General features: G+C 43.0%; 2 protein-coding genes across 3 annotated transcripts in view; both read right to left on the reverse strand.

Annotated features, from left to right (window-relative positions):
- Positions 1-28,913: 28,913 nt before the first annotated feature.
- Positions 28,914-59,904, reverse strand: exoc3l2a (exocyst complex component 3-like 2a). Of its 2 annotated transcripts, none has more exons than XM_060912254.1 (13): positions 59,797-59,904; positions 54,096-54,659; positions 51,210-51,424; positions 42,583-43,426; positions 41,999-42,113; positions 41,511-41,621; positions 41,032-41,132; positions 40,836-40,946; positions 40,575-40,710; positions 40,358-40,480; positions 38,007-38,162; positions 37,120-37,241; positions 28,914-32,536 (listed from the first exon to the last, which is right to left on the reverse strand). In XM_060912254.1, the coding sequence occupies exons 2-13, from the start codon at positions 54,605-54,607 to the stop codon at positions 32,239-32,241; spliced, it is 2,844 nt and encodes a 947-aa protein (XP_060768237.1). In that variant the 5' UTR covers positions 54,608-54,659; positions 59,797-59,904; the 3' UTR covers positions 28,914-32,238. The 2 variants fall into 2 exon arrangements, with proteins under 2 accessions (XP_060768237.1, XP_060768238.1); XM_060912255.1 differs by lacking the exon at positions 59,797-59,904 and adding an exon at positions 59,645-59,667.
- Positions 59,905-66,673: 6,769 nt separating this feature from the next.
- The window catches only part of ppp1r14aa (protein phosphatase 1, regulatory (inhibitor) subunit 14Aa), a 20,066-nt gene continuing 15,715 nt past the window's right edge, over positions 66,674-71,024 (reverse strand). Inside the window, exons 2-4 of the mRNA XM_060913080.1 lie at positions 69,246-69,326; positions 69,126-69,158; positions 66,674-68,096 (exon numbers count right to left, since the gene is read on the reverse strand). Coding sequence (XP_060769063.1) covers positions 67,941-68,096; positions 69,126-69,158; positions 69,246-69,326 — 270 coding nt within the window. The 3' untranslated portion in view covers positions 66,674-67,940. The remainder of the gene's footprint in view (positions 68,097-69,125; positions 69,159-69,245; positions 69,327-71,024) is intronic.

The raw sequence follows: 71,024 nt of genomic DNA on the forward strand, positions 1-71,024 counted from the left end.
TGGAGTGGACACGGGGTACAGTAAATGGTGTGTGTGTGTGTGTGTTAGTGTTAGTGTTGGGAGTTTGTTTGTTTGAGGACCCAGCGCTAACCTTCCTCCTACACCGTCAGGTTAAGGTTGGGGTCAGAAACTTGTCACAATGTGAAACAGGGTCTGAGTGTGACCTCAAAGGAAGAGACTTAAAAAAAACCCCATCACAAATGCACATGACTGACAAGTTCCAATCACCTGATTCATTCTGCAACACAAGTTAAACACACTGTCCTTCACTCACTTCATTCATTCTTTTGTTCATCTTCAGTAAATGCTTTATCCTGTTCAGAATCATGGTGGATCCAAAGCGTGTCCTGGGAAAACACTGGGTGCGAGATAGAATACAACCTGGATGGAACGCCAGACCATCAGAGAGCACATTCATGCACTCGTTGACATACAGGGACAAGTTATTGTCACCTGACATGTTTTTGGAAGGTGGGAGGAAATCAGTGCAGTGGTTATCACTGTCGCCTTACAGCAAGAAGGTTCTGGGTTCGAACCCCATGGCCGATGGGGGCCTTTCTGTGTGGAGTTTGCATGTTCTCCCCATGTCTGTGCATGTGGGTTTCCTCTGGGTGCACCGGTTTCCTCCCACAATTCAAAGGTCAAGTCAAGTTTATTTGTATAGCGCTTTTAACAATAAACTGTCACAAAGCAGCTTTACAGAATTTGAACGATTTAAAACATGAGCTAATTTTATCCCTAATCTATCCCCAATGAGCAAGCCTGTGGCGACGGTGGCAAGGAAAAACTCCCTCAGACGACATGAGGAAGAAACCTCGAGAGGAACCAGACTCAAAAGGAAATCCATCCTCATTTGGGAAACAACAGATAACATGACTATAACATTAACAGTTTTAACATGAAGTCAGTTTCGTTGATGTTATAAACTCTTCATTGATGGAAACTTGAGTGCAAAACTGTTCATGACAACTGCAGTCCTAAAGTTAGCAAGTCAACTGTAGTCCTCAGCCATAAAAGTATTACTGTAAGAGTCCAGAGCATCTTCCAGGTGTGACTTTCAACTGTCCACATGGGGCCGTCCTCCACAGGAGCAATGTGATGAGACTCCAACCAGACACAGGGTACCAGGATGGATCAGGCAGGTCCGAGGAGCAGAAGAGGTTCAGCGTCTCGATCCCAGGACCGACATGTAACTCAGAGGGACAGATTTGAATTATGACAGCATAATTAAAAGGGGAGAGCCAGAAGGTAACACAGGCATGAGGGGCCCCGGGACATAAAGCAGCAGCCACTACACCGTCAACAAACTCGAGTGAGCAAGTGAGTGGGGACTGACAGCATCCATACATCCCAGTTTACCAAAACACTCTGTCTGAGGACCCTCCAGATCTACTCCTTTACCTCATAAACACCATTAACACAAGGCTTGACTAAACAGATTTGTTTTCAGCCTAGACTTAAACGCTGAGACTGTGTTTGATTCCCAAACACTACTTGGAAGGCTGTTCCATAACTGTGGGGCTTTGTAAGAAAAGGCTCTGCCCCCTGATGTAGCCTTCACTATACGAGGTACCAGCAGATAGCCTGCACCTTTTGATCTAAGTAGGCATGGTGGGTCATAGAGGAGCAGAAGTTCACTCAGGTACTGTGGTGCGAGACCATTCAGTGCTTTAAAGGTCAATAGTAGTATTTTATAATCAATACGAAATTTGATTGATTTGATTTGATTGATTGGGAGCCAATGCAGTGTGGATAAGACAGGGGCGATGTGGTCATATTTTCTAGTTCTAGTAAAGACTCTTGCTGCTGCATTTTGAACTAACTGGAGCTTGTTTATGCACTTATTGGAACATCCAGACAGTAAGGCATTATAATAATCCAACCTGGAGGTAACGAAAGCATGAACTAATTTTTCCGCGTCATGTCGTGACATTAAATTTCTTATCTTAGCAATATTTCTGAGATGAAAGAAAGCTATCTGGGTGATCCTATCAATGTGAGTTTTGAATGAAAGACTGGGGTCAATAATCACTCCGAGGTCTTTTACTGCTGCATGTGAAGAAACAGAAAGGCCATCCAGAGTTACTGTGGAATCAGAAAACTTACTTCTAGCTGTATGTGGTTCTTGTACAAGTACTTCAGTCTTGTCAGAGTTAAGCAGAAGGAAGTTAATAAGCATCCAGTGTCTAACGTCCTTCACACATTCCTCAATTCTATTAAGCTGGTGTATCTCATCAGGTTTTGCAAAAACATACAACTGTGTGTCATCAGCGTAACAGTGGAAACTAATACAATGTTTATGAATAATATCACCCAGAGGTAACATATATAAAGAAAAAAGTAGTGGACCCAAGACAGAACCTTGTGGAACACCAAACTTTACCTCAGTATGTCTAGAAAAATCACTATTTACATCAACATGCTGATAGCGATCAATTAAATAAGAGCTGAGCCAGGAGAGGGCCTTAACTCCCAGAACATTTTCTAGTCTATCCAGAAGAATGGAATGATCAATGGTATCAAATGCTGCACTAAGGTCAAGCAACACAAGCAGCGAGACACAGCCCTGATCAGACGCCAACAGTAGGTCGTTTACTACTTTAACCAGAGCTGTCTCTGTGCTATGCTGAGGTCTAAATCCTGACTGATACATCTCATGGATGTTATTCCTATGTAAATACTGCTGAGCCACAGCTTTTCAAGGATCTTGGAGATAAAGGGGAGGTTTGATATTGGCCGATAATTGGACAGCTGACAGGGACCAAGGTCAGGTTTTTTAATCAAGGGTTTGATAACTGCTAGTTTAAAGGATTTGGGTACATAGCCAATTGTAAGAGAATAATTTATCATTTTTAGAAGTGGTTCAATTACTTCAGGTATTATCTGTTTGAATAGACGTGTAGGTAAGGGATCTAGTACGCAAGTTGAGGCTTTTGATGCCGAGATTAATGAAAGTAATTCGGTTTCTTTTAGGGGAGTAAAACATTCTAATTGCTGATCTGATACAGTTATATTGTTAACTACAGGGCCACTTACATTGTCTGACCTTAAATTAGTAGTTTGAATTTTTTGTTGGATATTCTCAATTTTGTCATTAAAAAAATTCATGAAGTCGTTGCTACTACATACTGCAGGTGTGCATGTGTCTATAGTGGACTTATTCCTGGCTAATTTTGCTACAGTATTAAATAGGAATCTAGGATTATTTTTGTTATCTTCTATTAGGGAGGAGAGATATGTTGATCTCGCAGCACTAAGAGCTTTTCTATACTTCAGGAAGCTCTCCTTCAATGCTAATTTGAACACTACCAATTTTGTTTGACGCCATTTACATTCCAATTTTCGAGTGGTCTGTTTTAATGTGCGAGTGTCATCATTATATGGTACCAGGGTGCTAATTTTTTGTCTCTGACCATTTTCCTTTTATGAGGAGCTACATTATCTAAAGTATGGCGGAATGTTGACTCTAAGCATTCAGTTGCCTGATCAAGTTCTGCAGGGGCTGACAGTGACCCAATCAAAGTTGATAACTCTGGGAGATCATTTATAAAGCTCTGTGCAGTAGTTGACGTGAATGTATGTTTAATACAGTAGCGTGGTGAGGTGCATATATTATTACTCAGACATAGTTTGAATGAGATGAGATAATGATCTGAGATAACTGTGGAAGTGTGGACTGTGGAAGTGTGACTATATTTTCTACGTTTAACCTGAATGTCAGTATTAGATCGAGGGTGTGACCACCATTATGGGTCGGTCCTATGACATTCTGATTAATCCCTACTGAATCTAAAATGGACACAAACGCTGTTTTCAAAGGGTCTTCTGGGTTATCGAAGTGAATATTAAAATCTCTGACAACTAAAGCTTTGTCTAAGGAAATAACCAGATCTGAGATAAAATCTGCAAATTCAGAAAGAAACTCAGAATATGGCCCCGGGGGCCTGTAAATAATAAGTAATGGAATTAACTGGATAGACTTATTTTTCGAGGCTACATACATTATATTAGTATGAAGAACTTCAAATGTATTAAATTTATAACTAGGTTTGTGTGTTACACCTAGATAATCATTATAAATAACCGCGACGCCTCCTCCTCTGCCAGTTAGACGAGGCTGGTGTATATAACTGTATCCAGGAGGACTCGCTTCATTTAATGCTATATATTCATTTGGCTTAATCCATGTTTCAGTTAAACAAAGTACATTGAACTCCTGATTAGTAATGAGTTCATTAACCATTAGTGCTTAAGATGTAAGAGATCTAATATTTAATAGCCCCACCTTTAGATCAAAGGTGCTGTCAGCAGCTGTACAGTCAGTATGAGCTAATTTTATATTGATTAGGTTACTGGAACAAACTCTCTGAAAATTTCTACTTTTTTGTTGAGCTCGGGGAACAGACACAGTCTCGATGTAGTGGACCCTGAGTGACGACTCTGTGCAGCTAGCAGACAGTCGGTTTAGCCTGTTGATGAAAGGCATGCAGATTAGGTAAAATACCCAGCCACTGGGGTTGCACAAGTCAGCGTATACTTAGTGCCGGTCCCAAGCCAGGATAGACTGGGGAGGGTTGCATCAGGAAGGGCATCCGGGGTAAAACCTATGCCAAATCAAATATGTGGAACAGATCTGCGGTGACAGCCCCCAACAGAAACAGCTGAAAGAAGAAGCAAGGGAGGAAATTGACTGGAGCTACAGGGCTAATGCTGCTAACAGGTAATGGAGGCTTATAGCTATAAACATGGAAAAAAGGATGTCGGAGAACTAAAAAGATGTAACATTTTGAATCTGAAACATTTTCTTATCCAGCATGTAGTTTAGCATCGCCTCACACCAGCACCAGACTCAGGAAGGAGGCGTGACCTAAATGATGAAGGTGGAGCTGAGATTAGAAGTGGTTCAGATGATAAAGATTTATTTTCAGCCATCTCTTGTTCAAATCAAAAGAAGATTCAGACAACAAACATCTTTTTAGCTGCTCAATTGCATTTCAGGTAAAAGCAGAATTTTCTGAGTTTTTAACTTAACTGAAATTTAAATTTATGATATTAGAAGTTAGATTATTTAAAAGGTTTAAACAACCTGCCTCTTGGCTGCTGTGAAATCCTGTAGGAGATTCAGGTGCTTAGCATTGTCCTCTCACACTAGCGAGAACTAGCACCTTTTTGCTAGCATTGACTCGCTGGTAAGTTTAAAAATCCAATTTGACAAGACAACATGTGTTACGTGTCCTGAGTGTGTGAAGATATTAGACATAGATTGGCATTACTTCCATTTGTTCTAGAAAGTCCCAGTGTACAAAATATGCAAATGTTATGCTAGCTTGGAGAAATTAGCGAAACTGGCAGCTCAGAGGCCACCATGTTCCAGCTGGATGCAGGACAAATGACTCAAATGAGGATTATGATTCTGTCAGTGGGTCTAAGGAAACTCAGCCCCATCCTGACTGACGTGCTGTGACCTTCTGAAGTCACGGAGTGGTATCCCGGGGATCATTAACACACAACAAAGAGTTGGAAAAGCCAAGCTAAATGGCGTGAGACTGTCACTGACTTAAAACACCAAAAATTTCAACATTAAGCGAAATGTTGAATGATTTTTTTTGGCTTTGCTGTTGAGAAAAGGTCAGTCTATTGTTCAGACAATATTCAAACAGTGAAATTGAGTGATTTATGAAAATTTCTACGCAAATAGATAGATAGATAGATAGATAGATAGATAGATAGATAGATAGATAGATAGATAGATAGATAAACAAATAAGTAATACTGTGTCATATGTCCCTTTATTTCCAAACAGCTGTCATCCAGATGATTTCTCGATGATATAAAGTGTCTAATCACTAATAAAAATAAACTGTTTAACAACATACAGGATATAGACTCTTGCACACAATATACAAAATTCAGAAATTTTTTAAAATAATGTTTGTGTATTTTCAGCAGACATTCACTTCAAAAATCAAAGTCCTTCCCGTGCCAGGACCTGGTCAAGTCAAGTCAAGTGAAATTCAAAAGGGAACCCATCCTCATTTGGGCAACAACAGACAACATGACATAACATTAACAGTTTTAACATGAAGTCAGTTTCGTTGATGTTATAAACTCTTCATTGATGGAAACTTGAGTGCAAAACTGTTCATGACAACTGCAGTCCTAAAGTTAGCAAGTCAACTGTAGTCCTCAGCCATAAAAGCATTACTGTAAGAGTCCAGAGCGTCCTCCAGGTGTGACTTTCAACTGTCCACATGGGGCCGTCCTCCACAGGAGCGATGCAATGAGACTCCAACCAGACACAGGGCACCAGGATGGATCAGGCAGGTCTGAGGAGCAGAAGAGGTTCAGCATCTTGATCCCAGGACCGATATGTAACACAGAGGGACAGATGGGGGAGAGAGAGAGAGAGAGAGAGAGAGAGAGAGAGAGAGAGAGAAAACACAGGTTGTTAGGTATGGCCAGTGTCACCTGAATAAGTAGGAACAGTATACATATTGCACTGAGTACAAGCAGGGACTCCGGCAAAACTAACTATGACAGCATAACTAAAAGGAGAGAGCCAGAAGGTAACACAGGCATGAGGGGCCCTGGGACATAAAGCAGCAGCCACTACACCGTCAACAAACTCGAGTGAGCAAGCGAGTGGGGGACTGACAGCATCCATACATCCCAGTTTACCAAAACACTCTGTCTGAGGACCCTCCAGATCTACTCCTTTACCTCATAAACACCATTAACACAAGGCTTGACTAAACAGATATGTTTTCAGCCTAGACTTAAAAACTGATACTGTGTCTGATTCCCAAACATTTCTTGGAAGGCTGTTCCATAACTGTGGGGCTTTGTAAGAAAAGGCTCTGCCTCCTGATGTAGCCTTCACTGGTCTTCCCAGGCAGTCTCCCATCCCAGTACTAACCAAGCCCTTAAGACGCATTGGGCAGCGCCAATCTCCGCTTCTATAGCCCTCGGCCTACAGCTAGGGTTACAGTGGGGGGCTGGTTCTCTGGTAACCACAAGAGTTTGACTCCCTACTCACATCTGTATTGCAGCGTGCCTTGCCAGATGGCAGTAGGTACCATTTTTATGATGGTCTTTGGTATGATCCAACCGTGAGTAGAACTCGCAATCTCCTGGTCAAGTGGTAGACATGCTAACCACTAGGCCAGCTCGCGGTTGACATTCACTTCAAGACAGAGAAAAAAAAGAGGCTAGTGAGGGAACTGTCATTTACAGCTGCTATAACGTTAGTGAGAATCTGTTTCATGGATGTTCCAAAACAGTACACGTAACGACAGTATAAACAGATTTAAAAAAAAAAGTCTGATGTGTTGTTCATCATAAAAAAATTAATTGTTGTCAAATCGCTGTGCTATAAAGGAATAAAACACTTCATTATGGAAAAAATAATCAACTTCAGCTTGGTAACAGGAACTCCACTTCATCACACGCCTCTGTACCTGATTATTTTCCTATCCCGACACGACACTAAGTGTTTTATTCCTAACATAACATGTTTTTTAACACCTGCACAATCGCTCGAAATGGAGACGTCACCAGATTGTGATGGATGTTCTCCGGATCTCCGAAAGCCGCCGATGATGCGTGTCGAGGTTCCTCCTTCAATACGGAGTCGCAGTTTGGTGGAAAAACTACACTTTGTACAAACACAAGGTGTTTTTTTTTCTCACTCACTCCGTGCTGAACCGAGAGGAAATGTGGAGAGGAAAACAAAGAACGGAGAACAAGTGCAAAGAGGTGAAGTGTGTGACTTGAGCCTGTACACTGAAGAATTAACTTGATCGTATGCTGACATTCAAACAATAGAGCTTGGTAGTGCTCACCTGGCAGTGTGTATAGTGTGTGTGTGTGTGTGTGTGTGTGTGTGTGTGTGTGTGTGTAGTGAGGTCTTCACCCTGTCTCTTTGTCACACGAGTCCTCTTATTGAGGATGTCCGCTTGTCCACCCTGTACAGGTCAGATGTACCCACACACACACACACAGTCCACCCATGCCACCTATTAATAGTATCTTTTCCTGAAGCTGCTTAAGCTGTTTTGGTGTCTTAAGGAGGTATAAATACTCTTGACTTCTTATATGGAAAAAACAGAACAAATAAATACACCCAAATCATGGGAAGCGTGTGTGTGTTCTTAGAAGAACCACGGTACTTTCCTTTCATCCTCGTTTGCCAAGTCTGATGTTTGTTGTTGTTGTTGTTGTGGTAATGTGAAAGGTCAGGATTGTCCCTGTATACTGAACCTCCACCATGTATCAGGTTGTATAATTTGGGTAACAGTGTGGTACGTGTTTCATTTCTCTCAGTTCTACCATCTGATGTAGTTCAACGTTGATGTATCTCTGGAACATTTGAGGTCTAAAGTTTGTCAAACCGTCACGCCGTCTCTGGAACAGACATGCTTTGCATCATTGGTGCAATTGATACACAAACAGCTTGAAAAAACCCCAGCACAACAAGTCTTCCAATTTCCACACTTTCGGCCACCCCTCCTACCTGAAGCTGGCTTTCCATTGTATTGATTTTTGACCTGGTTTTGCCATTACAGAGAAGAATCAGATATGGTTAAAGAATTCTTTGGTCGTCTGTTGAAATCAGCGGTGGTCTTAGAACTCATAATGTGGCATGTTCAGATTGTTGGCAGCCAATATAGTGTCACTGCATCCAAAAATACCTGGTGATACACCCAAATTTGTGTCAGGATAATCTCATGATGAGAGCACTGCTATATTCGTCCATATGACAACACCAAACTTATGGGACAGCTATAAATAAAAATACAGTGTCTTGCAAAGGTATTCATCCCCCTTGGTGTTTGTTTCATATGAAACCCCTAAATAAGAGCTGATCCAACCAATTCACTTCATAAGTCACATAATTAGTTGATGAAGATCCACCTGTGTGCAATCAGTGTCACACGATCTGTCACATGATGTCTGTATAAATCACCGTGTTCTGGAAGGACCCTGACTCTGCAACATTACTAAGCAAGCAACATGAAAACCAAGGAGCCTCCAAACAGGTCAGAGACAAAGTTGTGGAGAAGTATAGATCAGGGTCGGGTTATAAAAAATATCCCAAACTTTGATATCCCACAGAGCACCATTAAATCCATTATAGCAAAATGGAAATAATATGGCACCACTACAAACCCGACAAGAGAAGGCCCCGCCCACCAAAACTCACAGACTGGGCAAGGAGGGCATTAATCAGAGATGCAACAAACACACCAAAGATAACACTAAAAGAGCTGCAAAGATCCACAGCGGAGATGGGAGTATCTGTCCATAGGAGCACTTTAAGCCGTACACTCAACAGAGTGGGTGGAGCTTTATGGAAGAGTGGCCAGAAAAAAGCCACTGCTTTAGAAAACACATTTGGAGTTTGTCCAACAGCATGTGGCAGACTCCCCAAACACATGGAAGAATCATTTAGTCTCTGATCAGATGAGGCTAAAATTGATCTTTTTGGCCATCATGGGAAACACCATGTGTGGTGCAAACCCAACACCCTGAGAACACCATTCCTACAGTGAAGCATGGTGGTGGCAGCATCATGCTGTGGGGATGTTTTTCATCTGCAGGGACAGGAAAGCTGGTCAGAACTGAAGGAAAGATGGATGGCACTAAATACAGGGCAATTCTGGAGGAAAACCTGTTTGAGTTGGCCGGAGGTTTGAGACTGAGACGAAGGTTCACGTTCCAGCAGGACAATGGCCCTAAACATACTGCTAAAGCTACACTGGAGTGGTTTAAAACTAGATCATTCCAAGACATTTAAATGTCTTGGAATGATCTAGTCAAAACCCAGACCTCAATCCAATTGAGAATCTGTGGCATAACATGAAGATTGCTGAACACCAACGCAACCCATCTAACTTGAAGGAGTTGGAGCAGTTTTGCCTTGAGGAACGGGCAAAAATCCCAGTGGCTAGATGTGCTAGAGACATGCTCCAAGAGACTTGCAGCTGTAATTGTAGCAAAAGGTGGCTCGACAAAATATTGACTTTGGGGGGTGAATACCTATGCACACTCCAGATTTTTGCTTTTTCGTCTTAATTATTGTTTGTATCACAATAAAAAACAATTTGCACTTTTAAAGTTGTAGGCATGTTATGTAAATCAAATGGTGCTAACCCCACAAAAATCCATTTTGATTCCAGCTTGTAATGTGACAAAACAGGACAAACACCAAAGGGGATAAATACTTTTGCAAGACACTGTACGGTAGTCATGATGGCGTATATGAAACATTCTAATGGACAGAACAAATCACTTTATTACCTCAAAGATGTTTGCGTTTATGTATTTTCTGTATGAGATATGAATGGCTTCCAGATGGAGCTTTGGGCTGTTTCCTAATTCCAGCCCTTGAGAGCCTGAGCTCTCCTCACAGTGGAAATAAAACAGATATAATTATCACTTAACAGCAGACATATGAATATTTATACAAAGATTAATATACAGTTGAAAAAAAAGATTAAATCAGAAGCTGCTCGTTTTCCTGCCAGCAGGAAACACATTTAAAACAGATCAAGGGGAAACGATTCATCACCCAAACCTCGCAGACGTTATTATTCACATTTATCGGCGGATCAAATATAAACTTGGAATAAGAATAATAATAACACTGGTATAAAAAGCAGGTCAGTTGTATTGCTGTGGAAACAGAAGCAGAAAACATTCTTGTAGCTCGGTGTGTGTGAAGTGTTTGTTTTGTCTGGCGAAAAAAGTACTGAAAGAAAAAAATATACAGTACTCATCAATCAGAGAGAAAAAGAAGAATGAAAGAAAGACAAGTTTTGTGTCCAGGCAATTACTTTTTTATTCAAACTTGTCCTGCGGAAAAATCAGTTCAATAACCAGAGAAGAAGAAAAAATACTTCTTCTTGCTTAAGTTTCCATTTGGGTTTGGGTTTGGTGGATTAATTCGCTAAATGTATGTGAGATATCCAGACAACTTAGCAAGTTCTATTACAATCGTTCCTGAGTTAGGTAGCTAGCTCATGTTAATAATGAATAGCAATTAATGTGAATTGGAATTATAGTGTCATTTAAATCGACAGAGTCTTTTACTCGTCGTTTACCAACAGATCTGAGGAAAATGTTGACGTTCCGTATGGGTTTGTCTCTTTTCCATGATCATTGGGTCTTTATATTGTCTGTATTTGACTTCATGGTTACGTGCTCTCTACTGTCGCAAAATCTTCAATCATTAACATATTTCCTGGTTGCCGAGCAACAGTTTTTTGATAGCATTTTCCCATCTTTCCATTGGTGACAGCACATATTCGCAAATTCGATTTGTACATACAGTATGGCGTTAACTGAATATGAATACTTTGTTCAGAATAACCCGAAGATGTATTTTCACCTGATACAAACACAATGTGAATAGGAGGAGCACAATTCCAGGCAAGACCAAGGATTTTAACCTGACTATACTACATTGCGTTGTTCATTCATTCGTCCTGAGGGACTGCGTGATCAGGGTTGAAATAGTTTAAATTCAGCTACTAGTTTGTTTATCTCATCTCATCTCATTATCTCTAGCCGCTTTATCCTGTTCTACAGGGTCGCAGGCAAGCTGGAGCCTATCCCAGCTGACTATGGGCGAAAGGCGGGGTACACCCTGGACAAGTCGCCAGGTCATCACAGGGCTGACACATAGACACAGACAACCATTCACACTCACATTCACACCTACGCTCAATTTAGAGTCACCAGTTAACCTAACCTGCATGTCTTTGGACTGTGGGGGAAACCGGAGCACCCGGAGGAAACCCACGCAGACACGGGGAGAACATGCAAACTCCGCACAGAAAGGCCCTCGCCGGCCACAGGGCTCGAACCCGGACCTTCTTGCTGTGAGGCGACAGCGCTAACCACTACACCACCATGCCGCCCTAGTTTGTTTATATTTTGAAAAATCAAACACAATAAATTGGTTAGGAGGTATAAGCAAAAAAGTAATAACCACATGAACGGGATTAAAGAAAACAATCCTGCTAGTTGAGACCGATTACGAACTGGAGAGATGTAGCTGAGGTTGAGGAACTGTCCGACAGAATTGATACACCATGCTGATATTTGCTGCACTTTCACACCTCCGTTCTGGTTTAGACCATGCCCACTTTGAGTTTAAATCCAAATACATATGTATATTTGGAGCAATGAATTGATACAGATACAGAGATTCATACGATATACAGTATATGTGTGTGTGTGTGTGTGTGTGTGTGTGTGTGTGTGTGTGTGTGTGTGTGTGTGTACGATTACCAGTAGATAACAAGAAAATCTGGAATGCTAATTCTGCCAAATCCATCAGAGAACTTCCATTTCCCAAACTCCAGCTCACTACAGGATGATTTTTGGGTGTTTCCCAGACCTAACAGACATGATTCCCATGAGAAAGGTCTTGACAATTATTTACTCAGAGCCCTGGTGCATTTTTTTTCATTGTGGTCTCATGACTGTACATATTTAAAAAGTGTGTATTGTTCAAGTTAAGTATGATGTGTTTGTGGATGTGTGTGTGTGTGTGTGGGGGGGGGGGGGGGGGGTTTGATGCCTGCCTGCCAGCCAGGTTGGCTAGACAGCAGGATGTACCATTATAAATAATACATTTTGTGTATAAACAGACATAAAATGCATGTGTTGTTCTCACGACCATTCAAACCTTAAGAATGTTTACCCGCAGGAAAGAGCATGTCACTCACCTCCGACAACTGTTTATAAAGTGTGACATCATCAACTGTATTTATAACTACCACCAGTGTCCTCAAGAAGCTGGAGGAAGGCAGGTACCGCTCCTCACCCTCCTGCACACAATGGAAAAATAAACGGATATGATTATCGCTCGCCTGCAGATGCAGGTATATTTACGCAGTCGACAAATATCTCACATGAGATGATTAAGATCCACCACAACCAATGGGCTGATTCAGAGGCTGCCTGCTTTCCTGACAACAGGAAACACATTTAAAAGAGATCAAGGAGAAAACGATTAATCATCCCAGCCACACCCAGGAGCCATTACTGTGCTACAGAGTTATTCAGTAAGGAATAGTGTTATAATTATACCATTAGCTGGACATTTTGTGGAGGAAAAATGACACATCCTGAAACTCATTTGCAAGTGAACATGGCTTACTCGAAAGCCTAATAAACAAGCTTATCTAATGTTAGCTAGCTAGCTTGTCTAGCTCATCCCGGATAGCTATAATGATACTATAGTGATGTCACATGATAAAATCTGTCAATTTAATATAAGCTCTCCTCATATTACATAGCAGACATCTCTCCATCCCTTCACGTCTACTTTAACACAATCCACTGTTTAGCTGTTGATCCACAGAATTTTGTAGCAAACTAGTGATCAGAAAGTACAGTACTACCAAACATTTGTGATGATAGCTAACTTGCTAGGACATTGGAAAGATTATTAGCTAGCAAAGAACATATCAAGCTAACATTTCCCTGCAAATGTAGCATGTTTAACTAGCTAGCAAGCCTCCATAGCTAACTTAGCAAGGTAATGCTAGCAGCTAGCTAGTGAGATGGTACTGAGAATTGTTTACAGTAACACAGCTTTGCTGATAGATATTAACATGGTGAATGACAAAAAAAAATTCAGCCATTTTGTCTGTTTCTAACATTTGATCAATTATTTTGATGTAATCAATCAATCAATCAATCAATCAATCAATCAATCAATCAATCAATCAATCATAAAGAGTGCCTGCCTATCACACTTTCTTTCACATAAAGCTAAATAATAAATACAGTTTACAGTATGATGATATGACTTTTACAATACAGTATGTGAATATTCAGGACAGATAGTGCCTGCCTGATCCATCCTGATGCCCTACTTCTGGCTGGAGTCTCATCGCATCGCTCCTGTGGAGGACGGCTCCATACGGACAGTCGAAAGTCGCACTTGGAAGACGCTCTGGACACTTACAGTAATGCTTTTATGGCTGAGGACTACAGTTAGCTTGCTAACTTTAGGACTGCAGTTGTCATGAACAGTTTTGCACTCAAGTTTCCATCAATGAACAGTTTGTAACGTCAACAAAACAGACTTCATGTTAAAATTATAATGAGTTTCATGGTTTCGCAGTTGTATATAGTACACTGTTATATAAACAAGTTGTTTGTAGTCACGTTGTCGGTTGTCATCCAAATGAGGATGGGTTCCCTTTTGGGTCTGGTTCCTCTCAAGGTTTCTTCCTCATGTCGTCTGAGGGAGGTTTTCCTTGCCACCGTCGCCACAGGCTTGCTCATTGGGGATAGATTAGGGATAAAATTAGCTTGTGTTTAAAGGCTTTACATTTCTGTAAAGCTGCTTTGCGACAATGTCTATTGTTAAAAGTGCTATAAAAATAAACTTGACAATGGATTTATTTTATAATGGATCGAAATGATAATAACAATATGTAATATGGACTGTACGGTTTTTAAGCCTGAAACAAAGTGTTTTGGCCAGCGGACGACAAAGTTCTTGCGGTGTCAGAGATTTCTGATTAAAATCTGAACGTGTGAGCGCTGCTACGATGCACATCTAAAATCCACCAATAGGTGGACAGCAGAGGATGACATCAAACTCATGGGACAGCTAGTAATATGCTGGAGGAAATATGCTAAGGACAGAAAAAATATCTTCATTCTCTTTACCTCAAGCTCACTTTGAAGAATGTTTATGTTTATGTGGGGTTTTTGAACTCTGTTTATCGTATTATATCTGTTTGTCCTGTCACCACGCTGTCAGAGAACTGCACTTTCAGACCGTCTATTTCAGACTTTATAGATGACACTTCATCCCCCAGCACGGATTGCAACTCCCTAAAAATTTCTTTGATATCTTTACATAACGTGGAGAGAAGTTCAGTCTGAAAATCCACAATGTTAAATTAAAAGAAACCAAACTAATTACAAACACTGGTTGTTCAAGGTGACATATTATACCCCTGTTCCACAAGTTGACACAATTCCCTGAGGTCTTAATGAAATATCTGTCACACGTTTTCATCAAAATACTACAAGGATAAAGCCTCACAGCTCCCTTCTCACCCTGTCTAAACAGCTCTGTTCAAAACGGCCGGTTTGAGCATCTGTTCCTTTAAATGATAATGAGCCACCGCTCACCCTACCCCCTACTTCCACCAGCCACTCAAGTAGCACTTTCCTCATGAATATTCATTCACAAAGGCAGTTCTCAAGACATGAGTGGAGATACTCAGATGAGGGGGCGGGATCATTTTAATGAGCTCCCTTTATGACAGAGAAATGCCCCTTTTCCACCAAAGCAGTTCCAGGGCTGGTTCGGGGCCAGTGCTTAGTTTGGAACCGGGTTTTCTGTTTCCACTGACAAAGAACTGGCTCTGGGGCCAGAAAAAACGGTTCCAGGCTAGCACCAACTCTCTGCTGGGCCAGAGGAAAGAACCGCTTACGTCAGCGGGGGGGGCGGAGTTGTTAAGACCGACAACAATAACAAGACAGTGAAAGATCCCCATTTTTAAGCGATGAGAAGCAGCAGCTATACAAACGCGAAGTCATCCATTATTTTATTATTATTATTGTTGTTGTTGTTGTTGCTGCTTCTTCCGCGTTGTTTTTGCTTCGATATTCGCGCCAAGGTTTATGCAAACATAGCGATGTAATGACGTATACAACGACGTAATGACGTATACAACGACGTAACTGACGTATACAGCGATGTAATGACGTGTCTTCTCTTAGCACCATAAGCAATGGAAAAGCAAGCTGGTTCTCAGCTGGCTCGCAAGTTGAACGAGTTATGAACCAGCACCAGCACTGGCTCCGAGCCAGCCCTGGAACTGATTTGGTGGAAAAGGGGTAAAAGAGGAGCCGGATCTGAACGACTTGTTGAAGCTTCTGAAATAGGAGCCCAAAAGAAACTGACAGGGTTGTTGTATTTCAAAGTTTGTGGGTTGGTCGGCTCCAGATACCCAGATGCTTGTGTGTGCACAAGCACTGACAAAGTGAGTTTTTCATATGATGTGCCCTTGAAAGAAAAGGTGCCTATATATACACACACACAAAGATTAAATTTTTGCAGGAGTCTTCAAGTTCACGTCCTACCCCACGGTAAACCAAACCAGAAGTTCATCAGCATGTAATTTGATATGGAGGACACACAGTATCATACAGTCTGTTACAGATTCTATTGAGTTCATCTCTACAATGTGGCAATCTTACAATACTGCAGAAATCATACAATCTCCAACTGGCTTAAAAAGACAGATATTGAGGCAGAGAGAGAGAGAGAGAGAGAGAGAGAGAGAGAGAGTTAATAAAAAAGACCAGATGTTGTAAAGTTCCTCCTTGACGTTCCGGCCTCGAAGGTGCCGATGGTTTGAGATCCATAATGACAGGAAGCCTGGAACCGACTTCTGGGAATTCTACCGCAGCCATCGGAGGCGTCCCAATTTCCCGTGTTCCATCAGGTTTCACTGATTGGAGTATCTGACGAATCCATTACCCACAATGCTCCCTATTGCAATAACAGGCCACTGGAGGAAAAGCATACAAGATGGTGGGACTTGATGTCTAAAAACGATGGGCCAGGGCCAACTTCAAGAAAATATGCAGGAATGTGTGCTCACTATCAAATCTCGTAAGCAGATCTTTAACAAGAATAATTATGATATCTCCATTATAATAATGAGAAGTAGTTAACATCGGAGCTGATGAAGAACCAACCATGAGCAATATCGCACACAGCCAATGATTACGAATGAAAAATAAAGCAGAATACACCATCTCGATGTGCTGATATGTTCTTACACACTGTGAGTTCGTACTTGTGCATACCAAGGACTGTGTGTGTGTGTGTGTGTGTGTGTGTGTGTGTGTGTGTATACGAGTGTGTGCACTATTCTCGGACTTCGCTTTGTTACACATGAAAGCGGATTGCTGTGTGAGAGAGAGGATGTGGCCGCCTGCGCTGGATTGTAAACTTGGCTCTGATCGGAGGATCCGTTTGGCACCTCGCAGCACAACAGGAAACGCTCGTTTACCCCCAAAACCCTTTCACTTCCCAAACCTCCTCCGACACACAAAACATCAACTAAACAAAAACTCTTTACCCCAAACACCCTGTTTACCCTCAAAAGAACTTTCACCTAAAGAAGCATGCCATGCTTATCCTGACTACCTCTTCTACTCAGATATACTCAGTTCTTTAAAATTCTACAATTTTCCAAATGTCTCCTTTTTTTTTTGTACCCCAAACACATTGGTTCCCCATAATATGTCTCCAGAACAACCCTCAGGCACCAACACTTTTTTTTTAAAAATAATAATAAATGTCTGGCCCAAACATCGAGCCAAAATACCATATTTGGTCATCATAAACATCTGGATCAAACAACATTTGGACAAATTGCCTTTTTTTTTGTCTCTTCATGGTTTGTTTAACCATATATTCCAAACACAGCATTTAACCAAAATTCCCTTCCTCTTCTTCATTAAAATAACTTCTAGACACTGAACTACTTGGTTAGTCTAAACACCAGATTTATCTATCATAACTGTCTGGCCAAAACACCCCATTTATCTATAAATAGGCTCCAGCTTGCCCAAGCTCCCTTTTCTGGCAACCAGAACACCACATTTATTCATAGCAAACATCTGGATTGAACACCATGTTTAAACAAGTAATTTTTTCCATGAAAATTGCCTGAATCAAACATCTTGTTTGACCGTAATGCTTCACATCTGACAAAAACTATTTAGCCAAAACACTTATCTTGTCCTAATTTATCCACTATAACTATCCATCCATCCATTATCCATAACTGCTTATCCTATTCAGGGTCATGGGCAAGCTGGAGCCTATCCCAGCTGACTATGAGTGAGAGGCAGGGTAAACCCTGGACAAGTCACCAGATCATGGCAGGGCTGACACTTATGCCGCTTTTCCACTACAAACGCGGCTGAGCCGTGCCGTGCCGAGTCGAGCTGAGTCGAGCTGAGCGGGGCTGTTGGAGTTGCATTTCGACTACAACCGCGCTGAACCGTGCTGGCTGGAAATGGGTGGACACATTGGGTGGAGTTAGCGAAAGTGGGTGGACGTCACGTGATGTCGTTAAGCAGCGCAAACAGTGACATCAGTGACAGTGGCGGAACAAGTCAGAGCCGGGCCGGGGGCGGGGCAAATGACCGGGCCCTTTATTAAAGCTTATCATAACATCATTTTAGGCTACAAAATGTCCGCAACTGCGGTGTTTACCAATTTCAACACTACCGGGTGCAACTATGTTATTTAGTACATCAAGTCCTTCAAACGAACATGTAACTCAGAAACAAAAAACATTAGGATACTGTACATGGCTCATAATAAAACATCAATAGCCTATACTGCGCACATTATTTGAAGGGCATACGAATGAGCGCTCAGAGTGGTGACAGGAAGAGTCAGAAATAAAAGGAGGGCGGTGCAAACCTCACTGAATGCACTGTGTTTACCAATTTCAACACTCCGGGGTGCAACTATGTTATTTTGTACATTAAGTCCTTCAAACGAACATGTAACTCAGAAACAAAAAAACATTAGGTGACATACTGTACATGGCTTATAAAAAAAACATCAATAGCCTACTGCGCGCATTATTTGAAGGGCATACGACGAGCCTTGCGCTCCGCGAACTCGTCCACGATGCTCTGTATGTCACTGATTCAGTGATCTTTTAAGCGGTAGTCTCACGACCCGGATAGTAAACAATAAACATGGAGGACATGGAGTCGTTAGTGTGGCTGGTCTTGGTGCTGTGGCTTGTTGTCACTGACAACGCCAACAGATACTGGCAAGAGCGTATAGATGAGGCGAGGCGCATAAGGCTTCAGAAATTCTCGTAATTCGTAATTATTCTCCTTCCGGGTTTGCGGTGTTTACAGATCCCAGCGCGCTCGCGGGGCGTGTGTGGGCATGTGAGGACACGCCTCCTCACCAATCAGTGCACAGGGGAGTGTCTGCTCACGCCCCCAACCTCAGTCAGCACGGTTTGGCTCGCTTCAGCCCCACTCCAAAACGGTGCGAGTTTTAGGGGCTAAGCAGGGCTGAAACGAGCTGAGTCGTGCCGGTTTTTGGTAGTCGAAACGCGAGCCGTGTCGGGCTGAAGTGAGCTGAAGCGAGCTGAAGTGAGCTGAAAAAGGGTAGTGGAAAAGGGCCAATAGATACAAACAACCATTCACACCTGCGGTCAATTTAGAGCCACCAATTAGCCTAACCTGCATGTCTTTGGACTGTGGGGGAAACCGGAGCACCCAGAGGAAACCCATGTAGACACGGGGAGAACATGCAAACTCCACACAGAAAGATCCCTGTCGGCCACTGGGCTCGAACCCAGAACGTTCTTGCTGTGAGTTAACAGTGCTAACCACTACACCACCGTGCCACCCCACTATAACTATCTAGAAAAAATAATTTGTTTTAATCGCCCCATTTATGCATCATAGCTGCCTGGTCTAAATACCTTTTTTGGCAAAATACACCATGCCCCCTGTGGCAGCGGGGGCGTGGTCAAGCGCCGGTCTGTGACAGGAGGGCGGAGCCAGGGAAGGTGAGTGGCAGAATCGCTACACCTGACGGTGATTAACCTGTGTTTTGTGTGTTTTCCCAGTAACCACGCCCTATTTAAGGAGGCAGAGGGAGAGCAGAGGGAGCGCAACCCGGGACGAGAACACAGAGTGTGTGTGTTTTTGTGCTACGCCGCTTACTAGAAACAGGCGATTGATACTGAAAAGTGAGAAATAAAAGCCCTCTCTGTATCTGAAGCGTTGTCCTGCCGTCCTCTGTGCTCCACCCACACTCTTTAAGCGCTACATCCCCATAATAACCATATGACCCAAATGCAGTGTACAGACAAAATTCCCTATTTCTTCATTTAAAAAAAAAACTTTGGATCTGAAACTTTTTGCTTGGTAGAGACACCCCAGTGATCTATCAAAACTATCTGGTCAAACCACTTGGTTTGACATAAATACCCAATTTACCTCTAATAATTTTCTACCCAAAACTTTTAAAAAATTGAGAACTCTTTAGAGCTTCTAGGTTGTCCTCTGGCACCACTTTTTGACCAACAGGGAACGGGTTCTTGAACCAGTTCGGTTTAGGATTCTTTGAATCTTGGTGCCAGCTAGCAAAGCAGTCCAGATTTTCACTAATTTTGAGCAGAACTGTTGTAATCAAGGATATGTTATGAACAGAGAGTGTTGCAAAATACACAATGGAAGTAAACAGTAGTAGCAAGATGGTGGTGCACACTGATTATCTTCAAGCTTTTGTTCTTGCAGGTATTTGTTTTTGTTCCATTTTTTTTTTTGCATTCTCCATTGTTGCACTCTGCTTCCTTAGTCCTGGGTATGACTTTTAACTGCAACTGGTGGTGAGTCTCAGGTCCAGGAAGACTTGAGTATTGGGGAAAGATGGCGGTGCGTACACACGCAGCGGCTCCTCTCCGTCCCGACAGAATGGTGTTTTCGTGTTTTATGTGTTTTAAAACAGTGTGTATTTGTTCATCATCATTTGTTCACCAGAAGTCCCAGCATTTTTCTGTCTACCTAGAAGACCCACATAGGGGCCATTTGGCCCGACCGCTTTTCCCCAATACACTAATCACTCATTTTGTTATGGTAATGAGGCTGTTAGTGGCAGTTTGTGGGGTGAGGAGGTCACATTTCACACACTTCACACTTCAGTGGTGAAGTCATGTTGGCTACTTCTGTGTGAATGTGAGAATGAGGAATAAAAACACATTCTATTCTAAAATGTGAACATGTGAATGTCCCATGTGACCATAACGACTCATGTGACTGCAACCAGACAATTGTTTGATGGATAAATACCTCAGTGCACATGGACTATCGCTTCAGTTCCCTCAAGAATTTTGTGGTGAAAGAAGCTCCTCTCCAAGGAACGAAGATGCAGAGATTCAACATTCAACAGGCATTGTAAGATTTCATTTCTAAGCTGTAAGGTAACTAACAGCCACATTTCCATAACAAAATGAATGTCTACAGGGAGGACTTGGGGCCAATTGGCCCTCTTGTGGGTTTTCTAGGTAAAAAGGCCAAATGGCCCCTGAATAACATACCTGAGCGCCTCCTGTACTAGTAGAAGAAGAAGGTTTGAATGGAGTTGGTGCACATACTCCCGTGAGTTTCTGCTCGACATCCGCAGAACTATATTCACGGATATAAATCCAGCGGACGTGGAAGTGCTATGCGACTACGGTTTGCTCTGGAGGCCTGCTCAATCACTGACCCCCACTCCTACATCCAGCCCACAGTGGAAGCGCCACAGGCAGAACATGCAGAAGGAGAAGAGGGGCAAGTGCGGAGGTATCCGGGGCTAGGCTAGCGGCTAGCCCTCACCGGTCAACTATCCCTACCATCACTCTGGCCAATGTACGCTCGCTGGACAACAAGCTGGATTATGTCTGCCTGCTCTGCTCATCTTTTAAGTCTGTGAGTGAGTGTTGTGTCCTCGTGTTTGTGGAAACATGGCTTAACGACAGCATCCCGGACTGTGCCATTCAGCTAGCCCGGCTAACATGCTACCTGTCAGACAGAGCACTAGCCGAGGGGGGGGGAAGACTCACGGTGGTGGACTCCATGTTTACATCAGTGATGCCTGGTGCTGTGATGCTGTTGTGGTCTGCAAACACTGCTCACCACTGGTGGAGTTTATAATTATTAAGTGCTGGTCATTCTACCTGCCGAAGGAACCCCGATAGCAGAGGGTCGTTGAAACGACGTAGAGTTTTGGTCAGAATGGTCGGTTTCCGTCGTACATCAGAAAATCAACGTTGAAACGGTGCCGTGAAACGTCGATTTCTCCGCCGTCTGAGAGGGTTGATTTATCACAGTTGAATCAACGTGGGTAAAGGTTGATCTGTCGACCGTCAGAGAAGGTTGAATATACGACGTTGAACCATCGTCACTTTTGCCGGCCAGTTTTCAACATTGGTAGGATGATGGCCCGTAGCCAGGGGGGATCGGAGGGTTCATTCGATCCCCCCCCGCGACACCGCGCCCCGGACACACACGCCTCAAGATTACTCAAGATTTATTCATTTGTTCATGTCTGATGAATATACATTGATTCACATTTAAATTTACAATATCAAATCCAGACTAATCAAAAAAGAAAAGTAGACTAAGTGAGGACGAGTTAGAAAAACGGGTTCATTTCTCCTATGTTTATGTTTACACGTTTTGTTCAGACTGCTTTACACCCCAATCCAGTGGGTGGCGGTAATGCCCCCATTAGACCCCTTTCACTGACGTCACCCGAAACCGGAAGTAAACAAACCCTGCGCCACATTGGAAGACCAACAAACTCGTGATTTGGGGGAAATAACGGCAGCGCGCGGTATGTGAACCCACGAGGCACTTGGTTCATCAAAAACCTACAATGGTAAACTTTTGTGCTGTGTTAGGGTTCTAACAAAGCTGATGGGAAAGGTGAAAAGAAGTCTTTCTACAGAATACCAGCTGTGATTGAGACACAAGCAAACCAAGGAGCTTTCTGCCGGGAGACAGAGAGAGGATTTAGCTGCTTTATGCAGAGCGGATCTGAATACTTCAAGTCTATTTTGTTACTGGTAAGTCACTAGGCTAGAGTGTTGTAGAACATTTTTTTAAATGTTTACTGAATAAAAACATCCTTAATTTTATCAAATATTCTCTACTCTATATTTCATTTCTTTCTTTTGTTTTAATTTTCCTCCCTCCATCCCTCTTTGGATTTTAAATATAGTTTTTCCCCATGTCCAAATAATGAGGTAGGGTGGCATTTAGAAACCCATAGCCTACTGCTGACTTTCTTTATCAATGCTGCATCAAATTAATTTTGGTTATGTTTTTCTGTTTCCATGTACAGGTCTGCGCCGCAGGAGGAATAGGCCACAATTATAAATAAATCATAAAATGTTTCTAAGAACTTGTTCAAGTGTGTTCTGTTCCTTATAAATGTTAAAAGTTATGCCTCATTAGATAGCTTGACAAACATTAGGAGAGGTGCATTGTTGCATGCATTTTTATATCCTGTTGTACATTAAACAGGACGTAGCCTACGCACATTGATATAAATTAAGTTTCACTTTCATGGTTGAAGTATGCATGTGTGTGTTCATCCTAGGCAAGAGCCCCGATGCTTTATTGTTAGCTAGTTTAATTTAGCCTGTTTTGCTTAATTTGTAGCCTTCCTGTTGTACATAAAACAGGAAGTAAAGTTGGATGAATCATCGCCGAAAATTCAACTATAAATCGACCGAAATACATAGTTGAATAAAGGGTGAAAGGGGGTCTATTCTCTGTCGACCACCAGCCACTTTTCAACGTCGTTTCAACGGAAACTCGTATGAGCAAAGCGGTGTTGAATCAACGACGGTGATTCGACGGCGTATAGGTCGAAGAACATGCCGATGATTCTACGTCAAATCAACGACCCTCTGCTATCTGGGAATTCACAGCCATTGCTGTAAGCAATATACATCCCTCCCGGCTCCAATAACAACAGGAGTGAAGCACTGAATGAACTCTATCAGCACATCAGTGAGCAGCAGACAGCCCACCCAGATGCTTTCCTCATCCTGGCTGGGGATTTCAACCATGCAAACCCCAAGAGCGTGTTTCCAAAACTCTATGGACATATCAACTTTCCCACATGTGGAAACAATACTCTGGACAATGTTTACACCATGCATAAAGACGCCTACAAAGCCCTATCCCTCCCCCACCTTGGGGCCTCAGATCACTCCACTGTTATGCTAATGCCAGCATACAGGCTGCTGGTTAAAGTCACCAAACCAGCTACAAAGCAGATACGTGTGTGGCCAGAGGGGTCCTCAGAGGCACTCCAGGACTGTTTTTCCACCACTGAGTGGAGCATGTTCAGACAGGCGGCCACCTACAACAGCATCACAGATCTACAAGAGTACACGGAGACCGTCACTGCCTACATGAGGTAGTGCATGGACGACGTTACGGTCACCAGAACCATCTCCATTCGGGCCAATCAGAAGCCATCGCTGACAGAGGAAGTCCACAGGCTCCTGAGGGCTCAGAACGATGCCTTCAGAGCTGGGGACGAGGTGGGCCTGAGGACAGCTAGGGCCAACCTGTCACGAGGCATCAGGGTGGCCAAGAAACAGTATTCCAGGTACATTACTGACTATTTCAATGACAGCAGAGACATGAGGAACCTGTGGCGGGGGATTCAGACCATCACAGACTACAAGCCCTCGCCGCAGACCTGTGATAACTCCACATCTCTGCTGAATCAGTTGAACGACTTTTTCGCTCACTTTGAGGCAGACAACAGCACCACAGCACAGAAGACCCCACCACCTCCCGGCGACCAGGTGTTGACGCTGTCCCCTGACAGCATGAGGAGAGCTTTCAGGATGACAAATGCACGAAAAGCCTCAGGTCCTGATAACATTCCTGGTCGTGTCCTGAGAGACTGTGCCGAGGAGCTCACCGATGTCTTTACAGACACCTTCAACATCTCATTGAGCCAGGCTGTTGTCTTCACGTGCCTCAAAGCCACCACCATCATCCCGGTCCCGAAGAAGCCATCTACTTCCTGCTTCAATGACTACCGCCCTGTCGCACTCACTCCCATCCTCATGAAGTGCTTCGAGCGGCTAGTCATGCGGCATATCAAGTCTGCCCTCCCCCCCGCGCTGGACCCTTTCCAGTTTGCATATCAGTCCAACCGTTTGACCAATGACGCCATCTCCACTGCCCTCCACTCAGCCCTCACCCACCTGGAGACAAAAGACTCGTATGTCAGAATGCTGTTCATAGACTTTAGCTCAGCATTCAACACAATCATTCCTCAGCAGCTCATTCATAAATTGGACCAACTGGGACTCAACATCTCCCTGTGTAACTGGCTGCTGGACTTCCTGACAGGGAGACCACAGACTGTACGGGTCAGCAGCAACTCCTCCAGCACCATCACATTGAACACGGGGGGCCCCCCAAGGATGTGTGCTGAGACCCCTCCTCTTCACTCTGCTGACCCACGACTGCACACCAGCATCCAACTCTAATCTCTTCATTAAGTTTGCGGATGACACGACCGTGGTGGGTCTCATAAACAATGGCGATGAGACAATCTACAGGAGTGAGGTGAGCCGCTTGGCCATGTGGTGCAAGGACAACAATCTCCGCCTGAACGTGGAGAAGATGAAGGAGATTGTTGTGGACTTCAGGAGAGCGCACACCCAGCATGCTCCACTATCTATCGATGGTGCTGCAGTGGAGAGGGTGAGCAGCACCAAGTTTCTGGGTGTGCATATCTCTGAAGACCTGTCCTGGAGCAACAACACTGCATCACTGGCCAAAAAAGCCCAACAGCATCTGTACTTCCTCCGCTGATGGAGGAAGAGAGCACTGAGGAGAGCAAGAGTCCCAGCCCCCATCATGCACACATTCTACAGAGGCACCATTGAGAACATCCTGACCAGCTGCATCACCATGTGGTACGGTGCCTGCACCGTGTCCTGCTGCAAGACTCTGCAGCGCGTCGTGAGAGCAGCTGAGAGGATCATTGGTGTCTCTCTCCCTTCTCTAATGGATATTTATAACTCCCGCCTCACCCGCAAAGCCATCAGGATTGCAGGTGACCCCACCCACCCATCTCACAGCCTCTTCAGTCTGCTGCCATCGGGGAGGAGACTGCGGAGTCTCCAGGCCAAAACCAGCAGGCTCAAGAACAGTTTCTTTCACCAGGCGGTCAGGAGGCTCAACTCCCTCCCTGTTCTGCCCCTCCTCCTCCCTCTGCCCCCTGCCACAGATTCTGCTCGCACTCCCCCCTGCCCCCCCTTCAGCATCTGACATGTCACCCTCACAGTCCCCCCCAACACACACACACATACACATATGCATACATACATACTCAACGTTCATTAACACACTGAACTCAGGGACTGCACATCACTTTACCTCGCTCAATTGCACTATTCCGCACTACCTCATCTTAACAGTCATTAGTTTATTGTTTATACTGCTTGTTTACCTGCTATACCTCAAGTGCCCTTGACTGTTTATTTGCACCAATTTACGTGTGTGTGTGTGTTTAGTCTATGTCTAGTTCTTATCTAGAGTATTTATAGTGTTTATATCGTTTGTTTATGAGTGTTTAGTTTATGTCTAGTTCTTATCTAGAGTGTTTATACTGTTTATATTGTCTGTTTATGAGTGTTTAGTCTATGTCTAGTTCTTATCTAGAGTGTTTATACTGTTTATACTGTTTTTTTTCAATTATTCTATTTTTATTTATTGCATTGCCTGTTTGCACCGTGGGTCAGAGAGGACTGAAATTTCATCTGTGCTGTATGTTGAGCATGTATAGCATATTTGGCAATAAAGTTGACTTGACTTGACTTAATCACCATTGCTCCCAGGTCTCCTCTGACCCAGAGTGGTAGCACCTGCCTGGGTTCCAGCTATGGGTTAAATAGTACATCACCAATAAGGCGCTGGCAGCAGGGCACTTTTCGGTGCAATGTGGCAGATGAACCCAACAGGGTCAATGGCACACCACCAGATGGCATGTGGAAGAGCCACTCAAATGGCCAACAGATGGCATCACTCGGCAAGTCAGTTGTCACTGTGGGGCAACTTCCATACCCATCAAGTCTGTGGCACTTTTGTTCACCACTTGGCATCAGGTCTGGAGCTCCAGAGAGACAACACGATGGGGGCATGACATCATTTGTCTTACCTTACTGTGCAAGGCACTTCACTAGGAGAGGAGGATAGTATACGAGAGCTCACGAGGCCAGACATTCTGTGGCGGCTCAGCTTCATGCCAGCTCTGTCGCTCTGGTGCGGGCCTTGCGGTCCATCTGTATTTCTGCGCATCCTAATGAAGCAGTCATCATCGCTAGCGATGGACAGCCGACGACTCTGCTTCTTCTCAAAACGAATGACACCTCCACTGACCTCATCATGGTTTGCACTGAAAACAAACAGCTGTATTTTGATTCCAGCTAGGAACCAAACTTTGAGGTTCTGAACCAATTTATTTTTGGTTGAAATGCTCTGAACCAGGGGAGATTTCTCAGAGACAACAAGGGAAGCCGAGCTTCCCCTAAAATTCTCTCCCCAAACTGCGGCATCTATGACGTTGAATTCTCATTAAAACAATAAATTGCATAACATAATATATGCCCAAGATTGTATTTACGTTCATAACTATCCTGTAACTTATTTGAGTGATGTCTGATGAACTTGCAGTTCGCTACGAGAATCACCTTTGCTGCCAGGCTGTAACCAGCGTTGCCAGATACTGCTGACGTTTTCCAGCCAAAACATGTTCAACACCCTCCAAAATGCACTTAAAACCTCCCAATCTGGCAACACTGGCTGTAACCTTTCTTATTTCAATGGGCTCTATGCGCTGGCAGCCGGGTTTCCGTTGCAGTCTATGAGAGGGCTCTGAACAGCCAATTTCAGCTAGTTGTTATTGGTTAAAATCGACAAAATCGTCACTTCCAGGGAAGCCGGGCTTCTCTAGGACTAACAAGACAGTGGGAGGGACAAGAAGCCGGGCTGATGAAGGATTATTGGAGGTGGTGTTTGAAAGACATGAGGAGGGCGGGCTCTGTCGGCGAGGAACACGGAAGTATGATCAGTCCCTAGCAGATGTCGAGAAAGTGTAGTCATGTGCTAAAGTGCTGTCCGAATTGCTTTTCATATAAATGTTTCTTCTCATTGATGTCTCTGTACATTACTCTGTAAATAAATGTAAATATTACTCGTTGTGCTCCGTTAACTTTCATCCATTCTATCAGTTTGATCATTCGTTAATTCACTCGTTTATTTCATTTGTAGTTCAATCTGGTTGTAGGCTAGCTTGAGCCTTATTGGGATCTGCAGTGCTAGCTGCTAACAGAAATTGGTGAAGTCTCTGGAAAGCACAACCAGCTGGTATGACAGGGTCACAGACCATTTTCTGGAAAAGGAGCGGAGGGCAGAATTTGTGTATAAATAGTGTGCATCATATAATGTTCATGAATCTGAAGTGTGTATATTGTTCAGTAATGTTAAGAGAATGGTGGGCTCTGTGTTATAGGTTATACCTGGGTATAATATTCAAGGTTCTGTGTGTTGCATAGCCTACCTGGTTATGAATTTCCAGACTGTGTTGCAGAAGATGTTCAAGGATGTGTTGCACAGCTGGGTGTTGTGTTAAAGACTCTGTGTTGCATATCAGGGTATGATGTTCAAGGCTCTTCGTTGAATAGCCAGTGATTTTTGGATGTTTGATATTTTTGATTAAGGATATGAGGCACTAGCCTGGCAAGCCAGACTATAACATGAAATGTACAAGCAAAAATACTTTCTGCCACTAGGTAGGGTTGTCTAGGTCACTATGCTGATGGGGCACGCCTTTCTATGCTTTGATATCCGGCCTACAGGTTTTACGATGAATGCGTAAAATGGGCTTCCCCTGTTTTAAAAACCAGCAGCCGCCACTGCTCTGAATGGTTCAAAATTTGGTGCATGAACCAGAACAAAACCCATTCCCTGTTGGTGGAGAAAGGGTATGAGGGAACTCGTAAACATCTCATGTCAAAGCATACAACCTAGTGTTTCGCAATCCAAAAAGATTCCAAACAGAACCCTGAATGATCCAAAGAACCCTTACAGAACCCTTGAATGTATCTGGCTCAAACACCTCCTTATTCTAACCACCCAAACTCCCAAGAGCCACAAAATACACAAGCTTTTCTCTGAGCACAACTAATCTCAGATCAGTTCCTTTCAGATCTCAGTGAATACAGCAGGAGAAATTCAAGAAGTTGATTTTTGTGAACCAAAAGAAAGACAGTCCCATAGTTTTTGGTCCGGTACCCAGTCAATGGGTTTTTATTTCCAGAGAAAATCTTTAACATTAGAAAAATCCCATTTATGTTTCACATCACTTCAGTTCATATCTTTCAATTGATTTCACAAGGATTTTATACAGAAACTGCACAAATAATTGAATAGATACAGTTCAAGACCAGCTATTTAGAAGGATGCACATACTAATACGATTAAGTAGAGTTACTGAAAATATTTCTTGAATAATAAACTCTCTTGTTTGGACTATTGATAGTCATTTTGCATAAAAATTCAGCTGAATGTATATGTTAGACTTACTGTAAATCTTTCACCTCACTATGGACTATAAACAAGTTTTCTTTAAGATTCATTGCAATGGACATTTTTACGAAACATACTTGCTCCCAAAAACAGCTTTACTACATCCGGGTTACCCTCATTTCTCAGTCAAGAAGCCATCACTTTCCTTATTACTGATTTTTATATCATTCTTATCAAGCAGAAGATGATCTCGGAAGACTAAATTCCTTCTGCTGCAGTCTGACTGGTCCCTGTGGTTCTTCACATTCACTCCATGCTAATGTATGATTCGATCTCTTGACATAACGGTGAAAATCCCATCGTAAAGGTTTGCACACCGCACACACCAGTATCCAAAGCTAAAAGCCAAAAGTGTCACTCGTTGCCTGAGTTTTTTTTTGTTAAAGCTTAAAAATGAAGAAGAATACAAATACCGAGGACACTGTTGCCATTGATTATTCTCTTAGATTGTGTGACTCACATGTAATTTAACATCCAATTCACAAAAGATTTGCCCAAGGCTCCAAAAATGATTGTTGACAGCAAATTTGTATCAGATAGATCAGCGGGCTGAGAACTCATAATGTGTTCATGTTAGTGGCAGGCCATTTAGTGCCACTGCAACCAAAGATGGCTGACAACAAAATTCTGACAGTGTGGGAAATTTCTGAATGCTGAGTGTGAGTGCTGCTTTGATGCTCATCTAAAAACAACCAACAGGAGGACAGCGAATCGACAGGATGGCACCAAACTCAAACAGCTACAAATAAGATGATGGTGATAGCGAAAGGTAAAGCTGATTTCCGGATCATACAGTACTGATTGATGACGTAAGCAGAACATAGTTATAATTAGTAGAATATATTTAATGGAATAATCTCAAGATTGGATTGTGATTTGATATACCTATGCAAGTTTTGATTTATTTGATTTCCTAAAGTTCGACAAGTTCCATCCTGGCAACAACCGATATTCACACTGTCACTGATTAACTGGATTGCAAGAAAGCCTAGCTAGCTCATCTCATCTCATTATCTCTAGCTGCTTTATCCTGTTCTACAGGGTCGCAGGCAAGCTGGAATCTATCCCAGCTGACTACAGGCGAAAGGCGGGGTACACCCTGGACAAGTCGCCAGGTCATCACAGGGCTGACACATAGACACAGACAACCATTCACACTCACATTCACACCTACGGTCAATTTAGAGTCACCAGTTATCCTAACCTGCATGTCTTTGGACTGTGGGGGAAACCGGAGCACCCAGAGGAAACCCACGCGGACACGGGGAGAACATGCAAACTCCGCACAGAAAGGCCCTCGCCGGCCACGGGGCTCGAACCCAGACCTTCTTGCTGTGAGGCGACAGCGCTAACCACTACACCACCGTGCCGCCCCAGCCTAGCTAGCTATTCAGGATAAATACTAACATTACACCACAATGTATAACCACAATATTTTCAAGAGTAACTACTCAAGCGTCTCAATATACTGCATAACGGAAAAAGACACTACTTCTCCATACATACTGGTGAACCAGTTCATCTGGAAATGACTTTTTTCCTTTTTTAAAACATCCGATCCTATCTCTGAGAAGGATTAAGGATGCCATGGAAGCGTTTACTTTTTTATAACTTATTTATCCAGCAGTTTTAACAATGCACATGAATGTAAGTTCGATTAAAACGGGACAAGACCCTGTATCTATTCACAAGTGGACTCCATTGTTTCGAGTGAACTGGAATAGGACTCTGTTTCCACCGGAGGAACCATTAGCTGTGTCAGACAGAGGGACTGATGACTCGGCGGTCATTAAGTCTACTTCCTGTTCACTGTGTGAATAATGGAGAGTACTTCCTGTTTGAATTCTTCTGTCTCAACGAAATGTGAGGGTCACATTTTTTCTATTTCTTCCTGTGCTTGTCTTGAGGATTGCATGGATTCGACCAATACAGGTTGATTTGCGTCTCAAAAGAAACCTGGTTCAGGTTCAGGACAGTGCTAACTTTATCAGGCTGCCTGGATACTATATCTGTTTACATGCTATTTCTCACGAGTTTATTGGCGTACCTGTGGATGGATCCTGAGCTGCAGCGATTTTTCTGTGAAACAAGATAACCGAGGCTAACTAGCAGGTTAGCACCTGAAGCAAAAGTCGTATTACACCCATCCATCCATCCATCCATTATCTGTAGCCGCTTATCCTGTCCTACAGGGTCGCAGGCAAGCTGGAGCCTATCCCAGCTGACTATGGGCGAGGTACACCCTGGACAAGTCGCCAGGCCATCACAGGGCTGACAGAGAAACAAACAACCATTCACACTCACATTCACACCTACGGTCAATTTAGAGCCACCAATTAGCCTAACCTGCATGCCTTTGGACTGTGGGGGATACCGGCGCACCCGGAGGAAACCCACGCAGACATGGGGAGAATGTGCAAACTCCACACAGAAAGGCCCTCGTTGGCTGCTGGGCTCGAACCCAGGACTTTCTTGCTGTGAGGCGACAGCGCTAACCACTACACCACCGTACCGCCCTCGTGTTACATTTGTTAGTCAAATATAACTATGGAACAACTTTTGGTTGGCGATCTACAAACACAAATCAGATTTTTAGCTAGCTATGAGACTAATAATTCACTGACATTTGGAGTGCTGGAACAGTTTGGTCTGCTTTGGAGGTTGAAACTTTTTAAAGTTGTTCAATGAACAGAATTACTGTAAATTTGGCCAAAATAAGGAACTTGAGGAGTAGAGTTGGGCGATTTCTAAATTCTCCAGAGCCAGTCTGTGAGCTGAATGATATTTTTATCTCATCTGACCCATACTTTGAGGGACATCGACCATCCAGATGCCAAATGCTAGCCACAAATGCTGTCTACTTAGGAAGCTGTCCTCCAATTGGACCTTGACTGGAAATGATTTGGTTCTTGGTTGATGAGCTATTCATTGTGTTGTGTTTTTTTTACATCTCGGCTGATTCCTGGCTAATTTCTGTAACATTTTGACTTCTTGTTATGATCTACTGTCTGACTGGTTATTCAGATGTTATTGGTTGTCTTGTGTAACGTGTTCATTAGCTTCATCCGCTCTCCTTTTGGGCCGTCTCCGACGAGGACGGGCACTCGACACCCACGATGACACTCTCAGTCCAAAGCGGATCAGAACCAGTCCCAGACAGGGCATGTCTGTTGCCACGGTGATCTCAGAGAACAAGGCGTGGTCTCTGGAAACATGGGCGTGGCTGTCGCTGGTCTCAAAGTCCCGGACGACAGCGAGAATCTCCTGACGTTCTGCCTGCTGGACCATCCCTCTGACATTCAGGACAGCGGAGACATGCTTCCTCCTGAGAGAATAAAAATTTTTTTCTTGGTTAACACTTTATCTCACTTTATCTCCATCAATTCATCTTGTTCATCAGCACCTTCTCTCCTGAAGAAAGTGCATGTCAAGGAAGCGTGGCGTCTGTGCATGTCAGTCCAAGTTAAAGAGGCGTGGCCTCTGCTTCTGTCAGTCGCACTGAAGAAGGCGGATCTTACCACTATTTTTTCAAACATTTTACATTGTTTCTCGTCGATAAGGCTCGAAATTTTATGAAATCATTTGCTGGTGGACAAAAGCTACAAAAATTAAATGTCAGCCAAAGATAATTGTAAGTGTCCTAAGGCTGACAGTCAGCTTGTCGTATCAGCAGCTTAAAAGTATTGATCGGGGATCTGATTTCCTGGTGTGTATGTGATTATCCTGCTCAGGACAAAGCTGATCTGAGATCAGTGTTATCACTCTGAGATGCTCCTTGATTGAAAGTGTCAGAGTTGAACTGACAAAGACTGCCAACAACAGGAAGCCGTGACCACATGCAGGGGCATGACTTTGATCTGTTTGCACAGAACTGCCAAGTGTGTGTGTGTGTGCATGTGTGTGTGTGTAGAGCCAGTGTCTTCACTGGAATGTTTCAGCATGAGTGTGTGTCTGTGTGTGTGTGTGTGCTTGTATCTTTTGTGAGTGATGGCACCAGCAAGTCTCCTGTGACCTGGCAAGTACAGGAAGTAGTCCACAGCGACTTCCTGTTGGCTCAGCCGAGTTTTGCGTCAGCAACCAGGAGCAGTGCCAACCAATGACAACACACACACACACATTTATACACACACATGAGGTTTTGTTCCGTCAGAATGGCCTGTTAGAAAGATTTATGGTGCATGTCAATCAAAATTGCGAGCCTGTACACTGAATAACAGGATCACGGAAGTGTTCGCGTTATCTCTCTGCCTCTCGAGGTCGTTCTCACATGCAATTCCTCACGCATGACTCTTTGATTCTCTCTGTTTTTTCTCATTCACACGCACAATTCTGGTGCATGGCTAAGAGTCTTCTAAACGAGCCTGGGGTCTGTGCTATTTTCCATTTTTAATGTATTGAAATTTAATTTCTTAAATTTTAAAAATTAACGACTTAAATCTCACATACGCTCCGGAAGAAATATGACTGACATCATAGTTAAGTCTGTGAGTTGTGCTTTCACAGTTCTTGGACACTTGGTTGGTCAAGGGGCGGAGTCATCAGATACTGATTTTTTTTTTTTTAATGGCTCATGATCTGCTGTAATAATGATTTACTGGACATTTTTATGGACTCTTATTTTTGCTAACTTTCTCCTGGCCAGTGTAACGCCATTTTCTTGAGTTACAGGAAGTGCGTGTTTCTTATAGCAGGTGTACTTTTAAAGTGCTAGTCTTACAAAAATGACATCACCCCTGGAAATGATACCTGATAAAACTAGACACGTTAAATAGTTTACTGTCTAAATTGTATTTTAATATAAGACCAGGAACATGTTCTGTTTAGCTGGTCAAGTTTGGCTCTTTGAGTCTAACATTACACGAACGCGTTCCTGGTAAGTTACTGTTAATTCACAGGAAGTGACATCATATGCGCAACGCTTGAAAGTTCACGGCATTTCTGGCTTCGTCTGCTTTGCAAATAGCACGTTTTTAACGATTATTTTTTATTCCAAATCAAAATTAAACCCAAAGCATGTCTCCTAAGAGGTGTGTCCTTCAAGGCCGTTCAAGTGTAGCGGATTAAAAAAAAGCGGAATTTTGATCCATTATCACCCAAAGTCGGCAGGACACTTACGGAATGAATGGGTTTGATTTGGACGGACAGGACGGTTTGGTGTCTGCTGCATACATTGTGAAAAAGATAAATTTGTGAGGGGCAGCATGGTGGTGTAGTGGTTAGCACTGTCGCCTCACAGCAAGAAGGTTCTGGGTTCGAGCCCAGCGGCCAACAGGGGCCTTTCTGTGTAGAGTTTGTATGTTCTCTCTGTGTCTGTGTGGGTTTCCTCCGGGTGCTCCGGTTTCCCCCACAGTCCAAAGACATGCAGGTTAGGTTAACTGGTGGCTCTAAATTGACCGTAGGTGTGAATGTGAGTGTGAATGGTTGTATGTCAGCCCTGTGATGATCTGGTGACTTGTCCAGGGTGTACCCCGCCTCTCACCCATAGTCAGCTGGGATAGGCTCCAGCTTGCCTGTGACTCTGCACAGGATAAGCGGCTACAGATAATGGATGGAAATTTATGAGGCAAATTCACATTTGAGCGATGTCTGGGACATGGAGTAGTTCCTATGATCTGGAAACAGAAGTCAGAAGCGCCGTCCCAAAGAGCTGCACAGTAAGTGTCAAGCTTGTATTAGGCACTTTCACTTTCAGCGCTGGAGTCGGCAGAAACAGGTGACGCGTTGTGCCATATGCATTGTGCGCAGCGAGCAGGAATTTGTTAGGGTTATTCCCCAGTCCCACAACACTGATAACTATAACTATACCGGAATTTAGTTCCAGTCTGGAGCAGTCACACCACAACTATAATCCCGACTATTGGATGTTGGTTTTCGCTGGAAAATGTAGGCGGTTGTGTGCTGTTTGTGTGCACACCCGGTGCACTCAGTACCACACAATGGCTGACAGTGACAGCAAGGAAGAGCTGCTTTCGATGCTCATTTTGCACAGAAGGCAAAGCCAAAAGAAGAAGAAAAGGAGAATCTGGATGCATGAAATCCACATAGGTGACTGCAAATCTCAGTCTCCCGGCACTCCTGCATGTAACAGAGCCACTTGGACAGTCAGTGGCATGATGGACACAGCTACTAACACAAGACACATGCCTGTGTGTTTTGCTTTGAGAGTGATAATAAAGGAACCTTTAACACAAAGTATGGCTGACACATTTTATCCTGATTACGGTGGGCATTCTCACCGTGAAAGAGAAACCAATCAAAACCGAAAGAGTGAAAGTGATTATCACGCTGTTACCTTGTGAATATTCTTTTGTGAATGTGTAAGTGGGCGCTCAGTGCTCCAACTCAGCTGTGACAGAGTTATGTTTTATATGTTATATTTCATCTAACTGAGGTAATTTGAAATCTATAATATTATTTGGCAGTGGGCACATAGGAAAGTGTATCTGGTTTTTTACATGTTCTACAGCTGGTGCTGGGTAACATGGGCATGGGTTACAGAGATTTTAGAGCACACAGCTACGCACACTACACACACACACACACACACTGACCCTTTCTATTTTGTGCTACGTTAGGTGGAGGTGTGTGGGTGGGGGTGGGGGGGTGTCAGCGCGCAATTACCGTTATTGAGATTTATGAAAAATTTCTGCAACTGTAAAAGATTTTCACAACTCCACTCTCTCATTCAAATACTTTCGCAACTCTCACTCCAGACTGTACAAGACAGCCATTGTCATCAAGTCCACCTCTTTCCTCTGATTGACAGTGTGACAACTGCCGAACTCAGATCTGAAATCAGATAAGAAAGCTCTGCGGTCAAAAATTAAAAGGCTGCAACATCAAGTAAAAGAAAAGGAAACACAAATACAAGTCAATCAGAGCAACTGGGTGAATACATTTAAAATAAAACTATGGTTGATTCTCAACTAACTGTTTCATCGGGTACAGTACATATTCTATAGTTCTATTTCTTTATTTGTGCTATTTTTTATTTCCTTTATTTAATCTGACTTCAAATCCATTGCATTCCTACTATAGGCACTTAAAATAAAATTATTAAACTTATAAAATAATAGAATTATTATTATTATGACACTTGTGTACTATTCCTTTGTAGCTTTCGTCGTCTTTTTCAAAAGAATCTGTATGAAGAACGCACGCCATTGCAGAGAATATTATAGAGTCAGTGTGGACACGAAAGAAGGCAGTGGCGCAAATGACATCAAAACGTGCAGCGCCGCTGAGCCGTAGATCCCCGTGATCTAATAATAGTGGACAAGCTTTTAGTGATTTTTGGAACAGGATTCAGATACAAAAAAATTCTTTTTCGAGCCAATTTTTTTAATCGGTGAACTTTACAACCTATTTGACCATATCACACACAGAAAACCTGGGACTTTATGATGTCATTTTCATAAGGCTAGTACTTTAACCCAAAAATGAAAACACACATTGGATTTAAGACACTCAGTGCCCTGTGTTTTCCTCCCGTGCCAGGTCTCGGTGTTATTCACAGGGATGTTGGCACCAAGGCACATCACAAACCTCCGTCTCCACGGGGACTATTTTAGGCGATACATTCTTAAGAGTTCAGGAAGGTGAAGGGTGTTGTGAAAAATAGCCGTTCTGCAGAGACAGGAAGAAGCCGGGGTCGAGAGGTTCACTTGTTCCTGAATGAAGTGCGTCTGTGACGGACAGAGTTCAGAGCCGCGCACTTCCGTCTGCCAGCTCTGCACTTCATCCAGCTGTTATAAAAATGATGAAACGCTCAGGGTGTTAAAGGGTCCCAAGTGATAACGCTGAGTAATGGGCCATGTTTCTGCTACACGTTGCAGAGAAACGTCCTGTTCTCTCACAGTGTGTGTGTGTGTGTGTGTGTGTCAGAGAGAGAGAAAGACTATTTCATACCGAATATCTGGGAACTCCTTCACCAGCACTCCCACTTCCATCTGAATAGAGGGTGTGTCTTCCAGGAGGATGATGTCAGCCAGGTGACCAATCACATTATCCAGCCAGGAACAGGTAGATTCCTGAGAGAGAGAGAGAGAGAGAGAGAGAGAGAGAGAATCCATTAAAAATTAGTCCATCAATACTATAGATTTGTATGCTGCTGGAAAATAAAAAAATATTAATCAGTTTGATTTTTTTTTCTCTCTCTCTCTCTCTCTCTCTCTCCGGTGTGTCTTGTGTGTTTGGAGTTTTGAGTTCTGCGTTCCTCTACAGAGCTTCACTGTGTCTGATTCTGACCCCTTGAAGCTACCCAAAGGAGTTTCACACAGGCGTGCGTTATAAATATCCTCCAACTCTCTCTCTCTCTCTCTTTCACACACACACACACACACAAAATATCCTCTGAGGAACTAAAAGCTTGTTTGGGCATTTCCACGGAAGCAGTCCGAGTGCCCAAAAGCCTTCAAAGACATCGGGCAGGAAGTGGCTGAGCAGCCCATTTCCTGTTTTCTGTTACGATGATGGACAGGTTATTCCAATGAAGCACTGGACAGATAAGAGTGGCGCTGCTCTCACACACACACAAACACAGGCACTCAGGAAATAAACCTCAGCTGACTCTGGCTGTAATGTCGCTTCTCACATTTACAATGAACCGGTGCTGATGTTTAGCGTCCGTCCTGAGCTTCTTTTAAAATTAACAGTTGATTAAAAGCTGAACATGAAGCTTGACATCAGTGTTTGACAGGAAGTGTACAATAAGGTCCAAGGAACACAATGGTCCATATACAGTATTTGTAAAAATGTGGATGGATGGATGGATGGATGGATGGATGGATAGATACCAGGTCTTTAAACAGTGCTTTCAGCTGTCTGGCCTCGTCCTGCAGCCGGAATGCGAGCCTCTTCCTCATTTTGAGTGATGTGCAGATGACCCGCCCCCTCATGATGGCACGTACGTATTCCACCATGACCCGCCTATGCACTTCATTCACCAGTGTCTGTCAATCAATCAGTTAAGAGTCAGTGATTCGATGAACCATTAATTCAACTCAGCAATGAGTTAATAATTCAACAAGCCAGTGATTCATGAAGTCAACGGATCGATGATTCAATAAGTCAATGAATCATAAGTTCAGTGGATCAATGATTCAATAAATCAATGAGTCAATACATCAGTGAGTCAAAAGGTCAATGAGTCAACCAGTCAGCAAGTTGATGAATCTTAAAGTCAATGGATCAATGATTCGATAAATAAATGAGTCAATGTATCAATGAGTCAAGAAGTCAATGAGTCGATGAATCAAAGTCAATGGATCAAAGAGTCAATAAATAAATGAGTCAATGCATCAATGAGTCAGTGATTCAATTAATCATAAAGTCAATGGATGAAAAAGTAAATAAATAAATGAGTCAATACATCAATGAGTCAACAAGTCAAGGAGTTGATGAATCATAAAGTCAATGGATCAAAGAGTCAATAAATAAACAAGTCAATACATCAATGAGTCAATAAGTCATCGAGTCAATGAATCATAAAGTCAATGGATCAATGATTCAATAAATTAATGAGTCAATACATCAATGAGCCAACAAGTCAATGAGTCGATGAATCATAAAGTCAATGGATCAATGATTCAATAAATAAACGAGTCAATACACCAATGAGTCGATGAATCATAAAGTCAATGGATCAAAATCAATAAATAAACAAGTCAATACATCAATGAGTAAACAAGACAAGGAGTCAATGAATCATTAAGTCAATGGATCAAAGAGTCAATAAATAAACAAGTCAATACATCAATGAGTCGATGAATCATAAAGTCAATGAATCATAAAGTCAATGGATCATCTCATCTCATCTCATCTCATCTCATCTCATCTCATCTCATTATCTCTAGCCGCTTTATCCTGTTCTACAGGGTCGCAGGCAAGCTGGAGCCTATCCCAGCTGACTACGGGAGAAAGGCGGGGTACACCCTGGACAAGTCGCCAGGTTATCGCAGGGCTGTCAATGGATCAATGATTCAATAAATAAACAAGTCAATACATCAATGAGTCGATGAATCATAAAGTCAATTGATCAAAGAGTCAATAAATAAACAAGTCAATACATCAATGAGTCAACAAGACAAGGAGTCGATGAATCATTAAGTCAATGGATCAAAGAGTCAATAAATAAATGAGTCAATACATCAATGAGTCAACAAGTCAAGGAGTTGATGAATCATTAAGTCAATTGATCAAAGAGTCAATAAATGAATGAGTCAATACATCAATGATTCAACGAGTCAAGGAGTCGATGAATCATTAAGTCAATTGATCAAAGAGTCAATAAATAAACGAGTCAATACATCAATGAGTCAACAAGTCAAGGAGTTGATAAATCATTAAGTCAGTGGATCAAAGAGTCAATAAATGAATGAGTCAATACATCAATGAGTCAACAAGTCAAGGAGTTGATGAATCATAAAGTCAATGGATCAAAGAGTCAATAAATAAATGAGTCAATACATCAATGAGTCAACAAGTCATCGAGTCAATGAATCATAAAGTCAATGGATCAATGATTCAATACATTAATGAGTCAACAAGTCAATGAGTCGATGAACCATAAAGTCAATGGATCAAAGAGTCAATAAATAAATGAGTCAATACATCAATCAGTCAACAAGTCAATGAATCAATAATTAAGTGAGTCAATTTTTCAACAAGTCAATAAGTCAACGAGTCAATCGATCAACGAGTCAACAAGTCAAGGAGTCAATGAATCAATAAGTCACAAAATCAGGGATAGTCAGAGTCAGTAATTCAAACAGAAAATGATTCAATAAGTCAGTGAGTCAATAACTCAGTAAATCACTCAGCCAGTGTGTGAACAAGTCATTGAATCAGTAAGTCAATAAGTCACTGAGACAATATATCAATGAGTCAGTAATTCAATAAATCAGTGAGTCAATTCATGAAGAATCTCTTTGATTGATTAATTGGATCAATTATTCAATCAAACAGATCCAGTACATGACAGTTTTTAGTCAGACATCCAGTTTGTTGTCAGATGTTGTTCGATAGAATTGTAGCTATCTATGAAATCTCTAATATTATATTGAGAAAAATCCGTGTCTCTGTGTGTGTGTATGTGTGTGTGTGTGTGTGTGTGTGTGTGTGTGTGTGTGTGTGTGTGTGTGTGTACTTGATAGGGAGGACAGTCCATCCTGCGGAACTTTTTAAAGTGCTGTTTGATGGTGGCCTCGATGCTCTCGTACGCCTCCGTGTTGTTCAGCCATTTCTTTCTGAGCAGTTTATCAAAGAAGGGCTACAGGGACGAGAACACACACCGCTAGACAACACACAAAGGCATGCACAAAACCATATTCGCATGGGTGTGAGAGAGTGTATTTATATCTTACCCGAATGTTTTCAAACAGTCTGTCGGTGAGAACTCGTACAGACTGGTTGATGATGCGTTCGAGTGACGAGTGTGCTCTGTGGGAGGAGTCTTCACTGCCGAGGGGGTCACACTGCCTACAGCGCTCCACAAAGCTCCTATACACACACATTTGAAATCATTGCGGTGTGTGTGTGTGTGTGTGTGTGTGTGTGTGTGTGTGTGTGTGTGTGTGTGTATAGATAACAGAGATGTGTGTAATAAGGAGAACTCCTGAAATGACCTGAAGGGAGGGACGCAGTTGGCCAAAGCAATGGTGCGAGACACGTAACCATCAGCTCGATCCCCAAACTCCGCCTGAGTCTCGTGGAACATCTCGACCTTTCTCTGGAAACTAAACACACAAATATGATTGTCAAAATAACATTTGCTATGACTGTCATCATCATCATCATCATCATCATCATCCTGATCCTTACCTGTGGAGGAAGTCGGCTAACCCTTTGAGAGTGCATCGGGCCACTCGAGCTCCCAAAGGCTGACTGACACCTGTCGATCTGTCCAGGTCCACTTTCAGCCTCTGACCACACACACCCACACACACACACACACACACACACACACAGAATCATGTCACTCTCACTGATAGTAATAATGTCCAGTTACTCCCGCTAATGATAAAATCCGATCATTCACACTAATAATAATGTCTGATCACTAATGCTGTTTTCCAAAAACATGGCTAATTGTCTTTTGATGTTATGTGAGGACCAAGCTAACGGTAGTGTACCAAAAACATTAACAAATGGGTGAATTACTCATACACTAATGAAACAGTCTCAGTAAATACACTAAGTTGCAACAGCAATGCTTAGCTCCATATGCATACACACACACACACACACACACACACACACACACACACACACACACACACACACACAAATGCGTGTGTTACCTGTATGATTGAACGTGCGAGGCCAGACTGGTACTCCTCAATGTGTAAAGTCTGAGTCCATCGCTTCTCCTCATCCTCCAGAACCTGAGAGAGCTCCATAGTTACCTTGTCCTACACACACAATGATTTATTGTAATTAATTACAATCGCTACATAATTGCTATAAAGACCCAGTAGTTAATGCTAACCTCGTAATGCACCATAGAGTCTATAATTGCATATTAGTATTAGCTTTCGCGCTGATGCTTCCTCTCATTAGCTTATATTAACAAACACCAAAGCCAGATCTACATCACACTGTCCATGGTACTGAACTGAAATTCCACTTCTACTTTGGATGTGTTTATAGAGACTGATCATCATCATCATCATGTGTCTATGTGTGTTAATGTGCTCATGATCATGTCATTGTGTGTGTGTGTGTGTGTGTGTGGGGGGGGGGGGGGGGGGGGGGGGGGTTAGTGTGTATACTGAATGTGTGTATGTACCCAGACAGTGTCAAGACACTCCTGTTCCAGTCTGTCCATGACCTCGGCAGGAAGCAGTGGCTCGAGAGCTCCACAGTCTATAGACCCCATAGCACCCACCGTGCCCAGCACATCCCTGCAACACACCCTACAGTCAGCCGGAATAGTACAGCCCAGAATTGACAAGCTGTGTAAATGTGTATACTCTGGTTACAGAAACCGATTGTGTGTTGTGTTTAATGTTACACGTTTTATTTTCATAAATCCTTAAAGGTGCAGTTTGTAATTTTTAGGAGCCCTCTCTGCCTTTGAGGTGAATTACAAGTACAATGAAAATACAGACTGACATTTTCTATCTCTACTAAATGACCCATTAGTTGCCCTTTAGAGAAAAGAGAAAACCAGGCAGATCTATTTCAGCTGGGGGCAGGACTTATTTCTGGACCAGAAAAATGTAAACACAAGTCTGAAATCAAGGAAGTAGCCCTATCCACTGCAAACTGATATGAAAAACCAGTTCTGAAACACTTTTAAAAGGTCACAGACAACATCTTGAACAAGTTGTTAGGGATCTAGTGATGTGGAAATGGTAGGAGAAAGTCTACCTGTTGTAGATGTTGTAGACCCAGTCAAGCAGTGAGTAGATATCGGTGATCTGCACTTGCCCTGCACTGATGGTTCGAAGACGTTTGGCCACGCCTCTGTGGTAGCTCTGCATGTACACTTGAAACACGGAAAACTCTTTTGGATACACTCCTACCACGTTCCTCCTCGCTGCGTCCATGTCTTCCACCACTCGGCCTCTTAGCCGATCCAGGAACGTGCTCATCTGTCCTGCTGTGATACCGCCAGGCTGTGGCAGTGACCAATCAGCAGCCTCTCCCACTGCCTCTGCCCATTTTTGCCTCAGCCTCCGGGGACGCTTGCTAGAACGTATCCCCTCAAACAGGTTGGACTGGGCCTCCTGGCGCTGGTCAGATTGGGCCCTCTCATGCAGCTCTGACTGGGTCTTCTCATGCAGGTCAGGCTGGACCCCATCACGAAGCTCGGATTGAGCCTCCTGGCGCATGGCCCAGATGCGGTCGGCGTGCTCCTCCTGTTGGATCACAAGCACGACTAGGCCGAGCTGGGGGCCGGCACATGGTTGCCGTAGCGATTCACGCACCACATCCCACATCTCTCTCTGCAGTGCCTCATAGAGCAACTCAACATCTTTAACTTTCCTCAGGCTCGCATCCCAGGCGTTTGGAGCCTCGTCGTCACACTGGCCCGCCAGGGTGAGCCACAAATGAGAAGAGGGAAGGGGAGGGGTTGTAGCAGTGGTTGTAGGGGTGGTGGGTGGGGTTTGCAAAAGGGTTGGGTCGAGTTCACACTCTCTCTCCAGCTCTTGGATGTGGGTATCGGCCAGCAGGAGGTCTCGCTGATTCACTAGCTGCAGGATTTCAAGGACTGAACAAAGGAGAATAATAATTTTAGAAATTTCAATAAAACTACATTTTTAATAGCAAAACAACCTGGGTAAATTTTATACCATACAGTAGGGTCTGTTTATTTCTCAGAATCGTTGATGGTAGGCATATTATTGAGTGGGACATCATTACAAGATCTCAAAGACAGGTCCTTCAACCATTTCTGAGTAGCATCCGGTCCTCAAAACATAATCTTATAATTTCACAAAAATACTCAAGTTTTCTCAGCTCTCCTGTCAGGTTTGCTTATGCTAGCAAGTTAGCTAGTATTAGCAGTGTATAGCCATTAAAGAATCCTTGTAAAAATTGTATTAGCTTGCTGACCAACCACACCAGTGACATGGTAGTGTAGTGGTTAGCACTGTCACCTCACAGCAAGAAGGTTCTGGGTTTAAGCCCAGTGGCCTTTCTGTGTGGAGTTTGCATGTTCTCCCCGTGTCAGTGTGGGTTTCCTCCAGGTGCTCCGGTTTCCCCCACAGTCAAAAGACATGCAGGTTAGGATAATTGGTGGCTCTAAATTGACCATAGGTGTGAATGCGAGTGTGAATGGTTGTTTGTCTCTATGTGTCAGCTCTGCGCTGATCCAGTGACCTGTCCAGGGTGTACCCCGCCTCTCACCCATAGTCAGCTGGGATAGGCTCCAGCTTGCCCATGACCCTGCATAGGATAAGCAGTTATGGATGGATGGATGGATGGATGGATGGATGGATGGATGGATGGATGGATGGATGGATGGATGGATGGATCAACCACACCTATGGCCAATTACAAACATTTATGACTGGAAGTTAAAATCCTTTCAGTAACCCTGTCAGGTTTAGTCATTTAGGCGAGATGGCTAAAGGTTAGCAGTGAGAAGTATGAAAATTGATAAATATGAGTTTAAAATTCCCTCAGGGGCGGCACGGTGGTGTAGTGGTTAGCGCTGTCGCCTCACAGCAAGAAGGTCCTGGGTTCGAGCCCCGGGGCCGGCGAGGGCCTTTCTGTGTGGAGTTTGCATGTTCTCCCCGTGTCCGCGTGGGTTTCCTCCGGGTGCTCCGGTTTCCCCCACAGTCCAAAGACATGCAGGTTAGGTTAACTGGTGACTCTAAATTGACCATAGGTGTGAATGTGAGTGTGAATGGTTGTCTGTGTCTATGCGTCAGCCCTGTGATGACCTGGCGACTTGTCCAGGGTATACCCTGCCTTTCGCCCGTAGTCAGCTGGGATAGGCTCCAGCTTGCCTGCGACCCTGTAGAAGGATAAAGCGGCTAGAGATAATGAGAGATGAGAATTCCCTCAGAAATCCTGTCATGTTTGCTCATATTAAGCAGCTAGCAAACAAAATATGTGAAAATAAACACAAATCACTTTCTTCATCTGAGCTGAAGACTTTCATTTTTGGAGTTTGTTCTTTAGCTAAGTGCTGGAGTTACAAAGCTAATGTAGCACTTTATAGAGCATCATCGAAACTACACACCTCAGTCATCTTTGAAGTGTTATTCTGATGCACTCTACATCTTCATAGCTTCGAAGTAAAACTCAAGCAACAAACTTAATACATCAAATATGTCTTGTTTGATTGAAATGTTCTGGTACGGTACATTTGATTTTGTGACTTGAAATACTGTCAGTTAAAACCTGCTTTGTTGTGTCAAGTGTTTTCAGAGTGTGAGAAACACATTATGTACTGTGTGAAAGTGTGCTGTTTTGTCATTAAGGGTGTTCTCGCAATTAGAACACTCTGAGCGTTGACACGGCTTCTGCTGAAAGTCTTATCTGGACAAATCCGCAGTGGACTGAATGTACATCCTGGTTTCCTGGTTTTGCAGTTGATTGCCAATGACTCAGATAGACCCTAAGACCTTGAGCTACTTATTAAGAGCAAAGCATTGTGGGCGAGGTGATGAAGTCTCCGGCTGTAGACGGAATGGACTTCCGGCTTGTTAGCGATCTGAACACACATCAATGGGCTGCCAATAAAGGGATCAGGGTTCACAGGTGTACAAACCTCTGCTCCTGTAATTCAGATCTCTTTAAGCATTAAGGTCAACATTCTTTCTGTCTCTCTCGGATGAAGAAGAAAAGAAGGCGTCAGTCAGGTCCTGACCTGCTGCTTGTTCATTCTGATGTGCTGACTACCAAACAGCGACGTAAACAGGCTGAGGAAAGACGAGGGTCAGGTCATATCTATTCACAATCATGCCTCTCTCTCTTTTTATTTGTTTCCCACTCTTCCTTGTTTTCTTGCATGAATCATTCGTGCAAAGTCATTATTCAGAATCTGTCCATAAATGGCACAATGTCAGTGCAAACCCAATTGTAGTTGATCATGTTTGGATACTTTATTTCGCCTTTATTTAACTTTTTTCAAAATGATGCGAGTACACCAGCCAAGTAAAGTGTCATACGGGTCAGCCAAGATCAGATGGACCTTATAGGTTCCAAAATAACAAAAAAACAAAGGTTACCCAAAATGGTCAAAACTGTGATATTATGGGCTTGAACATATTGGGGTCCCATACCTAAAATTTCATGTAGCATTCTCTTTCCGTTTTGAAAATATACCTCATTTTATACATGCCCCATTCTGCTAGGTTGTTGACGTTACGGACACTACATTAAAAGATATAACGGGATAGATCCACTTAAAACACCTCAAAAGCAAATGTTGATGGGGCAACGAACTGTTATGCCATAAAGTGCCCTGTCGAATGTTACAATTGAGTGTAGTTACATATATTTGCTGGGTCTTCTAGTTATGTGACAGGTTATCAGGGACCCCGATATTAGACAGAGAAACACAAAATTTCACAACACTTTATTAAAGCTCCAATTATTGGGCTCACAAAACATCATTTTATGCATAGTATCGGCTTATTATACTAGTTCCTTAATTAATTGACAGTTGGTTGTCCTTTCCATCAAAGATTACATAGCTTATATACTTGTTGAACAATGTTACACATAACGTTACGGACACTACACCCGTTACGGACACTACATATTGCAAATATATCTATTAATATAACAACTAAAGACGTATGAATATGTAACTAGAGCCCTACATGAGGCCAACAGGACCAATGCATGTCATAATCACCAAAAATGGTAAAAAAATTCTGCAGCATTCTGTTACAGCAAGACCGTTACAGACACTACAGAAAACAACGGAAATGACACGCAAAATCTTTGGTATGTGAATTTTGCAAACATATGCCCCCAGCAACAAGGTTTTTGTATCAAGTCATATCACATACTACATAAAATGTCTGTATTTAATTTAAAGTGTTTATTAAAATGCATTAAATAAGATTTCTCAGGCCATTTTCAACTTTGCAGTGACAAAGAAAACAAATTAGGTTCAGCACCCCCCACTGACAAAACTATTGTGAAAGATTTCATTTTTATCAGAATTCCGTGATTCAGCTGTCAATTTGTTCCTCAAAAATCTGCTGATTTACTAAAACAGTTAGTGTTTGACAAATTATTGCCAAGTTTAAGCAGCAATGATGCATTCTGGGGTATTAAATCAAATGAACATGCGTTACATGGTGAAAATGTGCAACATGAAGAGTTTGTCTGATAAAAAAAACTGAAACATGGATTCAGTGGTGGTAAATTATGATCTAGCTTTGAAACGTCATACATTGGCAATGATAGTCTACCATTACAACATATGAAATAGTTTAATAAACATAAATCGAAGGCTGTTACATAGTGTTACATGATCTCAAACAAGTAGGTACATCTGATTGTGGCTGACCCGTCAAAGTGTTGTGTCAACCAGGGCAGGAATTTCACGAGGGCCACGAGGGCCATAGGTCTCGTGCCCTCTCAATTTGGCCTTGTGCCCTTGGAAAAAAATATCTGCTGTAAGGCCACAGTGGCCTTGATGCCCTGCGGTTTTGCGGTTTTGTAGTCTGCCTCGTGACTGCCAATAGGCTTTAACATCACCTGCGTCTATTGAGAAAAAAATACATCTTTTGATGACATTCTGGATTCTTATTGGGCAACTCATCAGTGGTGGCTCGGACTCGAGCCTGGCATGAACTGAGACGTTGAATTTTCACAGAAGGAGGGAAGAAGTTGACTGAGGTAAGACTGTGTGATAAATTAACGAACGAATAAGATAGGAATTTCAACATATAGGGCTTAAGTTTGTTACCATTAAATAAGCATTGCTTGTACAGTAGCGTTATGTTGTTACAATGTTGTCCCACTTTTAACGTGCCGAGTACCGACTGTAGCCGGTAACAAATGCTAATTAGCTTGCTGTCAAGTTTTTCCTTTGTCGAGCTTTAAGCGTAAGGTCATGGATGTTACTACTGCTTGTTCCTGCCGTAATATGATACGTGATATGTGCTGTTGTCTGTTCATAGCCACTTTTTTAATCTATACAGTTAGCATTGTTTTGTTACTAGTATTGTATGTTTCTTTTTGCTGTTTAACCAAAGTGTAACTGCTGCCATCTTGACGAGATCACCATCGCAAGAGATTTTATCTCATTGTTTTTGGCGTCATTACAACATTAACATTTATTTTTATTCATTTACCCCCTAGTAATAATTATGCCAAGCAAGGAGCGGAGGGAGAGGTGCCATAAAAAAAACTTTGAAGATGCAGCTAAAAACTGCAAAACAATGGATGCTTTTTTCAAGAGGTGAGTGCACTGTGGCCTGAGGTAAAACATGATAGTTTAAAGGGCTCCTGACAGCAAAATTATGCTCTAAAATAGGTTTCTGTAATAAAACTACAAACACCACTGATCACTTTCACGATAGAACTAACCACCAACAGAACGAAATCAGTAGATTAGTCTTTGTGCGAAGTTGCGTCAATCTGGCAAAGCACTAAGTCACTGTCAGTGGCCGCCATATTTGCCGTGACAACACATGCAGAACGACTGCTCGGCCTTCAAGGCAGCTATGGCCGACGAAACAGAGCGATTTTCTGACCAGTCTTCAGAAACTGAGGCCCTTTTTGAGGTTGACACTGGATATGTCTGATTACATGAAGACGAAGCAGTGGGTGGCATTTTGCCTCATCGTTTTGAACCGTATCTGGACGATTTGCCTGCAGAAGGCGAGATTTCCGACTCGGACACAGACGACGAGGGGCCCAATGCAGAGGACGTCGTGATCCCAGCTGACATCGGGAGGCTCCAAAACACTGAATGGTAATATAATAATAATAGATCTAGTCTTGGGGGGGGGGGGGGGGGGGGGGGGGGCATGCGGACAATATTACCGCATTGATTTCCTTTTAAAAAAATATGCTCTCTTGAAAGTTCATAGTCTTTTAGATTTAGGCCGTTTTCTCACATTTTTATTTGATAAGAATAAAAACTTCTATGAAGTGATGAAATTCAATTGCATGTTAGGCCTATAAGGTCCAGCCAACATGGTATTGCAGCGGAACTGTAGCAGAACTTTGAATCATGAACAAATTCACCTATTGCTATTATTTATTAGTAAATATCTCATTACAAGATGGAGATCTACACCGAAAAATCATCAATCAACAACTAATCAAACAAGTGTCACATGTCTGTCAGAGGCCCACCTGTCATTGGGAGTCCACATGTCCCATGTCTGGTGCACTTTGTTTTGCCTGCTCTTCGCATCTGATGGAATCCTTGGGAAAGGTATACAGACTATACCCAGCTTCCCTGGTGTTTGAGCAAAATCCAGCCACACAACGAGCAGGCATAGAGTAGAGTGGGGTAATACGCCCCCGTGGGGTAATACGCCCCTGGCCTGTTTTACCCAAAATAACCACCAGATGGCGCAAAGTTACATTTCTATTGTTGCTATGGACTGGCTTGACAACGGGGATATACAAATATCCACTGTGGATCGCATATCAGCAACGCAGCGGAGAGAAATCAAATTTCATGGTAAGTGATATAATTTTCAGATATCAGTAAAACTGTATTTAGATAGCTGCTATTTCGTCAGATATCACAGCTGTGTATGTGGTATGAGTAGACAAGTCAGTACGTTAAAAAAAATACATTAGGTATAAAAAGTTGAATCACATTTTGAAAGTAAGACCCTTTTTTGTAAAAGTGTAGTCTGTGGGGTAAAACGCCCCCTTAATGGCAGGGTAAATGGCCCCCAGGGGGCATCATTTCCTTTTATCATAATTACTGTATTTCATACATTTCTGAATAGCAGATACATAGTTTTTAATAACATCTCGCTTACCTGGTTGAGTAAAGCAAGTAATTTGAACTTAATATTAAAAATAATTGAAATAAAAAAAATTGAAATTAAAATGTGAAATATAATAAAATAATGCATCTATTCATTAATTCAGGGATATTTTCTTGTTTCTTTCACATTATAGGCTTAAGTAAACACTTTTGCTATCCAAACAGCTTTTTTTGAGTGAGGGGGCCTATTGCCCCACCTCAGGGGGCCTTTTACCCCACTGGGGGGGTAAAAGGCCCCCTTGGCACAATGTTTGTTTTTGTAAAAAAAAAAAAATTAAGTATTAACTTTAGGCAAACTTTAGGTGGCATTATTGTTCATGTCACTGTTGTCAAAAACTATGATTAAAACTAAACACATGGTTCATTTCAACTTGGAGAAAAACTGAATTTTCCTTAAGGGGGGCTTTTTCCCCCACTCTACTCTATTCACCAAAATAAACGACTCAGACGCAAAAATATTCACTTGCAAAGCACTAGTGAACAACGAGAAGTTGAGAAAATGTCTGTCAGTGGTTCTACATGTGACGTCATATCCGCCTTCTTCCTCGGCCGTGGGTTGGCTCACTATGATATCGATTTATCTGCGTGGCGGGCCATTCAAAACGATGTTTGTTACTATTCTGTCGCGCGATATGTGAAGTAAATATGTCATTTTATTCAACTCAATATGGCTGAAATTAACAATTTAACATATTTTTTGCTGTCAGGAGCCCTTTAAGTTTGTTTAAATTACAAACATGAGTACACGCAATGACTGTCTCATATACTCTTCATATACTCATACTGTTTAAGTAATGCAATAAAACTAATCTTTAAAAGTGGTATTTACTCAAACTGTTTGCATAGAATGAACTTTGGGGTTAACAGTGTAATAGTGTTGCAGTGTTCTGCAAATTTGCAATTTAATATTTCAGATCTTGAGACATGAAAGTGATATTTTAAAAAATAAAAGGTCAGAAATGTTTTCTTTGTCGTCTATTTAGTTCATTTTATTTCCTCGATAATTTTCCTTGATTGAGAAATCGGTCTGGGCTCTTATGAGTTAATCAGTAACCTGCATGCTAGTATATGTTCCATTTACAGTCAAACATTTTGATGAACTCCAGGCTCAATTTTGATTTATCAAAAATCTGCGTAGTAGTACAGTCTGAAAATGCTCTTGCACATTCTGTGTCAATTGAACAAAAATTATGGGAGGATATAGGTTTAATAAGTTTTACAATTTTTGAAGTGAGTGATGGATCGATAAGTTTAGATGTGTTCAATATTTTCTTATCTTCTCGACATAATAGTGTAGGAGATGTTTCTTTACCTGCTTGATAGTTTCGACTGAGACTCCAATCTTCCTCAGAAGAGTCATTAGTCCTTAAATTAAATTCATTATAGACGTGAACTTAAAATCATTGTTTTATTTTATGGCCTTGGTGCCCTGGCTTTTGGCCTTCGTGCCCTCAAAAAATTGACAGCACAAAAGGCCAAGTGGCCTTGCCCCTAAAATGACGAAATTCCAGGCCAGGTGTCAACACTGTAGAAAGAAGTTAACACTAACAAGGACAAAGGTTCTCACCTGACAGCGGTTCCCTGCGTTTGATGGGCGTCTCTTCCTCTGGGCTCTCCCGCTCAGCCTCCTGGGAGTCCCGGCTGGTGAACGAGTCTCCACGAAGTTTGCCCAGGCTGCGCAGGAATGAAGGTTGACGGTCAGGGTCCTCATCATCATCATCGTTCACCTCCCCCTCGGGGAGACTCTCCCTCCGCTCGCTCTTCTTCCTCCGGCCCGCCAGCCTGCACAGAGGGAACAGATGAAGAGAATACCACAGTATAACAAGTATCGCATGTGCAGGACATTGTCAGACATCACATTATCTTTGTACGGGATCCAACGGATTTTCCAATTGGATGACGTTAAATGTAACAGAACATTCCAGTGCAAGGGTTCAGCTTGCTGTGTTAAACTACCTCTGTAACAGTTTAAGAGTGGAAATTTTTGGCAAAAGGTCAGACTTACACAATGTTCCCCTTTCCTCCAAATGTAGTCGAGGAGCCAAGGCATATCTGGCATCCGAGTATGTTTCTTTGGTTACGTACTACTGCGATGAGTAATGGAAGTCTGTCTCACTCAAAACCTTTTATTTTTGCCTCAAACCACATTAATTTCTTCACCATGTAGTTAAACACTGCAACATTCTCAAGACTGGGTCTGATCTTGGATACCTTGGAATTTGTTATCACCGTGTGGTACTGTACAGCGCCTGCACCGTGTCCTGCTGCAAGACTCTGCAGCGCATCGTGAGAGCAGCCGAGAGGATCATTGGTGTCTCTCTCCCTTCTCTAATGGATATTTATAACTCCCGCCTCACCCGCAAAGCCATCAGGATTGCAGGTGACCCCACCCACCCATCTCACAACCTCTTCAGTCTGCTGCCGTCGGGGAGGAGACTGCGGAGTCTCCGGGCCAAAACCAGCAGGCTCAAGAACAGTTTCTTTCACCAGGCGGTCAGGAGGCTCAACTCCCTCCCTGTTCTGTCCCTCCTCCTCCCTCTGCCCCCTGCCACAGATTCTGCTCGCACTCCCCCCCGCCCCCCCTTCAGCATCTGACATGTCATCCTCACAGTTCCCCCCCAAACACACACACACACACACACACACACACACACACACACACACACACACACACACACACACACACATCTCATCGTTCATTAACACACTGAACTCAGGGACCGCACATCTCACTTTACCTCGCTCATTTGCACTATTCCGCACTACCTCAACTTAACAGCTGCTAGTTTGTTTATACTGCTTATTTCATGTTTACCTGCTATACCTCAAGTGCCCTTGACTGTTTGTTTATTTGCACCAATTTATGTGTGTGTGTGTGTGTGTGTGTGTGTGTGTGTGTGTGTGTGTGTGTGTGTGTGTATATATGAGTGTTTAGTCTATGTCTTGTTCTTATCTAGAGTGTTTATACTGTTTATATTGTTTGTTTGTTTTTTCAATTATTCTATTTTTATTTATTGCATTGCCTGTTTGCACCGTGGGTCAGAGAGGACTGAAATTTCATCTGTGCTGTATGTCGAGCATGTATAGCATATTTGACAATAAAGTTGACTTGACTTGACTTATTGTTCCACACTGCGACTCTCCTGTCCCTTTTAGAAGGCATGATCATATAATTTCACTTGGAACTTTCAACTTAAAGGTGCAGTTTGTCATTTTTGCATGGGATCTTGACCTGTAACAATCATATCATTTCAAAGAGACCTTAGAAAAATAATGATGTGCAACATTACCGCATTTTAAATCTGACCTTTTTTTTTTTTAATTCTTATTGTTTAAGCTTCTGTTTAAAATTTTCAGGCCCAGAAATGAGCTTGGCTACCTTAAGGAAAACAGCTGCTGGATGCTTCCTTGTTTTCTGTAATAGTCAGCTCATGAGGGGTATACAGTTTAAACAGTCGGGTGGGGCCAGTTGAAGACAATGAGAAAACTTGTCAGTGTTTTTATTGTAACTGCAATTCACCTTGTAGTCAGCAAAGGGCACTGAACATGACAAACTGCTGCTTTAATTTTGTAAAATGTGCTATTTTTGAAAATCCTATGAGGTTGATTTACGTACATTTACTGTACTTCCGCTTGATTTAACACATTTGTTAGTTAGGTTGAAGAAAGAACAGTGTAAAGTGTTATCAAACCTGTTTTTAAACAAAGAGGAAGGAGAATTGAAAAAGTAAAAATTGACCTCTCATTACATCAGCACTCCCAAACACAGCCCTCTCTCAATTTACACACATCTATCATGCAGCAGGATTTTTTTTCTTTTTTCCTTTTTTTTTTTAAATTTCATCTGGTCTTTCCAGGAGTGTTTCCCAAGGCGTGTGTTCTTTAGCCAGTTTCCTGAATAACTCCATAAGAATTAATTAAGCAGCGGTAAGGGTGAACGGACATGACCTGAACGTTTCATTGTGTCCCTCCTGCAAAATAGTTTTTTGTGTATTATAAATAAACAAACGGATGTGTGTTTGTGTGTTTATGATAGCAGAGAGACACAGCCCATTGCACCAGGGGAAACAATGTACCTGGTATTAATAGAGCCAATCTTTCCACACAGTGCTACCACACACACACACACACACTCACACACACACACACAATCAGCGCTAAACAAGCTAATTATAAACAGCTATGTTACTTACAGTATGCGGTGCTAATGAGGGCTCCATTTTAAGACATGGTATGGCGAAAAATGAAACATTCACAACATTCCAACTTATCAAAATGGTGGTTGATCAGCCATGATCTTTATGGTGTCTGAAGTTTGCTTCTTTAGTTTTCCGCTAAAATACAAATCTAACAATGTAACGACAGTCACTCAAAATCGTTTCTGTTAAATACACACGGACATCGTCTTGTCCTCGCTGATGTGATCTTGTTTTTAATGCAATGATTCACTGACCTCAGCAAGGTCATGATCTCCTCAGATGGTCTCCTGTGATTCTTCTTCTTCTTCTCCTTCCCGGTAGTGGGTGTGGCTGGCAGGGTGTTGCTCCATACATTTCGTCCAGTCATGCGCAGCCCTTTGCTCAGTTTCCCCAATGTCTTCAGCGGTGATGAGCCACATATGCGCTCCAGGGTCCCTCTCAGAGGAGAGCTGCCCTTTGACCTGTCTGTGACCTTCAGCCCTCCATGGAGCTCCGCGTTCACCTCATTCTCCAGTGCCTCGCCATCCCGCGATGACCTTGTCAGGCCCCGCCCTCTCTCCCATACCCCACCTTCTTCCTCATTCCAACCCACATCTAGGTCCACGTCTTCGAACGGGTTGAGGCTGGATGGTGGAAGGATGAGCTCACCGTTGCCATGGTTACTCTGTAGCATTGTTTCACTGTTGTCATGGTTATTCTTAAGCATCACGTCACTATTGTTGAGGTTACTCCTGGACCTCCCAGGGAGCTTCTTCAGAATGGGCATGGTGGCTCTGGAAGGGATCAGTGCTGGGAAACAAAATTGCCGTGGGATTGTCCTGTCAACAAACAGAACAATCACAGAATTAAACAATTTAGCATTTACGTCAAATACAGCCTTTGATACCGAACCACAGGACAAGTGTTTTTGATTGAAAATTGGAACACAAACACTTTTGAGACTATTCAAGTGGTTAAAGCCAGGACAACAAGAGTGTATTTCTAGGCACTTTTAATAGATACAGATTCCCAGCGTTTAAGCTAGCTAACAACTCTGATAGCACATAGCTACACAGTTAAAGACCCAGTGACAGTGGAAAGAGTGGTACCAAATTATCCGAAACATCAACATTTACCTCAGAAATATTGGTTATTTACTAATATACAGCTCTGTTCTAGGGCGGCACGGTGGTGTAGTGGTTAGCGCTGTGGCCTCACAGCAAGAAGGTCCGGGTTCAAGCCCTGTGGCCGGCGAGGGCCTTTCTGTGTGGAGTTTGCATGTTCTCCCCGTGTCCGCGTGGGTTTCCTCCAGGTGCTCCGGTTTCCCCCACAGTCCAAAGACATGCAGGTTAGGTTAACTGGTGACTCTAAATTGACCGTAGGTGTGAATGTGAGTGTGAATGGTTGTCTGTGTCTATGTGTCAGCCCTGTGATGACCTGGCGACTTGTCCAGGGTGTACCCCGCCTTTCGCCCGTAGTCAGCTGGGATAGGCTCCAGCTTGCCTGCGACCCTGTAGAAGGATAAAGTGGCTCGAGATAATGAGATGAGATGAGATGAGATGAGATGAGATGAGATGAGCTCTGTTCTAGTGCTACTACTACTCCAGTGACACCAGGTACATTTAGCATTAACTGCTAACTACAATCCACAGCCACTAACACTTCATCACAGCTGTGTACTTGAAGCGATCATAAAAATGTTTGATTTCAGATTAAAGTCACAACCAGCATGTGGCATTCATGTCGACTCTTCTAGTAAACTCAGTGAAAACATCTCATCTCATCTCATTATCTCTAGCTGCTTTATCCTTCTACAGGGTCGCAGGCAAGCTGGAGCCTATCCCAGCTGACTATGGGCGAAAGGCGGGGTTCACCCTGGACAAGTCGCCAGGTCATCACAGGGCTGACACATAGACACAGACAACCATTCACACTCACACCTACGGTCAATTTAGAGTCACCAGTTAACCTAACCTGCATGTCTTTGGACTGTGGGGAAAACCGGAGCACCCGGAGGAAACCCACGCGGACACGGGGAGAACATGCAAACTCCACACAGAAAGGCCCTCGCCGGCCCCAGGGCTCGAACCCAGGACCTTCTTGCTGTGAGGCAACAGCGCTAACCACTACACCACCGTGCCGCCCTCAGTGAAAACATGACCATGTCTAAATGTAGCATGATATCAGAACTAGCTGTTGTTAATTTATTGTTTGAGTGTTTACTTGAACAAGTGATATATTAGAAAGAGAGAACAAGACTTGGTAAGAATAAGCAACCGTGTGTGTGTTTGCTTTGTTTGGCATGAGCGCTAGTGTTTGTTGAATTTGTGCCGTGTTTTCACTCCAAGGTCTGGAGGTGTATCCTCTTCCAATATTTTTATCTCGAATAGGAAACCTGATTCATAAATATTGTACGCCTGAGAGGAAAGTGCTGTTTATTTTTCTCGTAATATGTATGTTTTAAAGACAGTTTTATATAAACAACAAATGGGAAAAACTGTTTTGTTTGGCCTGGCTGCTGTGCCGGTTCTTCAGGTCAACCGATAAAGCCGAACAATTACAGAGGAGAACTTGTAAAGTGAGGTAATATGGACATATGAAATTCTGTTAGCATTGTGCTAACAGTGCAGATACTAAAGACAAAGATTCCTTCATGATACCCTGCTTGCTTTCAAAAATACTGTGTAAATAAATAAGCTAGCAAAGCTTTAGGAGATGTTTTGGCATACGTTAGTGAAGCAGAAATAGCATGCGAGCTACGGTAAGAGTGCCATAAAATGAGATAATAATCATGAAAATAGTGAATGATATTTGAACATAAAGTGAATAAAATGTTACATTTGCATTACCTTTGATCATTAATTCATTTCTTGCATTAACAGGCTGACTAGCATGCTATTTGTGTTTGAGGATATTTTTATATTTTCCTCAGAAAGTTTCTGCGGAAAAGTCTTTCTAGTTAAGTAAAAATAAGGATTTTTAGTATCATTCATTTTAACCCAGAATCCTGCCTGAAAATTTGGCCACTGTCCAAGGAGCTAAACGTAACTAACTAGCTAGATAGCTTGCTAGTTCACTGTTATAAAGCAAATCCATCCATCCATTATCCGTAACTGCTTATCCTGTGCAGGGTCGCAGGCAAGCTGGAGCCTATCCCAGCTGACGATGGGCGAGAAGCTGGGTACACCCTGGACAAGTCGCCAGATCATCGCAGGGCCGACACATAGAGACAAACAACCATTCACACTCACATTCACACCTATGGTCAATTTAGAGTCACCAATTAGCCTAACCTGCATGTCTTTGGACTGTGGGGGAAACCGGAGCACCCGGAGGAAACCCACACAGATACGGGGAGAACATGCAAACTCCGCACAGAAAGGCCCTCGTTGGGCTCGAACCCAGAACCTTCTTGCTGTGAGGTGACAGTGCAAACCACTACACCACCGTACCACTCTATAAAGCAAAGTTCTTGGTTTATTTTGGTTTGAAGATTTTTTTTCCTTTTCAGATTTGTTCTTTTCAGGGAAAACCTTCCGAGCTACACATTAAAGTGACCAAAAATCATCATTTTAAACCACCATCCTCCCTGAAAATGTGACCACTGAATGCTAAGCATAACGCTTGTTAGTTAGCTGCTATCACTCAAAATAAACTAATAACTAAAGTATAAAGAGATCAGGTGTAAACTGGGCGAAGTTTATAAGGAGACCATCATGGTCAGTACAGATGATGGTGAGATCAAGAAATAAAATTAATAAATTAAAAAAATTAACCAAAATGATGGACAATGCTAATATTACGCTTATACATGAACTCCATCCAGTCCCTAGAGAACTCCATTCAGTCCCTAAAAACATCTATGATGTACGTGCATGTGTGTCAGGACATCTGTGAAACTTACACATGCTGTACAAATACTATATTACCAACACACACACACACACACACACACACACACACACACGTGTTCATACACACCTGCTCCTGCAGGAAAGGCTCGCCCTAGCAGGCAAAGAGTGTGTCAGCAAGTCAGCATGTGGATCTTCATACATTTGTCAACACTTATACTCTCTCTCTCTCTCTCTCTCTCTCACACACACACACACACACACACACACACTCTATCATACTTCTATCATTGTGGGGACTCAGTGACATCATTCATTCCCAAGCCCCTTACCCTAATCTTAACCATCTCAACTAAATGTCTAACCCCATCCCTTACCCTAACCTAGACTTCATTCTAACCTGAACCCTAAAACTAAGTCTTAACCCTCAAACTTCCCTTTGAAGAAGTGAGGACCAGCCAAAATGTCCTCACTTTCCAAAAATGTCTTAACTCTGTTGGCAAGAAAATGCATTCAGGTCTTTAATATGTAGCAAGTACAAGTACACACACACACACACACACACACACACACACACACACACACACACACATTTTTCTTACTATCCTTATGAGGACCTTCCATTTGCATGATAGCTGATTAAAGCTATACTGCACCTAAATCTACCACTTAATCTCATTATCTTTTCAGCTGTTTTTCATAAAAGTTGCAATTTTTGTTTAAAAACAGAATAAAACAAAAAAAGTTTTTCCTTGAAAGAACCAGCTAATGTCCCCACAAGGTTGAAACTGTCAGATATTCCTATCTTTCTGGGGACTTTGGTCCTTACAAAGATATAAAAACAAGCCCCCCACACCCACTCACCCACCCACACACACACACACACACACACACACACACAGGGAGCAGTGTGTGTCTGGTGACACTGACTGTTTTATGGTGCGTGGCTCACAGAGTGTGTGTTCGTAAATACAGGGACTTTAGGAAGCACAGCGGGTCGGGACACATACAAAGTCATAAATACAGAGGTTATATAACCAACACAACTTTACATAAAAGGAGCGTGAGGATGGACAAAACCTCACGTTAGCACACACACGTTTACCGATGAAGCGGGTGTGTGAGAACGACAAGAGAAAAACAACAACCAACCAAACAGACAAACAAACAAAACAAAAGGTCATGACCCAAAGTTATATCCAATCATATTCCTGATAAATTCTCATTGTTGCTGATATTTTCAATCCTGAAAAGCAATCTGCACATTATTGTGCAAAAGTTTGTGCACCCAAGCCAAATCTTAACTGTATACTGTCGTATAAATTTATTTACTGTCATAATATTACACATGAATAAAGTAGTTTTGTGTGGGGGGTGTTCTTATTTTTACACAGATCCAGGATTAGCAACGTCGATCTAAATCTAACTGTTATAAAGAACAGTAGCACTGACCTCCTGGAAGTTTTCTTCAAATGAGCAAAAACGATTTAATTGGCGAATTATATTTGCAGAAATTGTAGCAACAGATAAATTTCATCTAAATCCAACTTTAACAAATTGAATTATTAGCTTCCGCAGAAACCTGGTGCTGATCTACTTCAGGAACGTTCTGTTGCTTTTGTAAGTCGAAGTGGTTTCTGTTTATCTGTTTATCTAGAACAAGGTGTTGGGTGAAATTCATTCAAATACATTTGAGAATTTTAGGTCAGTGTGTGATTCTGCTCTCGTTTGTTTGTTTGCAAAATGTAATGACTCTCTTACAGATTAGCGAATAATTCAAACAAAGTTTTCTTCAGACTAAGACGATATATTTGAGATGGAATCTTTATTAAAAGTGTAACTGAGGCAAAGACAAGACTTCAAGTGCTTCATTAACACTGAACGATTAATTACCGAACCTGAAGCTTATCAGAGAAATAAATGCTACAATAAAACACATTTAGTGAAATGCTATGAAGCAAAAGTTTACACACCTGCATGGAAGTTAAACGTTTTCCATCACTGCAGTTTTAAACAACTGTGTTTTTTTTAAAAAAGAAAGGTTCAATACTTTCATCAGTCTGAGTAATTTTTAATTCATAAATGACATCACTTATTCATCACACACACATACAGACAGTCTTACCTTCAGCTCCAGTGGAAAGGCACTTCACTACTGTGCCATTCCCTTGTATGAGGGTCCACAGAAGCAGCAAAGGGGTGTGTGTGTGTGTGTGTGTGTGTTCTTCAGAGATGCCAGACAGGTCTGATGGAATGTCGGCCACCGGTACTTCGTTTGCTCCCAGATGCTGATGTGTTATCCTGAGGAAACAGAGGCGCCCTCCCTAAACAAACACACACATACAGAATACACACACAGCCTCGGCTGCGTGAACAGTCCCGGTCTGAACTTCATGTCCAATTCAGAACTTTTGTCCAGTTTTCTTTCTGTCAATCATTTCATATTGTTCCATTACCACTGAATTCTGGATTCCGATCGGTCCGAAGGTTCATTTTCTCGAACAGCGGCTTTGTGCTCATTCGAACACGTTATCATTTCACATGGAACGATGTACACTTCTGTGGAATGTAGGAATCTCTACATCATCTACGGCTAATAAAAAATAAACAGATTTTTTTGTTGTTGTTTCCTGGGTTGTTATTTAACAAAGACAACATACACTCACCGTCCACTTAAATAGAAACTTGTTCTTGATTCTAAGATCCCTGTTCTTGGCTGCAGGAGTGGAACCCGATGTGTTCTTCTGTTTTCTGTTGCATGCTGAGATGCTTTTCTGCTCACCACGGTTGTAAAGAGTGATTATATGAGTTGCTATATCCTTCCTGGCAAAAAAGCTTGAACCACCTCAAATCTGTCCATTTTCTAATCTCTGAGCTCTCTTATCAACAAGCTGTTTGTTTCTCACTCACTCACTCACTCACTCAATGATTGTTTTTTGTTTTCTGTACCATTCTGTGTAAACGTTGTGTGTGGAAAACCCAGGTGGAGATCAGCAATTTCTAGAAATACTCAAACCAGCATTCCATCTGGCTCAAACCAACACCCATGCCACAGTGAAAGAAAGAAAGTCACACTTAATTTCGAGATTGCAATTTTTCCCATTCTGACGTTTGAACATTGTGAACATGAACTGAAGCTCTTGATTTGTATCTGTATGATTTGATGCATCAAATGATTGATTAGAGAACTGCATCAAACAAAACAGCAGGTGGATGTATGAGTGTTCCAAATAAATTGGCCAGTGAGTGTAGAATTGTAGATATGATGAGATTTTCTGTAAGGAGATGTTTATTTGATGTTTATCGTTTATGGAAGGAGTCTCCAGTGTCAGAGGTAAAGCTGTAACTTTCAGCTTTTTTTTTGTCTTATGAACATCAAGAGAGAGAAAACAGATCAGCTCATGAGGGAACCACTCACTTTTTAGAGCTGATGTAAAACAGGACCGGAACTACCTTGTTTCTTGACGTTCCACATCATGAAACGTAACTATAACTGGATAATAAATGAAACAGTTGTAATCATTGGAAATTGCTGTCTTCAAAGAGGAATAAAGCACTTCAGGATGTTCTGTTCTCTGAAAATAATCACCTTCAGGGTGGTAACGGTAACTCCACTTCATCACACCACCTCATCATTGATTATTTTCCTGTAACAGCATGCCTCATTGTGTTTCAGTCTTGACTAAACGTTCAGCTCCATCCAGGATTTACTTCCATTGTTTCACAGTTCCACTTAGTTCTACTTCAAACCCTTTCGAAGAGGGAAACACTTCAGGGATAAAGTACAGTACATCGACCTGGTCTTTATTGTGAAATAAACCCTGACAGGATGATGCATGACCCTGATGCGAAGAGCCAGGCTTTTGAATCATCCTGAAGGGGTTTATTCACAATCATGACCAGGTCAACGTACTTCGACGGCTCACTCATGGAGAACGTCAAGAGCACCAAATTCCTCAGTGTTCATCTGGTGGAGAACCTCACCTGGTCCCTCAACACCAGCTCCATTGTCAAGAAAGCCCAGCAGTGCCTCTACTTCCTACAGAGGCTGAGGAAAACCCATCTCCGATCACCCATCCTCACTATATTCCACAGAGGGACTATTGAGAGCATTCTGAGCAGCTGCATCATGGTCTGGTTTGGGAATTGCATCATCTCAGATTGCAAGAACCTACAGCGGATAGTGAGGAGAGCTGAGATGACCATCGGAGTCTCTCTTCTCTCCATCATGGACATTTACACCACACACTACAGCTGGAAAGCCACCAGTATCATGGTTGACCCCACACACCCCTCACACAATCTCTTCACCCTCATGCCGTCTGATAAAAGGTACCGAAGCATTTGGGCCTTCACAGCCAGGATCTGTAACAGTTTCTTCCCACATGCTATCAGACTCCTCAACTCTGAGGGACTGGACTGATTCTCACAGACTGTTGAATACACACTCACACTGCAATCTCTGCACAGTGGACAATAATGCACTATTGCCTGACAAAGTTTACAGTGTCTCACACACAAGGTTTATATTTATTTATTCCCTTTCATATACTATCTCAATATGCACACTCAACTCTGCACCTTACAGTATGTTGTTTGTGTTGTTTATTGTCTGTCTATTGTGTCATTATTGTCTGCAGTGTTGCACTCATTGCACTCTTGCACTTTATGTTGTTATATGTCGATTTGTAGTCGAGCTCCTGTGAGAGCCAAAGGCCCGCGCGAGCGGAGCCCCATATGCATAGAGTGTGGATACATAAAGAAACCCATCGAGCTGTTTTCTGATAGTTTCGGTCCTGTGCGTGCCTCCCACCATACCAGTGTTAGTAATTACCAGTCATACACACCACCTGTTGGCCAGTGTTAGTAATTACCAGTCATACATTACGCCTAGTGGCCAGAGTTAGTGATAACCAGTCATACACACCGCCTAGTGGCTAGTGTTAGTAATTACCAGTCATACACACCACCTCGTGGCTAGTGTTAGTATTCGCCACTCAAACACACCACCTAGGGCGGCACGGTGGTGTAGTGGTTAGCGCTGTCGCCTCACAGCAAGAAGGTCCTGGGTTCGAGCCCCGGGGCCGGCGAGGGCCTTTCTGTGTGGAGTTTGCATGTTCTCCCCGTGGGTTTCCTCTGGGTACTCCAGTTTCCCCCACAGTCCAAAGACATGCAGGTTAGGTTAACTGGTGACTCTAAATTGAGCGTAGGTGTGAATGTGAGTGTGAATGGTTGTCTGTGTCTATGTGTCAGCCCTGTGATGACCTGGCGACTTGTCCAGGGTGTACCCCGCCTTTCGCCCGTAGTCAGCTGGGATAGGCTCCAGCTTGCCTGCGACCCTGTAGGGCAGGATAAAGCGGCTAGAGATAATGAGATGAGACACACCACCTAGTGGCCAGTGTTAGTAATTACCAGTCATACACTCCATCTAGTGGCTGTTAAGGCCTCTGCATGCTCTTGCGACAAGGCTTTCGCAGATAGCTTTTCGCAGACAGTGGTAATTTATCGTTGAGCGGGGAGTAATAGGCGTGCGCGATGTTATTCACCGCCACAACGTAAAGGGGTGCGAAGTCGCGAAATTGCTAGAAGTAGTTCGTGGGTGTGGTTAGTGGAGTGTTTATCCTCCGGTTACTTATAATGACAAGAACTGGAGTCGTACAGATGTACATACTTCCTCACTTCCTCGATCAACCGCTCTTCGTGCTGCTCCATCTTCACTTGTGTTTTTAAAAATGGCGGTCGTGAAAACAAAACAAACCGGGAAAGTAGGGAAGCGGAAGTGCGTGTACAGCGGATGTAGAGTGGACCAATCAGAGCCCTCTTGTCTGCGAGGCGGTCTGCGGTGGTCACAATTTTTGGGAGGTGTGCGCAGAGCGTCTGCAAAGGGGGGGGCTTCGCAGACGCCATCTGTGACGCCATCTGCGAGGACTGGGTTGTCAGCATAAATTGGCCTTTAGTAATTACCAGTCATACACACCAACTATGTAGTGGTTAGCGCTGTCGCCTCATAGCAAGAAGGTCCGGGTTCAAGCCCCGTGGCCGGCGAGGGCCTTTCTGTGTGGAGTTTGCATGTTCTCCCCGTGTCCGCGTGGGTTTCCTCCGGGTGCTCCGGTTTCCCCCACAGTCCAAAGACATGCAGGTTAGGTTAACTGGTGACTCTAAATTGACCGTAGGTGTGAATGTGAGTGTGAATGGTTGTCTGTGTCTATGTGTCAGCCCTGTGATGACCTGGCGACTTGTCCAGGGTGTACCCTGCCTTTCGCCCGTAGTCAGCTGGGATAGGCTCCAGCTTGCCTGCGACCCTGTAGAACAGGATAAAGCAGCTAGAGATAATGAGATGAGATGAGATGAGACACTCCACCTAGTGGCTGATGTTAGTAATTACCAATCATATACCCCACCTAGTGGCCAGTGTTAGTAATTACCAGTCATACACTCCATCTGGTGGCTGATGTTAGTAATTACCAATCATATACCCCACCTAGGAGTTTGCATGTTCTCCCCGTGTCCGCGTGGGTTTCCTCTGGGTGCTCCGGTTTCCCCCACAGTCCAAAGACATGCAGGTTAGGTTAACTGGTGACTCTAAATTGACCGTAGGTGTGAATGTGAGTGTGAATGGTTGTCTGTGTCTATGTGTCAGCCCTGTGATGACCTGGCGACTTGTCCAGGGTGTACCCCGCCTTTCGCCCATAGTCAGCTGGGATAGGCTCCAGCTTGCCTGCGACCCTGTAGAAGGATAAAGCGGCTAGAGATAATGAGATGAGATACCCCACCTAGTGGCCAGTGCTAGTAATTACCAGTCATACACTCCAACTAGTGGCCAGTGTTAGTAATTACCAGTCATACACTCCATCTAGTGGCTAATGTTAGTAATTACCAATCATATACCCCACCTAGCGGCCAGTGTTAGTAATTACCAGTCATACACTCCACCTAGTGGCCAGTGTTAGTGATCACCAGTCATACACATCGCCTAGTGGCCAGTGTTTGTAATTACCAGTCATACACACCACCTAGGGTGGCACGGTGGCGTAGTGGTTAGCGCTGTCGCCTCACAGCAAGAAGGTCCGGGTTCGAGCCCCGTGGCCGGCGAGGGCCTTTCTGTGCGGAGTTTGCATGTTCTCCCCGTGTCCGCGTGGGTTTCCTCCGGGTGCTCCGGTTTCCCCCACAGTCCAAAGACATGCAGGTTAGGTTAACTGGTGACTCCAAATTGACCGTAGGTGTGAATGTGAGTGTGAATGGTTGTCTGTGTCTATGTGTCAGCCCTGTGATGACCTGGCAACTTGTCCAGGGTGAACCCCGCCTTTCACCCGTAGTCAGCTGGGATAGGCTCCAGCTTGCCTGCGACCCTGTAGAACAGGATAAAGCGGCAAGAGATAATGAGATGAGAGGGGAGACACACCACCTAGTGGCCAGTGTTAGTAATTACACTGGGGAACACAATTTTTGTTGAGTTAGGTCTGACAGCTGTTTTCAACTAATTTTTGGGTGCAGAATCCAAAACTGATCTCAGTTTTTCTCTATCACGTCAAATTTTTTAACTATAGGATCCCCATTTTCTTAAAAAATATGAAAAATACACTGTACTTAACAGATATGTGCTTGTTTTATAAAAATGTACAAATATTGACATACAATGAAATATGAAAAAAAGGCATGACTGCAATGTTTATTTAACACATGTTTTTACAAAGGATATGGCTACTGTAATTATAATTGTGTGCAAGAAGAAGAAGAAACCTTTATTCGTCACATGCACACTTCAAGCACAGTGAAATTCATCCTCTGCATTTAACCCATCTGAAGCAGTGAACACACACACACACACAGAGCAGTGGGCAGCCACACCAGAGCGCCCAGGAAGCAGTCAGGGGTTCGGTACCTTGCTCAAGGGCACCTCAGCCCAAGGCCACCCCATGTTAACCTAACTGCATGTCTTTGGATTGTGGGGGAAACCAGAGCACCCAGAGGAAACCCATGCAGACACGGGGAGAACATGCAAACTCCACACAGAAAGGCCCTCGCCGGCTGCTGGGTTCGAACCCGGAACCTTTTTGCTGTGAAGCGACCATGCTAACCACTACGCCACCGTGCCGCCCTTGCAAGTAGTTAAGGTAAAAATTTACGTTTATAGCTCTTTCTGGAGTGTTCAACTTGGACTATTGTGTTTGATGCTCCAATGATAGTCAGCCATCATATGTACATCCCATCTACCCTGATAATGTTCTTCCATAACCTTCAAATAGTCTTACTACAGTTAATCAGTGGAATTTTGCTTATCTGGAGGGTAAGCTGTGGAGAAAAAAACTTGACGTGCTAGAAAAAAAAACTGACTGCAATTTTGGAATCAGCATGCCAATTTTAGTTTTAAATCAGCATAAAAATCTAACTCAGAAATTTTTTTTCAAATTGTTCCCCAGTGTTACCAGTCATACACTCCATGTAAGTGGCTGGTGTTAGTAATTACCAGTCATACACTCCACCTAAGGGCAGCACGGTGGTGTAGTGGTTAGCGCTGTCGCCTCACAGCAAGAAGGTCCTGGGTTCGAGCCCCAGGGCCGGCGAGGGCCTTTCTGTGTGGAGTTTGCATGTTCTCCCTGTGTCCGCGTGGGTTTCCTCCGGGTGCTCCGGTTTCCCCCACAGTCCAAAGACATGCAGGTTAGGTTAACTGGTGACTCTAAATTGACCATAGGTGTGAGTGTGAATGGTTGTCTGTGTCTATGTGTCAGCCCTGTGATGACCTGGCGACTTGTCCAGGGTGTACCCCGCCTTTCGCCCGTAGTCAGCTGGGATAGGCTCCAGCTTGCCTGCGACCCTGTAGAAGGATAAAGTGGCTAGAGATAATGAGATGAGATGAGAAACTCCACCTAGTGGCCAATGTTAGTAATGCAATAACTGACCAATCAGAATTGAGTATTCAACAAAACCATGGAAGAACATGTTGTAAATTTCGACAGGAAATCTTTTATGGTTCCAAAAAAGAGACAATCAAACAGGAAAGGTTCAAATGTTCGACAATTTTATTTAACAGTTTGGGCGATTTAGCAGTGCTTGTGTTATGTTCTCCCTGGGTTTCCTCCAGTTCTCGTCTATGTCCTAGATGCACAATTTTGTCCAAACCAGGGTATACAGACTCCAGATCCACTGCAACCCTGATCAGGATCAATCTCTGACTGAAGCTGAATGAACATCATGGAACCTTCAAGTGCTTGTTTCTTTGTCCTATTCTGCCCTCTGGTGGTGATCATAAGTAACACAGCTTCAACAGAACTCACTTGGAGCTCAAGTGCTGTGATTATAATCCGTGAAACCGTCTCTCAACTGTGACCAAACATTAATCACACGATTTACTCCACGCTGGATTGTTTCTCAGAAGATAGTGCACTTCAGAAATTCAGCAATGTGTCTGAAACCTACCAGAATTCAGTCATTGATGAATTAATGCAAAGATGATCAGCAAATTCCTGAAATAAAACCCAATTTTGTTGCAAAACACTTTAATTTGTGTTGTAAAATATATGTATACAAGTAATGTTAGCTTGTGTACTTCCTGTCTAGCATTATTTTAAGTTTGCGAAGCAGGTTAGCTAATTTTCTCAGCGAATCTTTTCTAGCTATTTTTGACTGCTTGGTAAATTTGAAGTTATCATGACAAACCCCTAAAAATCATCAAAATTCTAAAAGACACATTCAGAGTCCCTTGATTCACAGCTTTATTATATTGTTAACATCTGGAAATAGAGCATTAACACTCTTATTGGGTCACATCGATTTATTAGTGTTCGTGTAGCAGGTCCTTTAGTGACAGAAGAACTAACTCCTGTGTGTAACGCTGATCTCATCTGATGAGTTTACGAAGATATTATTTACAAATGATTATAAAAGTCAGTTTGAAAAGGCATTTGATTAAAAAAAATTGTTCCTGATTAGGTGATGCTGCCCCCTTGTGGCTGGCTAACTATTTCAGGGAACTTTTTGTCAATTAGATTTTGCGCAATTATAATCAGACATGTCAAATCTCACCCGAATATTATCGCCTACTTCATACAGAATGATATCAAACCCTTGTGTCAGTGGTGGAAGGGTTTAATGTGGTTCGGAAAATGTCTCTAAACTGAGATGTTAAAAGGTTTAGATCTCTCTATTGAGGTGTGAGCGTGATTACAGGAAATGGCCCAGTCGTGGTGGTGGTGATGTCACCAGTCCGTGGATCAGCGACGTGTTCGGGGAGTGGTGTCGTTAGCTGCTGCAATGCATTATGGAATATGGCTAGAGAGTCTGGTGGGTTCGTGGCTGATGGTGCTGTTGTTGGCCTCTCTGGTGATGGGGGTTACCATGGAGATCAGGATGGCCGATGCCTTCTTTCTGGAGCTCTTCCTGTTTGTGAAGGCCATGCAGCATCTGGAGGAGCTCACTGATGAATGGCTGTGTGGAACACACACACACACACACATCCTGAACATGAACAATGTTACAGAGCTCTAGTTAAAGAACGTCTTTGTGCTGATGGAGCAGAGACGAGACGGCGTGTGTGAGGATGTGAACATGAACACCAGCGACTCTTCAGCCAAACTTCTTATTTCAAACAAACTCATGTCGATTCCTACAGAACCGGACACACCCTCGACCTTTCACACCACACAGCTCTACAGGAGGTTTGTGAATCATGATGGAAATACGCACAAGCATAACAAATAAGGAGACGAACACGGATCATCATCAGTGTCCATCACATTAATCTGTCGAACCTCCAACCCTCCGTACTGTCTTCTGGAAATAAACATTTACTGATTCACTGTCACTTCAATGTCAAACTCTGTGTTCAACACTGGGAACAGATGGGAGAGAAAGGGGGGGAAGAGAGAGAGAGAGAGAGAGAGAGAGAGAGAGAGAGAGAGAGAGAGAGAAAGAGAGAGAGAGAGAGAGAGAGAGAGAGAGAGAAAACAAATGATCGTTGTTGGAAACGTACAAGCGAGTGTCAGTCAGTGCAGGTTCCTTTAGAAAGTTAGGAGACAAAAAAAGATGAGAAAAAAAAAACCTGATGAAATATCAGCATCATCTTTATATAATTGTTGCTGTTCAGTCCAGTTATGAAGCTTCTCTTTTTTTTTTTCGTCGTTTTCCTGATGGTTTGAAAACATTGTACTGTGTCATCAAAAATGGGAGAGAAATGGAGAGAGCTGAGAGTGAAGGAATGAAGGAAATGAGTGTTAAATGACAGACAGAGACAGGCAGACAGAAAGAGATAGACAGAAAGATAAAATAGACAGAGAGAGAGACAAAGATAAAGATAGAGAGAAAAAGAAAGACAGAGAGACACCAAGAGACAGACAGACAGAAAGAGAGAGAGAGAGAGAGAGAGAGAGAGAGAGAGAGACGGACAAAGAAAGAGACAGACAGACAGACAGACAGACAGACAGACAGACAGACAGACAGACAGACAGAAGCTCGTACCTGTGTGTTATTCCTGCAGGTGTGCAGCAGCTCCTACAGCACAGAACAGTGAGTAATATAAATATTGTGTGAAAGTGAATCCTTCTGATTTTATTTTGTTGAAGGAAACGTTAAAAACACCTGAAGTTTCTGTGCTCTTTCTTCATCACGCTGCAGATCCAGTAAATCATCGATGTCAATCTCTTCTGGCATTTCATCCTCCTGCACCACACACACACACACACATCAGGCTCTATGTGTGTGTCAGTCGCATGTGGACACTGCATGATCACTGATCTCAGACTCCACGTGTGTGTGTGTGTGTGTGTGGTCCAGCGATTCTCCCTCAGTGCGAGTCTGAGGCGTCGTCATGGACATTTTCCATCACACCACTCTTCAACACATCCTCGGGTGTTTGATTTAACCAGAGCAGACTTAACAAGTGAGAGATTTCACATGGACGGAAGGAGTCTCCAGTGTCAGCGCTTTGTAAGAGTCAGAGGTGAAGCTGTCAGGAAGTTTCCCAACATGGGCAGAGTCAAGGTGTCATCAAAATGCTCTTGGTCTGGTGGATTTTGTTTAGACGGTCAGTCGTGCAGAAATTCCAAGGTGCATACAGAGCTTTTCTCACGACTGCACGCTAAGCATGTGTAAACATAAGCATACGATTGTATACACATACACAAAAACACACTACACTGCCTTACTTGGGTACTGTAATGTAATCACGCATGTGTGTATTGGTGTTTTTTGTGGAACAGGAAGTCTGGGATCCCCCATGAGGAAGCAAGCACCGTTCCTTATATGGCCTTTGCCCATCGCCTCTGTGCATGTGTGTGAGAGATGCGCAGAGCGTGTGTGGCGGGGGTGGGGTGGTCATACAGTGTGTTTAAGGGCAGAGAGAAATAATGAGAAAAGGCCACAGGTTATGCATCCATTATGCACTTATCTCTCACATTGCGCAGGGATCACACACACTCCTACCAGCTAATGTGTCTCTCGTTCTCTCTCTCTCACACACACACACACCGACTCCATATAAAGCCCTGCGAGAGTGACGACTCGCCCCTGCACCATCGCAAACCACTCCGAATGGAAGAAGAATGAGCATTCCAGCCTCTCCCATGAGACGAAAAGCTAGAAATAAATCACCAGTAATTCATAAAACGCGCACCATTCATGACATCACAATTTCACATCAAGTCCGAAGTTACAAAGCCACAAAGCTAACGCTGTGAACAAACAAGGAGCGCTTATAAGCGTGCTAATAACACACTCGCAACAAAACACCTCCAGACTCCTGCGCTGAGAACAAACTTGCTTTCTGTGGATGTTCCCTGTCATTAATGGAACTATAACTGGATCAAGTGTAAAGTGACGTTCAGTTAAAGGAAAAAATAAATAAATAATAAATCACTGGCGGTATAAGGGGAACAAAACACTTAGCGATCAGAAAAATCAACATGGAAGGAAGTGAAATTCAAACTCCCCCCAGCACTTCTGAGCATACTTTTTATCCATTTATAGTTACGTTCATTGTGGAACGTCTGTTTATCAAGTTTGATCCCTCATATTTCTCGAAGTTAAGACAAAAAAAAAAGTCCTTGACTGTCAGAGACGAGGCATTACGGCAAATCACAGTTTTTCTGCTTCTTTGAAACGGGATGATTAGTAAACGTCGAGGACCACTTTTAAACCTGACACACTGCACCTTTAATTATGTCGGTATGATGAGTGTGCCACGGTTTAGTCGAAGTGGGTGAAAAAGGAATGAAAGGAATGTTTCTAGAATGTTCCTCCTGCTGCCTACAGATAACTTGCTCATGGAGAATTCGTTCTCGCCTCATTTATAACGTTTGTTATGTTTATCTGCAGCGCTGTGGGCTACACTGTGCAGAAAGAACACACTCCTACACACGA

This window comes from Neoarius graeffei, chromosome 28 (assembly GCF_027579695.1).
Source record: "Neoarius graeffei isolate fNeoGra1 chromosome 28, fNeoGra1.pri, whole genome shotgun sequence".
Classification (NCBI taxonomy): Eukaryota; Metazoa; Chordata; class Actinopteri; order Siluriformes; family Ariidae; genus Neoarius; species Neoarius graeffei.

Excerpts from the sequence above, each read along its gene's own strand:
- exoc3l2a (XM_060912254.1), bottom strand. The coding sequence starts at position 54,607 with ATGCCCATTCTGAAGAAGCTCCCTGGGAGGTCCAGGAGTAACCTCAAC. Across the intron at positions 51,425-54,095 it reads GAGATCATGACCTTGCTGAG|GCTGGCGGGCCGGAGGAAGA; the intron begins GTCAGTGAATCA and ends CCCTCTGTGCAG. Across the intron at positions 40,711-40,835 it reads AACTGCGTCCCTCCCTTCAG|GAGCTTTGTGGAGCGCTGTA; the intron begins GTCATTTCAGGA and ends GTGTGTGTATAG.